The sequence below is a fragment of the Ipomoea nil genome, unplaced genomic scaffold (assembly GCF_001879475.1).
Source record: "Ipomoea nil cultivar Tokyo-kokei standard unplaced genomic scaffold, Asagao_1.1 scaffold3199, whole genome shotgun sequence".
NCBI classification, from domain to species: Eukaryota; Viridiplantae; Streptophyta; class Magnoliopsida; order Solanales; family Convolvulaceae; genus Ipomoea; species Ipomoea nil.
The window spans coordinates 2,612,926-2,685,014 of NW_017619627.1; the positions used below are offsets into that span (position 1 = coordinate 2,612,926).

General features: G+C 39.9%; 1 long non-coding RNA gene across 1 annotated transcript; it reads left to right on the forward strand.

Moving 5' to 3' along the window:
- Positions 1–15,597: 15,597 nt before the first annotated feature.
- LOC109168480 lies at positions 15,598–38,887 on the forward strand. The gene is made up of 3 exons (XR_002052087.1): positions 15,598–15,674; positions 22,829–22,832; positions 38,875–38,887. It is a non-coding gene; the product is annotated as an uncharacterized LOC109168480 (long non-coding RNA).
- Positions 38,888–72,089: the final 33,202 nt, after the last annotated feature.

Below are 72,089 nucleotides of genomic sequence, written 5' to 3' on the forward strand. Positions count from 1 at the left end.
CAGAAGGAAATCGCCCAGGAGTGGCTGGCGACGCCAGAGGGGGATGACTACCTCCTGGATCTGGGCGAGCGTGACTATCGCCTTGGTTCCGTGAAGCTCAGTCGGAAACTTACGCTGCTCTGCTGGCTCGCGATTCTGCCTTCACTCCCGAGAGCTGGGGCCTCAAGCCACTGCTAGACCTTCTTCCAGCGACTGATCAGCCCGTATCAACTGTGGATCTGGCCGCTCTCCCCGTGGCGGAGTCCGCAGATTCGGCAGCTCTCCCTGTGGCGGAGCTTTCAGAGCTTGCAGAGCCGCCTCCTCAGGCGCAAGACTCCTCACTCATCCCTCCAGCTGGACCAACGGCAGGAGAGCAAGTTGAGAGGGTCGACGTCGACACTCCCCCCCTAGTAGCTTATGGCTAGTCTTTTTTAGATAGCCTTTTTTGTATGGGCTGGCCTCCCTCTCGGGCCTTTATTATTAATAAAAATTTCTTGCTTTTTGCTTCTTTCGAACGGTCTTGGCCTCGATCACTCTTTAACCACTTCGTGATTCTCAAAATCAAATTCCGCAATCGGGGCGACTCTCGAGGTTCACCAGAAACATTTTTAAGGATTCATGTATCCATCTCGGATCTTACCTCGCCGAGTCCCTTGGTCAAGGCGACTTCTCTTTGTCTTTTTCACGGAAACGACTAAGGGTCTGAGCCCTTGTTCCTATCTCTCTTACCGAGTCCCTCAGTCGAGGCGACTCCTTAGGCTTTTTCTTCTCTTAGAAATAGTTTAGGGTCAGTGCCCCGTTGTTTCTTTATATACTCGCCGAGTCCCTCAGTCGAGGCGACCCCTTTTGGCTTTTTCACGGAAACGACTAAGGGTCTGGGCCCTTGTTCCTTATCTCTCTCGCCGAGTCCCTCAGTCGAGGCGACTCCTTAGGTTTTTTCTTCTCTTAGAAACAGTTTAGGGTCAATGCCCCGTTGTTTCTTTATATACTCGCCGAGTCCCTCAGTCGAGGCGACTCCTTTTGGCTTTTTCACGGAAACGACTAAGGGTCTGGGCCCTTGTTCCCTATCTCTCTTGCCGAGTCCCTCAGTCGAGGCGACTCCTTAGGCTTTTTCTTCTCTTAGAAACAGTTTAGGGTCAATGCCCCGTTGTTTCTTTATATACTCGCCGAGTCCCTCAGTCGAGGCGACTCCTTTTGGTTTTTTCACGGAAACGACTAAGGGTCTGGGCCCTTGTTCCCTATCTCTCTCGCCGAGTCCGGCAGTGTTTGGCCGTAATTCGTGCCCTTTTATTCAAGTTTCGAAACTTAGGTGCTGGTACATGGCTAACCTCTTTCTACTGGTAGAATTTCTTCAAATGGATGACGTTCCAGATCCGGTCTACGGGCTTGCCCTCCAAGGTTTCAAGCTTGTAGGTGCCGGGTTGGACCACCGCGGCAATACGGTACGGTCCTTCCCATTTGACTGCGAACTTGCCCCCCCCCCCCGTGGGTTGACTCGCCTGCCGGTCTCGTAGTACGAGATCTCCGACTTGGAAGGTTCATGGGCGGATCCTTCGATCTCGATACCTTTTCACAGCTTGTTGGTACTCGACCATCCGGGCGGCTGCGACTTCCCTTCTCTCTTCTAGGAAATTCTTCTCAATTCGAAGGTTCTCTTCGTTCTCTTCATCGGAGTAGGTGCGGACTCGGTGAGTGGGCTCTACGACTTCTATCGGAACCTTGGCCTCGAAGCCGTATGCTAGGGAAAATGGGCTCTTGCCAGTCGCTCGTCGTTGCGTAGTGCGATAAGCCCATAGGACTCGGTCAAGCTCATCCGCCCAATTCCCTCCGATGTTTTCCAACTTCTTTCGGATCCCGTATACTATGGTCCGATTCGCATTCTCCACTTGTCCGTTGGCCTAAGGGTATGCCACGGATACCTTGGTGTGACGGATGTCGTGTCGACGACAAAAGTCGGCGAACGCTTGACAGTCGAACTGTCGTTCGTTGTCGCTAACGATATGCTTGGGCAGGCCAAAACGGCAAATCACCTTCTTCCATAGGAAGCGTCGACATTGATATTCGGTGATGGTGGCTAGATGCTCGGCCTTGATTGTAACACCTCGTGTTACGACCCCTAAAACCAATTAATCATTTAACCAATTATCCAAAGAAAGAATTAAATTACAATAATTAATTAGGAAAAGGCCCACCATAGTTCGTGGGCCCTCATCTCTAAACCCAACCCCTAGTCCTAAAAGGAATAGAGTTAGCAAGCCTATAGTATTTGGGCCCTAATTAGGACTCCTAGGTATATAAATAGAGGACATAAGAGGCACCTAGAACCCCCACCACAATAATCCCTCACCACACAAGAAGTTCCAAGAATCCCCTTAGGAGAAATCAAGAAAGAAGAAAGCTTAAAGAAAGACCCTTCATAGCCAAGGAATTAATTAAGGCTAAGAGGTAACCCATGTCTCAACAAAACCTATTTTCTTAGCTATAATCTCCCTCTAGGCATCCCTCTACATTCTTGTGTATTGATGATTCGTTTATGATATTGATGGTGTGATCTTGATAATTGATGTTATGCTTTCTTGGGTAATCTTGATAATCTTGAGGATGGAAAGAGATTCTTGATGAATGTGTAATATTCTGATAAACCTAGATTCCTAATGATTGTGTGATGTTCTTGATAAATCGTATTGTTTCTTAGTGTTAAAAGATGAATCACATTCTTGATGATTTAATTGTGATTAGAGCCCTAGGATGTAACGTGAAACTCGTGTGGTGTTATTCTTGATATATTGGGTGGGAATTTGCATGTTTGGGTGTTAATTATGTTTAGAAAGCATGATAGGATATGTGTCGTATGTTTCTTGCTTTTGATCCGTTAATTGTCTACTTGTTGTCATCAATTGCGTTTAAAGGTGTCTAAGTATGGTTTCGGGTTCCACAAAGGTTCCTGGGGCGTTATTTGTGAAAAAGAGTCAGTGGGGGGGTAGGGGACCCGCCACCTACCCGCGGCCAGATTTCACGTCGCCGGTAGCGGGCAGCCGGCGGGCAGGCGACTGCCCGCCGGGCACCCGCTGCCCGGAAACTCGTCACCGGCGGGTGACCCTTCACCCACCGGCTACCCACTGGAAATTGTCCCACCTCGGGATCCCGGCTTCCCCGTTTGATGTTTCCCCGACCCTCGTGGTGTCCCAATGGACTCCGTTTATCGTGCCTAAGTCTAGTTTGATGTTTCGGGTACCGTTCGTAGGATAAATGAGTCTTATATATCGCATGCTAGTTGAATTGGTATCCCGCTGGCCTAGGTGAAAGAAGTATGAACCCCTTAGGATTATCCCTAGTTTGTGGATGACCACGCATAGGTTTCATTATACGTTTTCTCCCCTTCCCAATGTGTTAATGTGGGTTGCATGTGCTTGCTATGTGTTATGTGTGCATGATACCCCAATTTGGTTGCGATCAAATTAGTTTGTAACACCCCGTGTTACGGCCCCTAAAACCATTTAATTAATCAATCAATAGCCCAAGAGAAGGAATAAATCATAATGATTAATTAGGGAAAAAGGCCCACCATAGTCCATGGGCCCTCATATATAAACCCAACCCCTAAACCCAATCCTTAGTTCCAAAAGGAATAGAATTAGCGAGCCTATAATATTAGTTCCTAATTAGGACTCCTAAATATATAAATAGGGGACTTAGGAGGCACCTAGAACATCCCACAAAAATAACTCCCCAAAAGAGCTCCAAGAATCCCCTTAAGAGAAATCAAAAAAGCAAGGAAGCTTAAAGAAAGATCCTTCATAGCCAAGGAATTAATTAAGGCTAAGAGGTAACCCATGTCTCAACAAAACCTATTTTCATAGCTATGATTCCCCCTTAGGGTTTCCCCTATATTATTGTGTATTGGCGAGATATGATGATTATTATTGATGTTTGATGTGATGATCCCATGAGGGATCTTGATAATCTTGATATTGGGAGACTCTTGATAATTACGGTGTTCTTGGTAATTATATGGAGTTCTTGATGATTCTGTGTTGTTCTTGATAATTATGTGATGCTCTTGATGTTTATGTGTTATTCTTACCGAACCTTGCAATTAGAAGACGAACCGTATTCTTGTTGATATAAAAGTGATTAGAACCCTAGGTTGTATCGTATGATCTTATTCTTGGATTATCGGGTGAGGAAATCGCATGTTTGGGTGTTGATTATATTTAGAAAATCATGATAGGTTATGTGTCGTCCGTTTCTTGTATTTGATTCGTTAATTGTCTACGTGTTGTCGTTAATTGCGTTGTAAAGTGCCTAAGCATGGTTTCGGGTTCCACAACGGTTCCCGGGGCGTAAAGTGTGTGAAATGAGTCAGTGGGGGGTAGGGGACCTGCCACCTACCCACGGCCGTGAAACACCGCCCGGCAGCGGGTGGCCGGCGGGCGGGCAGCTGCCCGCCGGCGACCCGCTGCCCGGAACAGTATTATCCGGCGGGTGGCCCCCACCCACCGGCTACCCGCTGGAAATTCATCCCACCTTGGGACCCCGGCTTCCCCGTTTGATGTTCCCCCGTTCCCCGTGGTGTCCCAACGGACTCCGTTTATCGTGCCTATGTCCAGTTTGATGTTTCGGGTACCGTTCGTAGGTTTATGAGTCTATTGTATTGCATGCTAGTTGAATTGGTATCCCGTTGACCTAGGTGGAAAGAGTATGAACCCCTTAGGACTATTCTTAGTATGTGATGGATCACACATAGGTTTTGTTATACGTTTTCTCCCCCTTCCTAATGTGTAATGTGGGTTGCATGTGCTTGCTATGTGTTATGTGTGTGTTACCCCAATTCGGTTGCGATCGGATTGGTTATCCTGAGCTGCAGTTCAGAAGCTGGCTGCAGTCAGATTGATACTCTTGGGCTGCGGTCCACCGTTTGGTTGCGATTAAACGTTTCTATACGAGCTGCGGTTCGTCCTTTTTCCTGGCTGCGGTCAGATGACATTCTCTTGGGCTGCGGTCCACTGTTTGGTTGCGATCAAACACTATGATGAGCTGCGGTTCATCGGTCGGTTGCGATCGACCCCTCTGTGTTGCGATACGGGCAGGGTGCTGCGGGGCCGTGTCAGAGCTATATGCGCTGACCCTCATGTATGGGCATGCGATTGGTCCTGTGGCGCCAACAAAGTGTGTTATGTGTTGTGACATGGACGAGTTGTGATTACGAGTGTCTTGGGGGATGTGACTATGGGATTTATACTGGGGATTGTTCATGTTGAGTTATGATCATTGTTCATGCCTTGCCTTATCTGCCTTATCTGTTGTGAGCTGCATATGCTCGTTATAACTGTGCTTGTGTCTGGCCTTATCTGTCGAGTCATTCCCGGTTTTAAAGCTAGTGTTCGTAGGATATATCTTCATGCTCAAAATGGTTTTCGTATATCTATATATACCTCTATATGTATTGTATTTCAACGCGTTGGAGTGGGTTACCAGCATCCCTCGCTGAACAGATATATTTGGCTTTCAGGCACAGAGGACTAGAGCACTGGAGCGCGCTAGAACTGGAACGTAGAAGTAGATTAGTTTCCCTTTTCGGCCTGCGCGCCATATTATGCATTGTGTTTCAATGGATACTAGTTAGACAGCCTGTGCACCTGGGTTCTCTAGCCCAAGTGTGGCATAGCACCCCGTACACTTATGATACACTTTGGAATGTAATGAGATATTACCTCTATTATATAAGCTTAAAATGTCTTAAAAATCTGGGGTGTTACAGTTGGTATCAGAGCCTAAGTTTGACCCTAGGAAAAGACTCTTAAGACCGGACTTTAGGACATTAGGCTTGAACTCTAGGTACCTAGGAACATAGGACTCAGGAATCTTAGGACGCGCGGTGAGATTGTGAAACCTACACATAACTTCTCTACACTTTACCCTTCCTCATTCAAAAACCCTTCCCCACTTATCACTTCATAAAGAGTACGTCAGAATCTAATTTAACGTTCTTATAAACACTGACCAGAAAGACGATAGCATGGCACCAAACAGAAGGCAATCGAGAACTCCAGAGCCCTCCACAGACGACCCCTTGACCCAAACCCTACGACAGCTGACACAAGTCGCACAGGCATTAAGTGACGCGGCCCTTCGCAACAACAGGCCCCCACCACCTCCATCAAACGCAAACTCAGACGTCGCCCGACAAGTTTCAAATCACCGACCACCCACGTTTTCGGGAGAAGAGGATCCCGCGGCCCTAGAAGAATGGATCCGAACCCTTGACAAGATTTTTGGGGTAGTAGAATGCCCGGAGGAACGCCGCGTAGAGATAGCCTCGTTTTACTTCGGGCACGAGGCCGATCTCTGGTGGATCCACGAGGGACCCACTTATCAACAAGAACCGGGGTTCAATTGGGAGAACCTCAAGACACGACTACGAGAGAGATTCTACCCAACCCACGTGAAGGCATCCATGTACGAAGAGTTCCTTCATCTAAAACAAGGAACGGCCACCGTCGTAGAATACCATAAACGATTCCTCGAGCTGGCACGCTTCGCGCCAGAGCTAGTCCCCACCGAGGTAACCAAGATAGAGAGATTCGTGTCGGGCCTCAACTTCGAAGCTCGAAAGGCGCTAGTGGTAAGCAGACCTCGGATCCTCAACGAGGCTTACTCTAGTGCCGCGAATCTCTATCGGATCCAACTACTCCAACGCGGAGTTCAGGAACAAATACGAAGAAGAAACACCGGAAGTGGGGCACCGCCAGTGAAAAGAACGAGAAACGACACCGGCACAAGGACGAACAACCCGACCAACCAAAGACCGACCCTGGGAAACAACGAAGCTAATCCAAGAAGCTTCCCTTGCCCGAGATGCAACAAAAGCCATAGGGGCAAGGATTGCGCAGGCAACCCCTGGCGATGCTTCAACTGCGGGGAGGAGGGGCACAAGGCCATCCAGTGCACTCGACCCCAAAGACCGCGCCCCGCCACCGTGGGCCAACACGGGGGCACCGGTCATCAAGGAAGTTACGGCGCTCCCGGAAAGGTATTCGTTATAAGCCACACTCAAGCTAACCTCGGAAACGAAGAGGACCTGGAAGAGGGAAACCCAATCCCGGAGGACGAGGACCAAACGGATCCCACAGAAGAAAACCCAGAAAACGAGTTCTGTCTAGGATAAACCCTCACACCCCTTGTAATCACCCCCGTGTCCAAAGACCACTTATTTAGCTTAGATATTTCGAAAGTATTATGAATAAAGATTTTGATCGAATTTCAATTCCACTACGGAGGTAAAGCACAAGTTACACTATCAACCCAACCCTTCCCCCACTAAAGGACAAAACAAGGAAAAGGACAAAAATCATACCATTAAGAAATGCTTAATGTCACCATTAGGAATTGAACCCTAAACCTCCTATTTACAAGTCCAAGCCCCTAACCACTAAGCCATGAATGTTTCTTGAAACCTCAAGGGAATACTCCCTTGTTAAACCCCTCCAAGCCCCCAAAACCCACAAAACCCCCAAATCAAAAACCCTTCTTCTTCTTCTCCCTTCCCACCTCTCCCCTCCATTGCCTCTCACGCACACCACCACCCCACCCAAGCAAAATCCGGCAGCCACTCGAACGCCACCCCCCACCGATAGCCGCCACCGGCCGAACGACGACCGCCGTCGCCGTACCGCCTCGCCGCCGCTCCAGCCGATCGACGTCCACCGCCCGAAGGACGCCCCGCCGTCGACCCGCTGCCCCCACTGCCCAGTCGACCCCACAGCGCCACCACACCCCCACCACACCAGAGCCGGACCCCACCTCACCGGCGTCGACCTCGCAAACGGAGAATACGCCGAAACCCCGCCGCCGCCTCGCCGGAAAACCGCACCGCCTCGCCGGAGAACCCGCCGGAAAACCGCACCGCCTCGCCGGAAAAATCGCCGGCAAACATCACCATCAAACGAGCATCACGATGCCAAAGAAACCCCTCGAAATCCGCACCCCGGAGTGGAGCAACGCCGATTACACCGTAATCGGAGGTAAAGCACTTGAACCCGACCAATTCTCTCCGGAATTGGTTGACATGCTCAAACACCAAGGGATTTTAGATACTTACCTCGCCATCAAAGGGGACACATACCCCGAATTGGTGAAAGAATTCTACCAACACCTTGTGGCCACCAAACGGGGTGACAAAGTAGAAATTACCACCAAGGTCCGTGGCAAGGAAATTGTGCTTTCCGAAGGCCGATTGGCCAAGCTCTTGAAATTGACCACCACGGGTGTGTCTAACTATGACCGAAAGGGGTGGATTGATACCCAAACTACGGGATACAAAGACTATCTCGGGTACTTACTCGGGAAAGAGGACGGGTTCACCTCGGCCACTCGACCAAACCGAAAGTGGCTATCGGCGGAGCAAAAGATATTGGTAATGATTATAACCGATAGCCTCTTGCCCACCAATAACAAGAGCAAGGACGTGGGGAGCTTGGAGTGCACCTTTGCGTATCTCCTAAAACATAAAATCAAGTTCAACCTGCCGGCACTCATGCTAAAGCACATAGAGTTCTGCAAAACAAACAACCGGCTTAGTCTACCCTACGGGATGATCCTAAGTTGGATCATGGAAAAGAAAGGGGTGGACCTAAGCCACACCGAGGTCAAAACCTCCAATGGTATGGTTTTCAATGCCCAAAACCTCCGCCGCAACGACATCTACTACACCGAAGGAGGGCACTATCTCACCCTCGAAGAAATTTGCCAAAAACCCGAGGAGGAACGTAGGGAATTGGTTGATCGGTTGGACATCTCCAACAAAAAGCTCAAGCGAGCCATGCAAGATTGCGGAGGTACGGAGGGAAATGAGGGACAAGAGGAGGAAGACGGGCCTAACCCGTCAGTGCGCCCACCGCCAGGAGGGAACCCGAGGGGACAAGACGAGGGTTCGGTCAACGAACGCATACTCGCACAACTCGACCGGCAGAATCAAATCATGGAAGAAGGGTTCTCATCCTTGATTCGCCACCACACGCGCACTCGATCAAAGAGTAGCAGCAATCGAGGCCGCCTTGGGCACTCGCGGTGCACCCAGTTCCAGCGCAGGAAACCGAGGTACAACCGAAAACTTCTTTATCACAACACCATCAAAAGTTCAGCCTACCCCAAGCCAAGACAAACGTAAGGCCGCAACCCTAATCAGGAGGCCGAGCTACGAGGTGTCTAGGGGTGAAAGGATGGACTATAACACCGGGCTTCGTCCACGAAGCCCCTTGTAAGGGGGGGAGAGTGTAACACCCCATGTTACGGCCCCTAAAACCATTTAATTAATCAATCAATAGCCCAAGAGAAGGAATAAATCATAATGATTAATTAGGGAAAAAGGCCCACCATAGTCCATGGGCCCTCATATATAAACCCAACCCCTAAACCCAATCCTTAGTTCCAAAAGGAATAGAATTAGCGAGCCTATAATATTAGTTCCTAATTAGGACTCCTAAATATATAAATAGGGGACTTAGGAGGCACCTAGAACTTCCTACAAAAATAACGCCCCACCACCCCAAAAGAGCTCCAAGAATCCCCTTAGGAGAAATCAAGAAAGCAAGGAAGCTTAAAGAAAGATCCTTCATAGCCAAGGAATTAATTAAGGCTAAGAGGTAACCCATGTCTCAACAAAACCTATTTTCATAGCTATGATTCCCCCTTAGGGTTTCCCCCATATTATTGTGTATTGGCGAGATATGATGATTATTATTGATGTTTGATGTGATGATCCCATGAGGGATCTTGATAATCTTGATATTGGGAGACTCTTGATAATTACGGTGTTCTTGGTAATTATATGGAGTTCTTGATGATTCTGTGTTGTTCTTGATAATTATGTGATGCCCTTGATGTTTATGTGTTATTCTTACCGAACCTTGCAATTAGAAGACGAACCGTATTCTTGTTGATATAAAAGTGATTAGAACCCTAGGTTGTATCGTATGATCTTATTCTTGGATTATCGGGTGGGGAAATCGCATGTTTGGGTGTTGATTATATTTTGAAAAGCATGATAGGTTATGTGTCGTCCGTTTCTTGTATTTGATTCGTTAATTGTCTACGTGTTGTCGTTAATTGCGTTGTAAAGTGCCTAAGCATGGTTTCGAGTTCCACAACGGTTCCCGGGGCGTAAAGTGTGTGAAAAGAGTCAGTGGGGGGTAGGTGGGGGGTAGGGGACCCGCCACCTACCCACGGCCGTGAAACACCGCCCGGCAGCGGGTGGCCGGCGGGCGGGCAGCTGCCCGCCGGCGACCCGCTGCCCGGAACAGTATTATCCGGCGGGCAGCCGGCGGGTGGCCCCCACCCACCGGCTACCCGCTGGAAATTCATCCCACCTTGGGACCCCGGCTTCCCCGTTTGATGTTCCCCCGTTCCCCGTGGTGTCCCAACGGACTCCGTTTATCGTGCCTATGTCCAGTTTGATGTTTCGGGTACCGTTCGTAGGTTTATGAGTCTATTGTATTGCATACTAGTTGAATTGGTATCCCGTTGACCTAGGTGGAAGGAGTATGAACCCCTTAGGACTATTCTTAGTATGTGATGGATCACACATAGGTTTTGTTATACGTTTTCTCCCCCTTCCTAATGTGTAATGTGGGTTGCATGTGCTTGCTATGTGTTATGTGTGTGTTACCCCAATTCGGTTGCGATCGGATTGGTTATCCTGAGCTGCGGTTCAGAAGCTGGCTGCGGTCAGATTGATACTCTTGGGCTGCGGTCCACCGTTTGGTTGCGATCAAACGTTTCTATACGAGCTGCGGTTCGTCCTTTTTCCTGGCTGCGGTCAGATGACATTCTCTTGGGCTGCGGTCCACTGTTTGGTTGCGATCAAACACTATGATGAGCTGCGGTTCATCGGTCGGTTGCGATGTTGTCGAACACTGGCGGCTCCATCCGCGTGCATTTCCCACCATTCGCCCAAGTCATCTTCCGAGGTGCATACCTTCTCTTCTTCGCCCGCTGTGCATTCGACCAAGAAATCGGCCAAAGCTTGGCCTTTTATGGAAGGCCGTGGCTGATACTCAATCCCGTACTGGGTTAATTCCACGGACCACTTCACCAGACGACCGGACGACGAGGGGTTCCGCAAGACGCTCCCCAATGGTTGATCAGTCAGCACTCGGACAGTGTGGGCTTGGAAATAGGGCGCCAACTTGCGCACGGTGATCACCAGCGCGTAAACTATCTTTTCCAAGGCTGATTACCGTGTCTCGACGGCTTTCAAGGAGCGGCTCACATAATATACAGGGCGCTGGGCACGTTCCTCTTCTCGGACCAGCACCGAGCTCACAGCCTTCGGGGAAGCGGCCAGGTATAAAAACAGAGGCTCACCCTCCTGTGGGGTGGATAATACGGGAGGCGTAGAAAGGTATTGCTTCAATTCCTCGAACGACTGCTGGCGCTCGACTGTCCAGGCAAAGCCTTCCCTTTTCTTCATGGCCTCGAAGAAAGGTATAGTTTTATCTGCCGCCTTACTCAGGAAGCGACTGAGGGCAGCCAGTCGACCCGTCAACCGTTGCAGGTCTTTGACGGAGCTGGGGGGTTGCATATCCATGATGGCTTGGACCTTCTCGGGGTTAGGCTTAATGCCTCGCTTAGTAACCATATATCCCAAGAATTTTCCGCCTTGCACTGCGAAGGCACATTTCTTCGGGTTCAACCGAAGGTTATATCTTATCATCACTTGAAAGCAGTCGGCCAGATCCTCCGCGTGCTTGCTCTCTTCCCGACTTTTGACGAGCATGCCGTCCACGTATGCGGCCATGGATTTTCCCAACAGATCTTGGAATAGTCGGGCCACCATCCGGGTATAAGTAGCTCCGGCATTCTTGAGTCCAAATGGCATGACTCGATAACAATACACTCCATCCGGTGTCAGGAATGCGGTTTTCTCCTCGTCTGCAGGATGCATGAAAATTTGATGGTACCCTCTGAAGGTGTCCATGAAGCTTAACAGGGCCGACCCGGCGGTTTTGTCGACTAGCTGATCGATCCGAGGCAAGGGAAACGGATCTTTCGGGCAGGCCTTGTTGAGGTCGGTGTAGTCAACACACATCCGCCAAGCCGGGGGCTTGGGTACGAGAACTACGTTTGCCAACCATTCTGGGCACTTGACCTCGCGAATGTGGCCCGGAGCCAACATCGTGCTCACCTCCTTCTTCACAAACTCCCTCCGATCATTGGCGAGATATCGCTTTTTCTGCACAACCGGCCGATGGCCGGGATCTACGGCGAGTCGATGAGCAATGATGGATCGGTCGACACCAGGCATGTCCTCCGGACCCCAGGCAAAAACCAGCCGGTGCTCTCGGAACACTCTAATGACATCTTCTCGTACTTCCTCGGGGAGGCCGACTTCAATTCGGACCCGCCTACCCGGCTGATCGGGATCGATCTCGACTTCCTCCAATTCCACTGCCGGCTCAGGGCGAGGTATCATCGTCTTCTTTGGGGGTCTTTCCGTGATCTCATGGACCTGCATCTCACGCTTGCCCATTCCTCTACAGGCTTGCAGGTAACAGTCGCGGGCGACTCTCCTGTCGCAACGCACCGTCCCTATCCCATTGGGCGTGCGGAACTTCAAGCAAAGGTGCTCGATGGAAATTAGGGCTCCTAGATCTTCCAGACCTGGTCGGCCGAGTATAGCATTATGCGAACAGGCCAGATTCACCACGATGAACTTCATACTGAGTTTCTGTACGTCGGGATAACTGCCAATCTCGACTGGTAGAGTGATGGATCCTTCTACCTCCACCGAGTCCCCTGTGAAACCGGCGAGTGGAGTTTTGACGGGGTTCAACTGTTCTCGGGTCAATCCCATTTTGGTGAAAGTCTCGAGGTATAACACGTTGACGCTACTTCCGGTGTCGACCAAGATTCGCCGAACAACCACTCCATTCACATCCATCGCTATAACCAATGCGTCCCGATGCGGTGTCTCTCCCGCGGGTAGGTCTTTGTCAGTGAACGTGATCGGTTCTCGGCACGCTTTCTTCGAGCTTTCTTCACGCCCGTATACCGTCCCAACGTATAGCTGTCGAGCCCAGACCTTTCTGGTATTCGCCGAGTCGCCGCCCTCGGGCCCGCCGACTATCATGTTAATAACTGGCTTTTGACCCCACTGGGCTTCGTCCTCTTCGGAAGCCGGCTGCTTACCCCGACCGTTCTCTGCGGTGGCGGTTGGGTCTCGATCCTCCCGGTTCGCCGATCTATGTCTCCACTGGTTAGGGGGCGGGGTCCCTTGTTGGATGATACCTTCCATGATCTTCTTCAAGTAGAAGCACTCTTCCGTACTATGAGTATAGGATTTGTGGTAACGACAGTACTTAAGGGTCTTACCTGCCTCATCGTTTATTGCGAGGTGATCGATCGACGGGAGGCGGAGGCGGAGCGACTGCTTGTATCTCATGCACTGGCCATTCGGGAGCCGGCCGATAGGGGTGTACGACGGGCCTGTCGTATGGCCGTTTGATCTCGGGTCACCGGGTTGCCTCCGGGCGCCTTTCCTTGGTTTTAGCTCGCGTCCTCTTTCCACTGGCGGATCCTCCGACTTCGCGCTGTCGTTTGTGCTTCATAGCCTGCTCCGTGTTGGCCCTCTTATTGGCCATATGTATGGCTTCTGCGTAGTTGGCCGGGCGGTTGTCACGTAGGTCTCGGTACAACTGCCCGGATCGTAAAGATTCGATGAAAAAGGTGAGCGCGGTCTGATCTTCGACCTCCTCTATAGACTGAATTTCCTTCTGCCAACGAACCAGGTAGGTTTTCAGGGGCTCGCCTTCTTCTTGGTGGACATCACCTAGGTGAGTCAGATCCTTTTGTGGCTTGATGTTGGCCGCATAATGGCTCATGAAACGGTCGGCCAACTCCTCGAAATTGTGAATCGACTCAGGAGGCAGCGCCACTAGCCACCTTTGCGCAGAGCCTTTCAGTGTGGGTAAAAAGGCGCGACACATCACCGGGTCTTACACTCCCAAGACCTGCATTTTGGCCTGATAACCAAGCAGATGCTCGTGCGGGTCCCCTGATCCGTCGAATGTAGCTTGCTCCAGGAATTTGAAGTCGCCGGGTACTTTGTAGGACATGATCTCGGAAGAGAATGGTAAAGCGCTGAGCAGCGTCTGCCCGGGAGGTTTGGACTTACCCCTCATCTGCTCTCTCAGGTCTCGTACCTCTCGGGCCAACTAAGCCACGTCGCCTTCATTGTGAGTGTGGTTTCCGGTGGACTCTGTGCTTTCGCCGGCTTCTAATTCGGCCGGTTGATCATCACGGCGCGTTATGCGCTCGGTCCGTCGCGTTCGAGTTCTGGTTCTCTGGGCGCGAGCTTTTTCCCGACCGGTCTCCCGGTCTCGAGGCCCTGCCGGTACGCAGCGGGGTTCCCTTTCTCCCAATCGTTCTCGTGCAGGTTGCCGCCCAGCATTCGGACCCAGTCTTGAATGGACTGATCGCACTGGTTGGCTCTCCGCCCGTCGATTTTCCTGTCCGTCGTTTGGTCTCTGGGACAATTGCTGACGGCGGGGCATCGGTCGAGAAACTGACTGCTCCCTCGCCCCTCGACTTGCGTCGGCGAAGGCTCGCCCGAGCGCGTGGAGTTGCTTCGGGGTGAGGGGTATTATAGGCGGCTGCCGGTTCACCAGCGCCGTTTCGTTTCCTTGACTTTGGGCATTTCGTTGGTTCAACTGCTCTCTCAGGTCTGCCTCTACTCCGCCGTTTCGGTTGTTCGCTTGATCTCGCCCTTCCGACATGTTCTGATGCTTCTTCAGTCGACTTTGGGACTCGCCCTACTCAGAGAGTCACGTAGCTTTTCGTTTCGATCCCCACAGACGGCGCCAGTGTTGGTTTTTGGGTTTTTACGCCCAGGGAGGTCCAACACAACCTTAGCTGGTGGATTCACCTTTCACACAAAATTGCAAAGAAATGGCAGTACTCGTAATAGCTTTCAATGTGTCTCTCCCCTCTCTCGGGATGAACTTGTCTGGATTACAAGGGTGGAGGAGCCTTTATATAGCAGGCTCCCCTCCCACCGACTTGAAGGCCATTAATGGCTGACTTCAAGGCTAGTTACAACCATCGAGCCGTTGGGTGCCGTTACCGGATCGTCCAACGGCTCCTTGGATCCGTAACAGTCTGACCGAGTCCTGCCTTGAATGCCTCCAACGGCTACGGGGCCGGGTCTTCTTAAATGAGGCTCCTCGACGCTCGCCTAACGGCTCTGAACCGTCTCTTCGTGGACTTGGGACTGGGCCGACTCCTGAACTCGGCCGAAGTTCCCACTGGGCTTCTTTCACTGCTAGCCCACGTTCCTTGTCTTGGATTCCCTTCTTGGGCCAACCTTTCTTGGGTCGGGGTTCTCACCCCATCAATTATTATTATTATTATTATTATTATTATTATTATTATTATTATTATTATTATTATTATTATTATTATTATTATTATTACTATTATTATTACTATTATTATTATTATTACTATTATTACTATTATTACTATTATTACTATTATTACTATTATTATTATTATTATTATTATTATTATTATTATTATGGGAAAATTGCATCTTTAGTCCCTGAATTATAACCAAGTTCTGACTCAGTCCCTAAGTTATGGCAGTATCCGAGTTTAGTCCCTCAGTTATAAGCAAAGTGGCGAGTTTGATCCATAGCGTTAATATTCTGTCTGCAGCTAACGGAAAACTTAAAAACAATTTAATAATAGGGGGTTAAAATAGGAATTTTAAATTATAATCTCATTCTTATGACGAAACTCATTGCGCAACCGTCATTATTTTCTTCTTATATCTAACGGAAGTGGGAGCTTTCAGAGCTTGGAGAAGAAAAAAACCTTATTTGTAGGTATAAGAAGAAAAGAATGACTGTTGCGCAACGAGTTTCAACATAAAAAGAGGATTATAATTTAAAATTCCTATTTTACCCCTCTATTATTAAATTATTTTTAAGTTCTCCGTTAGCTGTAGACAGAATATTAACGCTAGGGACCAACTCGCCACTTTGCTCATAACTGAGGGATTAAACTCGGAAACGTCCATAACCTAGGGACTGAGTTGGAACTTGATTATAACTCAGGGACTAAATATGCAATTTTCCCTATTATTATTATTATTATTATTATTATTATTATTATTATTATTATTATTATTATTATTATTATTATTATTATTATTGTTATTATTGTTATTATTATTGATGGGGTGTGAACCCCGTGGGCTCGGGGCCCAAGAAGAAAAGAGATCAAGCCCAGAAGAAGAAGAGAAACCCAAGAAGAAAATGAACCAAGCCCAAAAATAGATATGGACCAAACCGAGGGGTCGGCTCGACCCGGGAGTCGGCTCGGGTAGAAGTTCGGCCTAAACTAGCCGTTAACCCATGAAACCTATTTACTACCCTATTATTACCCCACTTATTGCCACTAGTCAATTACCTAATTATTATTATTATTATCCATAACCCCCACATAAACTCATACTTAGTACCCAAATTAAGCCATCATAAAGCCTACTAATTACCCCTCAACAGACACTTTTGGATGAGCTAGCTATAAGAAGGAAAAGAAGAGCACAAGGAAGGGGATTCCATTCATTCATCCACACATGGGAGGACTCTCCCAAACACTATTCCTACACACTATAAGACCACTTACTATTCTTTCCCCCATAGAGAGGCATGTCACTCTCCCACAACCACTCATCTAAGCAAGAAGACCACGTGCAGAAGACTCCATATGAGAAGACTCCACCACTCTTCCACGCAGGAAGAAGACTCCCTCTCAATGTACAAAGTATAGTAACTCTATCTCTACCCAACATCACATATACAAAATAGCCATACAACTTGTACAAACAATCCTACAGAATAGTTGAGTTAGGCTTGGCACCGCCCAAAAAGGCCCGTGGTTTTCACCTCTCGGTTTCCACGTACAAAATCATTGAGTTATATTTTTTCTACTTATTTTTCTATAAGCCGCATTGTGAACGGTGAGTCCACCAACCACGGTTGTGTTGGACCTCCCTGGGCCCAAAAACCCTAAAACCAACACTGGCGCCGTCTGTGGGGACGTGACAAAAGGTCGCGTTTACCTCTTTGTCTGAGCAATTTTGTAACACCCCAGATTTTCAAGACTTTTAAAACTTATATAATAAAGATAGAATCTCATTAAATCCCAAAGTACGATACAAAGAGTACGGGGTGCTATGCCACACCCGAGCTAGAGAACTCGGGTGCACATGCTAAATTCTAAAATCTCAATCAGTATCAATACTAAATTATGGCACGCAGGCCGAAAGGGAAAACTATCTAAGCTACGCCCCAAGCTTCTAGCGCGCTCCAGTGATCTACTCGTCTGTGCCTGAAAGCCAAATATATCTGTTCAGCGAGAGATGCTGGTAACCCACTCCAACGCGTTGAAATACAATACATATAGACATATATATAGATATACGAAAACCATTTTGAAGCATGAAGATATATCCTAAGAAACTCTAGCTTTCAAAACAGGGGATAGACTCAACAGATAGAGCTTAGCACAGACAACGGTCATAATCAAGCATATACAATTCATAAGCATAGGGAAACAGGCAAGGCAGATAAAGATAAGCACAGTTAATATCCATAACCCAACATATATAATTCCCGGCATAAATCCCAAAGTCACCTCCCAAGACACTCATAACAACAACTCATCCATATCTCATCACATAGCACACTTTGTTGGCGCGACAGGACCAATCGCATGCCCATACATGAGGGTCAGCGCATATAGCTCTAACACGGCCCCGCAGCACCCTGCCCCGTATCGCAACACGGAGGGGTCGATCGCAACCGACCGATGAACCGCAGCTCATCATAATGTTTGATCGCAACCAAACAGTGGACCGCAGCCCAAGAGTATGTCATCTAACCGCAGCCAGGAAATATGAACCGCAGCTCATGTAGAAACGTTTGATCGCAACCAAACGGTGGACCGCAGCCCGGGAGTGTAAATCTGACCGCAGCCAGCTTCTGAACCGCAGCTCAGGAATAACCAATCTGATCGCAACCGAATTGGGGTATCATGCACACATAACACATAGCAAGCACATGCAACCCACATTAACACATTGGGAAGGGGGAGAAAGCGTATAACAAAACCTATGCGTGATCCTTCACATACTAAGAATAATCCTAAGGGGTTCATACTTCTTTCACCTAGGTCAACGGGATACCAATTCAACTAGCATGCAATATATAAGACTCATACAACCTACGAACGGTACCCGAAATATCAAACTAGACATAGGCACGATAGACGGAGTCCGTTGGGACACCACGGGGATCGGGGAAACATCAAACGGGAAAGCCAAAATCCCAAATTGGGTACAAACCAGCAGGTAGCCGGTGGGTGAGGGGTCACCCGCCGGCGGCACTGTTCCGGGCAGCGGGTGCCCGGCGGGCAGCTGCCCGCCCGCCGGCTGCCCGCTGCCGGCGTTGCCCAAGTAGGCCGCGGGTAGGTGGCGGGTCCCCTATCCCCACCTACCCCACTGACTCTTTTTCACCAAAAACGCCCCGGGAACCTTTGTGGAACCCGAAACCATGCTTAGACACTTTCAAACGCAATTGATAACACACGTAGACAATTAACAGATCAAAATCAAGAAACATATGGCACATAACCTATCATGCTTTTCTAAACATAATCAACACCCAATCATGCGAATTCCCACCCAATATACCAAGAATAATACCATACGGATTCCATGATATAACCTAGGGTTCTAATTATTTTTAAATCACCAAGAACACAATTCATCTTCCAAAATAAAGATTCGGTGGGAATATCATATAATTATCAAGAACCTCATATAATCATTAAGAACATCAAGAGAACCATATAATTATCAAGAACATCATATAATCATCAAGAAAACCATAATTATCAAGAACCTCTCATCACCAAGATCACCCATGGAATCATCCCACCAATCATCAATAATAATATCACAATTCATCAAGACACAATAATATGGGGAAATCCTAAGAGGGGAATCATAGCTATGAAAATAGGTTTTGTTAAGACATGGGTTACCTCTTAGCCTTAATTAATTCCTTGGCTATGAAGGGTCTTTCTTTAAGCTTTCTTCTTTCTTGATTTCTCCTAGGGGAATTCTTGGAACTTCTTGTGTGGTGAGGGATTATCGTGGTGGGGGATCTAGGTGCCTCCTATATCCCTATTTATATATTTAAGACTCCTAATTAGGGCCTGAATGGTATGGGTTTACTAATTCTATTCTTTATAGGACTAAGGGCTTGTTTTAGGGATAAGGGTCCATGGTCCATAGTGGACCATATTAATTAATTAAAGAGAATCCTAATCATAATCTGCATAGTAAAAGGTTTACTTTCTTTATTCCTAGTAGGCTTAAGACTCTAATTTAGGCAAGGGTCCACGGTTCATGGTGGGCCTTTATTAATTAATTAATGGGAAACCTAACCGAATTAAATCATATTTAATTATTATTAACGGGATTAATTAAATAATTAATCCGGGATTTAAGGCCGTAACACGGGGTGTTACAAATTTCGGAGAGCGTCCGGTGGAAATGATTCACTACAGACGGAAGATTGAGAAGGTTCACGAAGAATAGTGGACCAAGAAGAGGACTAGAGGAGAATCAAGCAAAGAAAACTGTGTGTCGAGGTCTACAAGAGGTAACCATTATCATTTAAATTAGATACAATATTTAAATTAAAGTACTCAAAAGTTGTTAGCAAGTGAGGGCCGGTCCATCACACTGACTCGGCCGGGGGAATCAAGAAGTCGAGACGCCGAATAAATGGTTCCCCTACCATGACTGTAACGGTAATCACCGTGGTCATAATTATTTTTTATCCCATGTTACTCTTGATCATGTGGAAGACTTTGTTATACGGAAACATATGAGCAGTATGATCCCAACAAGGCTTGTAGAAGGGCTCTACAATATATATTCCAGAGAAACGAGAATTCCCGAATCAATACCAGTACGGAATAAGTACAATGCATTTCAGAGGACATACGGACTCGTGACAAGGATGGCAAAATACCAAGGGTGTTTAACTATCTATTGTACGTGACAAGCCGACAATCAAAGTGAAGATGTAATTTTTTCTATTTACAAAGTTATCATCCCAAATTCCATACGTGGCAAAAATGGGTACGAACATGATATGAGGATTTGGAATTCAAAAAGAATTTCAATTGCCAAGATAGTCTACTTGGCAGAGCCCGGAGGATTGAAAAAAATGTGTAATTTTGCATTTTCTCTTTTTAAACAAATTAACTGGATTAATCAATTGACTAAGTGGACTGACTGATTCAGCGATGAATTCAATAAGTAAAAACTAATCACAGTGAAGATTAAAGAAAAGATAACACCACAGAGCCAACGACACAGAATGTTTACCCAGTTCGATACAGTGTGTATCTACGTCTGGGAGACGATCACATAGGCGTCCAATCCACTAAATCATAATCCGATGTACAAAGGTAGATATACAATAATCTTACCCAAGTGTCCCACACAAGGTACATACCCAGTCTACACAGGTTTAGTGGATTGATGAAGATGGAGAGCTGTGCATAAGAAGTCCAATGAAATCCCTTCACTTGGAGAGCCCAATCTGATGCAGTCCACTTCAATGACGCTCTTTACAGTTGTTCCCACAACAGTGTGATCACAGTGTCCTTTCGTTTAAGCAGCAGTGATTCTTCTCAAGTTCGTCATCTTAATCACCATGAACATGTTGTATTGAGAAGAGGCATGATAATCAAAGATCTGATCTCATCAAACTGATGTAGAGTGTTTTCTTCTGTCTCAAAAGCGTAACCCTAATTCTCTTCGAATGAGGATACTTATAGTTCCATCAAAAGAACACTCCTTCCATAGATATCTTTGATTGTAGATGGTAGGACGATATTTGAAGAATGTAATCTTAAGGATTTGGTCAATCCATACCTTTCCAAAGCAGATACGCTGATCTTCATTCCAAATCTGACTTCTGTAATGCCGCGTACAGTCTTTTAGAAGTCAGCTTCCTAAAACAGATCTTCAGTGTCAGTCCTTCTATTGTTGCTTCTGATTGATCAGTCATCTGTAGAGCTGGACGGACAAACCCTAAACCTATCTTAGTAAGCCATAATAATATTGCCAATTATAAGTTGGGTTTTTTGAACAATTAAAACACTAACAAACTCCCCCTTTGGCTATTATTTGGCAAAACAACTCGACTACATAGAGAGACAAGAGAACTGAGATAACTAAGATAGGCTATCATAAAGCCAACCAACATTTGATTACATTGCAGAAATAAAAACACAGCATACATGTCATGCTGGATCAAAACAAAGTCAAGAAAAAAAACATTCTTCAAAAGGAGGTGCCAGAGATGCCATCACAAAGCAATCACAAACATCACAAAACAATCACAAACATCACAAAACAATCACAATCACCCAGCCAGGGCCAGAAGATACACAAAAAACACAACACAAGCAACTCCCCCTGATTTCATACTCCCCCTTTTTGCCAAAAGAGAGCCAAAGCCACGTCAAGCGTTGGAGGGAGTCTCACTGTCAGACTTCACAGGATCAGCATCCGAGCCCTCAGTCAGGCTTAAACGAAGAAGAACAGTGGCTAATTTTGTACAAGCCCCTGTCAGCTGTTTAGCGATTATGCCATGAACGGTCTCGAGCTCAGAGACTCTTGCATTCAATTGGATAGAGAGTTGAAGATCTCGTGCATGCGGCGAGTCATCTCCCACTATATCAGTCGAAGGATTGGAGGGTGCAGTCACCGGCGTAACATCACAGATATGTTCTCCAATCAACAAACGCCGGTCCATCGTGTAGAGAAGGGTCGGACTGATCACCTCACTCGTCATAGGCTCAAGGCCCTGTGTTGTAAGAATTCCAAAGATCAAATTAGGAAAGGGCAGTCGTACCTTTTGTTCTCTCGGGTGAATCAGAGTGAGAATATGAGAATAGATCCATGACCCAATGTCAACGGGCATCTTGGTTCCAATTCTGAATAAGAGACTTGCCGACAGTGTGGAAATGTGCCGAAGGTAGCCAGTTATGCAGAGCAAGACGATGCAGAATCACATATTTTGAGGTGAGCTGAGAGCTAGGTAGAGTATCCTTATCACCAGTAGGCCATCTGTCAGCTTGTCCACCTGTTACTGTTTTGGCCACTGCATCCCAGTCAATGATAGCCTCCTCTTGGACTCCTTGTAGGCCATAGTATTCGTTAATCATGTCAGGCCAAACACATACCATTTCCCTCGAATGAAAATCTGCAGAGGATGCTCTCCAGACAAATTGTCCATCTCCTCATTGAGATTATAGAAAAATTCGTATGTAAGCAGCTTGGAATAAGGACAGATGGCAATGACAGTCTTCAGAAGACCCACTTCTTTTAGCAAGGGCAGAACATCACAGACGGAATTCATCTGGTTTTCATCAACCGATCTTTGAACAATCAGTTCTCTTCGGATCATTGTAGACCACTTGGCTTGAGTGGAAGGAGAAACAAATTGAGGTCTGTAAATGGATGTGTCAGAGCTTTCAGCAGCTTGAACCTCAGGTGTAATGCTCCGACCTCTGGCACGAGTAGCAGGTTTCACTTTTCTGGTGGAAGATGCGGGGACAACAGGTGGTTGAGCAGCAACAGAACCCTTTTGCTTAACAGAAGAGCGTAGAGTCTTGAAAACTTGTTGGATAGGTGGATTAGATTCAGATTTAACCGTCTCACTAGACTTCCTTTTCTTCTCAGGCTGATCTGTGTCAGCATTGTCATCACCTATCTCAGCAATAACTTTTACAGGAACATTCTTCCTCTTAGACCTTCTTGTTTCTTTGGTTGGGGATTGAACAGGAGTCACAGAATGACTGGAGTCAGATACTTGAGCAGAAGAGCCATCAAGCAGATTAGTAACCTCTCGTATTTTAAATTTTGAGGAGTCAGGATGAGCAGTGGCCTCAATGGTTGGAATGTCAGATGGAGGTGATTGAGACCCATAAACTTCAGCCAGAATCTTATCATCTTCGCTGGAGGAATCAGATGAGTGAATCACTCGATACGGTTGAGGAATCGAAGCAGACGGTAGTCCAGCAAAATGTTGCACATGCTCAAGACTTTCACCTAACGATGTGGCAGTGTAGACTGGGATTCCACCTGTTTTCTCAGACTTATGGGGGCTTGAGAGGTCAATAGACTCAACATTAGCAGGTAAATCAGAAGGATCATCAGCAGGGCAAATTTCTTTGGGTTCAACAGCAAACTCAGCAGATGGCAGAACAACATTATCATAAAGGAATACAATTAAACTCAGATTATTGGGCTCATCAGAAGATTTTTCTTGTTCATCAGACACATGCAAGACATCATTTTTCACACAATCAAACTCACTTAACGGCAGAGATAAAGGATCAACATTCACAGGGGGGTTTTCAGAGCTCAAAGCATTTAAATTTTCAGAATTAATAGGCACACAAGATGGGGTAGCAGAATCATCAGGTTTATCTAGAGAAATTTCAATAGGAGTTCCAGAATTGTTTGACCTGTTTCGGAGGATCTCCTGTCTGTGTTTTGCTTCTTTCTGAGCAGCTTCAAGATACAACAGCTGTGACTCCGCTCGCCGTCGAGAGACCTCAACATATTCTAGGGCTCGTTGCGCAAAGTATCGAAGGAATGCCCCGGCCCGATTTCCATCCGAGGGTTCTGGAATAGATACTGGAGAAACCTCATCACTGGCTTCAGACACCATCATCAGCAGTTCAGTTGCATCTTCTTCAGACCAATCAACATAAAACTCTGGGTAGTTTGTCATAACAGTCACCAAAATCTCATCACGAAGCAGAGGATCAAGCTTGAGTTTCTTCTTCATGGAAAACTGTAATAGCGTCTGGATATGCTTAAAGGCCACTTCTGGAGAATGTGTCTCGCTCCCGAGTTTGATGATGATATTTCTTACTGGATCTGCCATTGGAGATTTTTGTGAGAGGAGAAGAACAAATCAAGGTAGGCAAGGATGTAGAGAGAGAGAGGAAGACTGAGTGCTGAGGTACTCGTAGATAGTTTTCTTCTTGGCCCGATACAAATAGACTTAAGTGTGATGAACCCTAATTAATGTGGCTAGTCAAATAGAATGCAGACGCGATTGATTTGACCCAACGGTACAGCTTCTTTTTAGGAAGGAAACGAAACCCAAGGAAATTTGAATTTCAAAAAAAGATTAGAATCTTTAAGATATATTAGGTTATAGAAACCACTTAACATAATAGAGAGGAGTCTTAAAAAGGAAGACAAATCATAATTCTGACCCGCATACGGAAACCTCTACTCCTCTCTGACTGACCAACTGCTGTATTAGTCAATTCTGCGAATTCCCAGAGCAGACCTGAGAATTTCAAAACGATTTGCATCTAGAGGTTTAGTCAGAATATCCGCCAGTTGTTTGTTAGTTTGAATATATTCCACTTCAATCTCCTTGGATTCAACCAGGTCTCTAATGTAATGATGCCTGATATCAATATGCTTCGTTCTGGAATGTTGAACTGGATTCTTTGAAATATTAATAGCACTGACATTGTCACAATAGAGTGTCATAATCCCTTGAGTAAGACCATAATCCAGCAACATCTGTTTCATCCATACCAACTGAGTACAACATCCACCAGCAGCTATGTATTCTGCCTCTACCGTGCTTAATGAAATTGAGTTCTGTTTCTTACTTAACCACGAAACCAAGTTCTTACCAATAAAGAAGCATCCTCCAGATGTACTTTTTCGATCATCAATGTTTCCTGCCCAATCAGCATCACAGTACGCGACAAGACTCAGTTCACTGTCCTTGGAGTACAAGAGTCCATACTGCATCGTTCCCTTTACATATTTCAGAATGCATTTTGCAGCTATCAAGTGTGATTCCTTTGGATCCGATTGATACCTTGCACAGACTCCAACACTGAACATTATGTCTGGTCGACTGGCGGTTAGATACAACAGACTGCCTATCAGGCTTAGATAGACTGTGTTATCCACGGTTTCATCTTTTGATACTTTTGTGGAGGTAGATATTGGTGTCCTGGATGGTTTACATGATTCCAGATCAAACTTCTTGACTAGATTCTTGGCATACTTTTCTTGTGAGATAAAGTATCCTTCAGAGCTTTGCTTGACCTGTAGTCCTAGAAAGTATGTCAGTTGACGAACCATAGACATTTCAATTTCTTCCTTCATGACTTTTACTAACTCGTCAGTGTATTTCTGTAGGGTTGATCCAAAAACAATGTCGTCAACATAGATTTGGGCAATGGTTACATGACTTCTAGTAGTCTTTACAAACAAGGTTTTGTCGACACTTCCCCGTTTATACCCATGCTGAAGCAGATATTGTGTTACTCGCTCATACCATGCCCGGGGGGCTTGTTTGAGACCATAGAGAGCTTTTCGAAGCTTGTAAACATATGATGGATGATCTGGATCTTCGAAACCTTTAGGTTGAGCCACATAGATATCTTCGTGCAGATAGCCATTCGGGAATGCTGTCTTAACGTCCATCTGAAACAGTGTGAATCCCAAAATACCTGCGACAGCCAACAAAATCCTGATTGACTCGAGTCTAGCTATAGGGGAAAATGTCTCATCATAGTCAATCCCTTCAATCTGAGTGTACCCTTGGGCCACTAACCGAGCTTTGTTCCTTGCTATATTTCCAGCTTCATCAGTTTTATTTTTAAAGATCCATTTTGTTCCAATTATATTAACACCATCAGGTCTTGAAACTAAATCCCAGACATGATTTCGCTCAAACTGATGTAGTTCCTCCTGCATTGCCTTGATCCACAGATCATCTGGTAAAGCTTATTTAACATTCCTTGGTTCTATCTTTGAGGTATAGCAAGCAGAGCCAGATATTTCTGTCAGATTATTTCTTATTCTGCTCCTGGTCTTCATCCCATCTGTTGGATCTCCAATGATGTTGTCTGGCGGATGATTTTTCTGAGTTCTGGTGGGTTTGTCTTTACCTGTATCATTTATGAGATTTGTCTCCTGTTCCGAACTTTCTTGATCTTCATCTGAGGATTCTTGTGATTTGGGCTGACTATTGCTATCAGTGGCATTTGATTCACTGAGAGGAAGCTTTGTCACTGAATCTGTCACTGCTGTGTCTACTGATTCTTCTGGATTATCATCTATGACCACATTTACTGATTCCATCACAGATTGAGTTCTCTTGTTGTAGACTCTGTAAGCACAACTGTTTGGAGAGTATCCAAGGAAGATGCTCTCATCACTCTTAGGTTCAAACTTCCCTCTTTGTTCTCTATCAGCCAGCACATAACACTTTGTCCCGAACACATGAAAGTACTTCAGGTTTGGCTTCTTTCCCTTCCAGATCTCATATGGTGTTTTGGTCATTCCTGGTCTAAGATAGACCCTATTTACAATATGACAGGCTGTGTGAACTGCTTCAGCCCAGAAACGATGTGGCAGATGAGAGGCATGTAGCATAACTCTAGCCATTTCTTGTAAAGCTCGATTCTTTCTTTCCACTACACCATTCTGTTGAGCAGTTCTAGGAGCTGAGAACTCATGTGATATACCATGCTCGGAGCAGAAATCTGAGTATAGTGAATTCTCAAATTCTTTTCCATGATCACTTCTAAGTCTCTGAACTTTTATTATAGACTCATTCTTTTCCTTTTGAATCCTTATGCACAAAGTTTTAAAAACCTTGAATGCTTCTGATTTTTCTCATAGAAAGTATACCCAGCTGTATCGAAAGAAATCATCTACGCACACAAATATGTATTTCTTTCCCCCAATGCTTTCAGTCTGTGTTGGCCCCATGAGGTCTATGTGAACAAGATCTAGACACTTCTCAGTGGTGATACCTCTTACTGCTTTGTGTGGAGTTCTGATTTGTTTCCCAATGGCACATGCACCACAAACTTTTTCCAGATCTATTCTGATCTTAGGTACACCTTACACAGCTTCTAGTTTTATCAGTTTATCCATATCTCTGAAGTTTACGTGACCCAGTCGTCTATGCCAGAGTTTTGCTTCATCAGATTTGGATAGGTGATATGCAGTTTCATTTGCCAAAACATAACAATTATCTGAGGACCGGGTTCCTTCCATGACAATTTGATTTGCTTTGTCAGTAACTCTGCAACAGTTACGATTGAAGCACACATTCCAATTTTGATCACACAACTGACTGATGCTAATCAGATTAGCTTTCAACCCACTGACTAACAGAACTTCTTCTAATTGAGGCAAACCTGGTACATTCAGGATACCTTTCCCAACAATTTTCCCTTTTTGTCCATCTCCATATGTTACAGCTCCACTGCTTGGTTGAACAGCCATGAGACACTGTACATTTCCAGTCATATGTCTGGAACAGCCACTGTCGAAATACCATCTAGCTTCAGTTGTAGACGCAGTCAGAACTATAGTGGGGTAGCAAATAACTTCTGACTTTCTGACCCAAACCTGTCTAGTAAACGGTGTAATAGTCTTGTTCTGATATTTCTCATTCCTTTGATCTTTGTAGAAAAAATAGCATTCAGGCTGAGTATGACCTTTGGTTTGACAGTAGTGACAAATGGGAGTGTAATGTCTAACTTTGACGAGCTTATTCTTGAACCTTGAATAATGAGATTGATGAGTTACTTTGGCAAGGTCAGTATCTGCAGTCTGGTCATATCTCCTTCTCTTGTCAATTTTTTGCACTGACTGGGATGACTGTCCTTGTTCAAAGCTGTGAATAGATGTGGTCTTAAACATACCCTCTTTGACAAACATAGGTGCATTATTCGAAGATTCACCTCGTTCAAATCCTAAACTTTTTTTATCATTAGGATTTCTGTCAGAGTCTAGAATCTTGTCTAGGGTTGATGTGGTGTCCATCTAGTAATTAGGAATAATTGAATGCTGATCTTTGATCTTGTTGGGTGTTTAAGCCATGGGAGTGGAAATTCACTAGGAATAGAGATTACGGGAGTAATTCGATTCCACTTTGCATTCCCACACAAATCTTAATTCCAAACTAAATATTGCAAACGATAATTGGCACTAGGTGATTAAATACTTGAATCCCATGAATCTCAACTTCTCTCTAATTGTTTTCAAAATCCTGAACCTCTGTTTTATTTTATTTATTTTATGCCAATCAATCATCTAAGTAATTGTTAGGATTAGCTCTAATGAATAAGTTAGTAACTAGTGCTTGATACAACCACTTCCCTGTGGATCGATAACTCGTACTCCGAGAATTATTTGTTTGCAAATATACTACGCATCAAATTGGCGCCGTTGCCGGGGAAGTGGCGTTTCTAGTATTAACATTAGTGAAATCTTTATTCTAGGAGACTAGTCCATTTTTATTTTTTATTTTATTTTATTTTATTTTGCTAACCCATAATAAGTTCATTGTTTTGAGTGTGATTTAGTTTATGGATAGATATGCATTCCAAGGAACCATGCCACCGTTTTACCCTCCTTCTCAAGGTTATGAGATGAGTTGGAATATGAATCGAGAATATGGAGGAATGGAACAACAATTCCCTTTCTCAAATTTTGCCAACTCTAGTCAAGGATATTATCAAGAAAGTTCATATCAAACATCACAACCCCAATGGTGCTCATTTTGTGGTGGGAATCACTTTGTGGAAAATTGTTACATGCTCAACCCCACCAACCATACCCATCAACAATCTACTCAAGGATTTTGTGCCAACATGAGTCAATCCAGTTATCAAAGATGCACACCACCTACTCCACAACCCTCACGGTGCATGATATGTGGTGGATCTCATGAGGCGGAAAATTGCTTTATCATGGATCCCAATTACAAGTATCAAGGGCGAGCTCAAGAGTTGCCGTACCAAGAGTTTCAACAAGATTGTCAATCACTTGACCAAATAATTGAGATGAAGTCCAAAGAGACCAAGTTAATGCAATTGTGCTCGAAATATCTGGAGTTACAAGATCACATGAATGCTCAACTTGATCGCATGAATGCTCGACTCGATCACATGATGGCTCGACAGCAAGATTTGACAATTCAAGAGCCACTTCAAGATTCATTTAATGGAGAGGTTCTAGAAGAGTTGCTCTTGCCAAATGAAGGTCATGAAGTTGAGAGAAATAAAAAGGATGATGAGGATCTTAGAAAGGAAGATGAAGAAATATTTGATAAATGCATTGAGATGGAGACACCAAGCTGGGAGGAAAATGTAGAGTTGCAAGGTAATGATGGCAAGGAACATATTGAGAGTTGCCCATTAGATGAGGAAGTTCTTAATGGAGCACAAGATTTGAATGAGGATGTCTCACCAATGGAGAACATTTCCCTTGGAGAGAACTTCAGAGAAATTTTGAATTTGGGAGGCATTGGAGTTCTTAAGGATAATGGCACACATTTGCCTATCTATATATCCAATGATTCCCAATACTTCCTGGTTCATGTGAATGATCCGAGACTCTCATTACTTGTTGAACAAAAGAGTGTTGAAAAAGAAGGAAAAGATAATGGAGGCATAATTCTTGATTCGGGCAAATGTGGTTCCTTACATGATGACGTGAAGGGTTCGAGCTTAAGAGAGTTTATAAATGGACACCACTTGAAGAAATACTTGGAAGAGAAAGTTGATGGAAAGAAGGGGATTTTTCTTCTCCAATCACTTGATGGCTAGAGAGGTAACGTCGAGCTAACGACGTTAAATTTAGCGCTTCATGGGAGGCACCCCATGTTATCTTTTATTACTTTCCCTATTTATTTATTGCTTTCTAGTTTCGTCTTATTTAGTTTTATTATTTTCTAGTTCGTGATTATTTTATTGCTTCTTAGTTTTCTCTTTTCTCTTGTTCTCCTTTTCTTTTATTTTGCATCAGGGATGATGCAAAGTTTTAAGTGTGAGGGGGAGGAATCATTAATTTGGGGATATTTCTAAATTTTTAAAATTTTTTGCTTTTGCTTGGATGACTCATATGCTATTTTTGGTGAATAAGCTACTTGTCTTAGCATGCAGTTACAATTATTCTCTCTTGTTGGTTTGTGGTTTGTTTTAGTGGTGCTTGCTGCATCTCAATTTGTGATGGATGATTTGAGGTGTAACACATATTTGATCAATTCCCTTGCCAATAGCTTTGTTAACCACTTAATAATTGGATTAATTCTTGATCTTGTGTTTTGCATTGCTAGTGAAGGCTTATGTGAGATTCCGGTCATGGGTGTTTTGCTAGAACTTGCCTCATTACTCCCTAAGTGATGTCTAAGTTTTGCATGTTTTGAAGTGATTTAGGCCATTTTTGTTTAGCCATAGCCTTTAAACCTGTCCCTATATATATTTTTATCCTTCGTGTCTCCATTGTGCCTTTTGTTTGTTCAAATAAGTGCTAAGCACTTATCCCCTCTTTGAGATTGTTTTTCTTTGATTTACCCCATTATTATAACCCTTAGCCCGTGGCCAAATATTTCCCTTCCACCCTTGAGAGAATGAAACTTTTATCTTTATCTTTTCCGTAAGAAGAGTTTTATGGAGTTGTGCTACGAAAAAAAAGAAGCAGCTAGTGTTACAAATGTTCAAGTGTGGAGGTCATGAAAGTTTGGATTAAAATTATCTTGCTATATCCAAAAGAAGTCCAAAGTCAAAGAAAAGAATGAAAAAAAAAAAAAAAGATTGAAAGTTTTTGAGTTTGGATCCCCACTTTACCAAAGAGTTGCTAAGTTCTTGAAAGAAATTTGCTCCTTGGAATTATGATTATCTCATCTCTTCCAAATTTGGAAAAGTTTAGATAAATTGTGACATTCTCTCTTTTTGATTAATTTTTCCATACCACTTCTTTGTTAGCTATCACCCGTAGCCCCATTACAAGCTAAATAAAGTCCTATTTGATCTTAGCATGAATTCTTAGATTTGATCTAAGGGAGTATGAAGGGCAAGCCTATGGGATCTCATTCATGAGCCGTGTCTTGCATAATCTCAACTGAGTATTTGTCCACACTTGATCCTCACATACTTTAAATTCTTGGTGCTTGGTTATTGGCTTGGAAATGGGTCTCTTATGTGCCAAACTAATTTGATTCTTGAAGCGTGTTGTTTTGTAGCAAGTTGATTGGTGGTTTGAAAGGTTGTGCAAGAGAGAGCATGAGTAATTTGTATGTTTTGACTTGTGATTTTATTCCTTAGTTTTGCTTGAGGACAAGCAAAAGCTTAAGTGTGAGGGGGACAATTTGATGCGTAGTATATTTGCAAACAAATAATTCTCGGAGTACGAGTTATCGATCCACAGGGAAGTGGTTGTATCAAGCACTAGTTACTAACTTATTCATTAGAGCTAATCCTAACAATTACTTAGATGATTGATTGGCATAAAATAAATAAAATAAAACAGAGGTTCAGGATTTTGAAAACAATTAGAGAGAAGTTGAGATTCATGGGATTCAAGTATTTAATCACCTAGTGCCAATTATCGTTTGCAATATTTAGTTTGGAATTAAGATTTGTGTGGGAATGCAAAGTAGAATCGAATTACTCCCGTAATCTCTATTCCTAGTGAATTTCCACTCCCATGGCTTAAACACCCAACAAGATCAAAGATCAGCATTCAATTATTCCTAATTACTACCATCTACCGATGAGCAATAATCTAGAATAAACTTCCCCTAATAAGTTCCCCTTTCCCAAGGACCAACCATTAGGTGCAATCGTGTGTGCCCTAATTTATGCCCAAACTCCCATTGGTGACACAAACATGGCTATGAAGCTAGTAACTATGGCCATTAATTACAAGCATCAAACAATATTATCACGATTGCAACACAAGTATTAAACCCAAATAATAATATATTAAAGAAACTGAGAGCTCAGGCACATAGGTTCATAAACACTTTTACCCAAGAATCTCTAAAGAATTTAGCCAAGCATGACTAAATTATACATAGCAAATATAAATAAAGAATTACAAATCATCAAAAGAGTACAAGAATTAACCAGACGATTTTCCCAAATCTCCCTAGTCTTCTTCTTGCTTTCTAAGACAACTTGTGGCTCTTGATTTCTCTCATTCTTGTCTCCAAGAATCTCTGAATTCTCTCCGGTCTCCCCTCTTTGGTGTTGAGGAAGGAGGGATTTTATAGTGGGTACAAAGTTGAGATGAAATAGGAATCTTGTACAAAATTGGACTCAAATTATAATTCCTATATTTAAATAATTAAATTTGGAATTGAAGTTGGAATTTGGAATTTGGATGCTTTGCATGTCGCGTCATTCTCGACGCGTCGAATTAAGGCTCGACGCGTCGAATCCTCTGGGTCCCGGACTTGTCCAAAATTGCTCCAAACTCATCCTTGAACTTCCCTTGCTCATAGAATTAACCTACAATGGTTCAAAAACACTAACAAACACCGTAAAACATTCAAAACAAGTGTGAACCATAATTAAATGATTTGAGCAAGGAAAACATGTATTAAATAAGTAAAATTAAAGAACTTAATTACCGAGATGATTCAAAATAACTATAAAAACAAGCAAAGATGTGATAACATCACCATCATCTGGATATTTTTCTTCAGACCCTCCAATTCTTTAATCAGTTTTCCTTCTCTGGTTCTTATCTGAGTGATGAGATCTTCTTTTATGACAAGGTCTGAATTCAGTTTTCTTAGAAGTTCATCTCTTTGCTTCAGCTCGTCATTCAGATTTTTATTGACTTTCACTAATTGTTCCCAGCTTGCAACAAGTTTAGCAAATTCTATTTCAAGTTGAGTATGTCTTTCTTCAAAATCATCAGTTGATATGTAAGATTCTTCATCTGATTGGTTTCCATCTGACTGAATGTCTGTAGCTGTAAAGAAGGCTACAAAATTTTCCACATTATCATCTGACTGATCATTGGATGTTTCCTCCTCATCATCGCTTAATGTAGCTACTGACATAACCTTTTTCCTCTTGAGATACGTTGCACACTCAGCCTGTATGTGACCATACCCTTCACATTCTCTACACTGCACTGACCGGTTGAGTGACTTCCCTGTGTCTGTGGAACTGTTTCTGTTCTGTCTTGTTCGACCAGTCTGAGACTGATTGTTCTGTGAAAAGGGAGTTGTTTCAGCTTTCTGATATGAGGAGTTATTGCCTTTGTATTGTGTCCTGGCGGACTGACCTTGACTCTTTCTGTTGAAACCTTTTAATATTTTCTTGAAATTCTTGGTTAGAAGAGCCAAGGTTTCATCATCTATGTTGTCTGTGTCAGATTCTCGATCAGCCTCAGCCACAAAAGCCATTGACTTTCCTTTTCTGTTGCTTGCAAGATCGTCATCCGCAAGCACTTCTAGTTCATAAGTGTGTAAGCTTCCCATAAGTTCTCCGACAGTCTTCTTTTCCCAACCTGTGTGTTCCTGAATAGCCGTTACTTTCATTCGGAAGCGTTTAGGTAAAGATCGAAGGATCTTTTTGATTACTCTCTCATCTGTGAAAGGTTCACCAAGAATTGAGGCTCTATTCATCAGATTCTGAACCCGACTGTGAAAGGTCGAAATGGTTTCCTCTTCATTCATTCTAAGGGCTTCGAATTCTGATAGTACCATTTGTAGCTTTGACTGCTTGACATCACTAGTTCCCTCAAATCTGGTTTCAAGAATTTCCCATACACGTTTAGCTTCTTTTACCCCAGTGACAAGAGTAAAAACAGATTCATGCAGAGATCCTACAATCGAGTTCAAAGCTTTGTTGTTTAGATCAGAGGAATTCATTTCATCGTCTGTCCACGTCTCCATGGGCTTATCTCCAGTGGTTCCATCCGCATTCTGAACAGTTGGACGGCTCCACCCAGTTAGGACAGTACCGTAAACCCTGGTACCTTGTGCTTGGAGATATATCTCCATGCGAGCCTTCCAGAAAGAGTAGTTGTGACCATCTAGTTCCGGTGGTTTCATACTTGCATCCATCCTGAATACAAACAGCCAGCCAACAAACACACACAGAGGCACTTCCAAAAGACATAGAACAATGCAAAACTAAACAAAACAACCCGTACGGATCAAGTCACTATGTAGACTTAAAAGCTTTGATACCACATGTAATTTTGCATTTTCTCTTTTTAAACAAATTAACTGGATTAATCAACTGACTAAGTGGACTGACTGATTCAGCGATGAATTCAATCAGTAAAAACTAATCACAGTGAAGATTAAAGAAAAGATAACACCATAGAGCCAACGACACAGAATGTTTACCCAGTTCGATACAGTGTGTATCTACGTTAGGGGGATGATCACATAGGCGTCCAATCCACTAAATCATAATCCGATGTACAAAGGTAGATATACAATAATCTTACCCAAGTGCCCCACACAAGGTACATACCCAGTCTACACAGGTTTAGTGGATTTATGAAGATGGAGAGCTGTGCATACAGAAGTCCAATGAAATCCCTTCACTTGGAGAGCCCAATCTGATACAGTCCACTTCAATGACGCTCTTTACAGTTGTTCCCACAACAGTGTGATCACAGTGTCCTTTCGTTTAAGCAGCAGTGATTCTTCAAAAGTTCGTCATCTTAATCACCATGAACATGTTGTATTGAGAAGAGGCATGATAATCAAAGATCTGATCTCATCAAACTGATGTAGAGTATTTTCTTCTGTCTCAAAACCGTAACCCTAATTCTCTTCGAATGAGGATACTTATAGTTCCATCAAAAGAACACTCCTTCCATAGACATATTTGATTGTAGATGGTAGGACGATATTTGAAGAACGTAATCTTAAGGATTTGGCTCATACCTTTCAAAAGCAGATACGCTGATCTTCTTTCCAAATCTGACTTCTGTAATGCCGCGTACAGTCTTTTAGAAGTCAGCTTCCTAAAACAGATCTTCAGTGTCAGTCCTTCTGTTGTTGCTTCTGATTGATCAGTCATCTGTAGAGCTGGACGGACAAACCCTAAACCTATCTTAGTAAGCCATAATAATATTGCCAATTATAAGTTGGGGTTTTTAAACAATTAAAACACTAACAAAATGAAAGCCAAGGAAAATTCGCATACGAAAAAGGCACCCAGTGCGTAACAATTAAATGGGGAGAGCCTCAGGAACTCTGGAAACGTCTTTTATAAATTTCCACGGCAAGAAGAGTATATAGCTTGTCAGTCAGCCAATAAGTATCTCAGTCAGCAAGTTAACAATCGGCGAAAAACACCCTCTCCACCTCGCTCGTACACATGCTTCCGGACACCCTCGACGCGTTCGCCGACTGCTTTCATGGTAAGGAAGGGAACCAAACATTGAGTAAGAAGGAAGCAATCCGGACTTGGACTCGGACGATGCTAAGGAAGCGGCGACTACCGCGAACTGCCATACGAGGGTACGTCCATAAATGAAAATATTGATATTCGAATTCAAAGTTATCCTTTCAAGGCACAGAAATATTTTGGATGGTCCATTGTTAGAGAAAGTTTGGTATTCATTTACATGCATGTTATACGTATGTGGCCATGCTTGGGTGAGCGCCAAGGGGGTAGTCCAGCTAATTGGATTATTTCAAGACACTTCTTGCATGTGGAGGGTCTTGGGGTATTCTAGCAAACATCCACAGGTGGAAATCAAAGTGGGAAGATACACACCACTAAATGGATCAAATTATAATTCCTCAATAAGTGAAAGTTTGGAGCAGATTCATGATTGAGCTCAGAAAATATTAATTGCAAGTAGGAAATCAAGTCAAAAAAAAAAAAAGAAAAATTCATAGCAGTTGCGACATTCGAAGGGAAATATAATTGAAGGCCAAAATTTTTGTGGTCAAAATTACATGCTCCTGCGTGGCATATTCAGAGAACAGGAATGTATCACCTTCAACTTCATGTGCGCTCCTACGAGTGCTGACTTCTACGCCGTCCAGTCAGAAGCGAGAAAAGCAGTCGGTTAAAATATATGCAGAAGGAAAAATGCCAGAATATTGGTGAACCGACATGAGATCACCACGTGACGAAAATGAGAAGATTGATGAATCCTACATCACAGAGGGTTGACTGCTTGCACTGCTCGGAATATTTGGCTACCCGAAAGACAAAACTAACATGCTGCTGCCGTAGTGCCGTCATTATCCTCCCAAGATTCTTCCAGCGTCCGTTGATCAAAATTGGGTGAAAATTTCCGCTTCATAGACGTGCTCTTTTGGGAAGAAGAAAAGAAAGATGGCGATGATCCCGACAATTCAGACCGACAGAGAAGATCGTCAATAGCTACGGTTACAGTGGCGAAAGCCCGCCAATATCCGCGGAGTCCATTGAGTCCACGTAAGTCTGTGCACTGCACGATTTGGTAAGTTCAATCTCGCGTCGACACCATCTTTGTCGACCGCCGCATGTTTCTCAATCAGCTGAAGTCTCTCCCAAATCGCCGCCCGACCCCTGGGAGATCCATGCAGAAGTGGCAAGCGAGACGAGCACTTAGTCGTAGTTGATACCGAGTGAAGCGATCACAATACTTCATCACCCGTTTTTCCATTACCAAGTAAAACTCATATTGTGCGATGACCATTTTCTCGTTATTGCAAGTCAAATAGGAGGAGTATACTGCAAGTCAAGAAGGTGGAGTAGAGAAACTTGTTTTCTGGATTTCTAGATCAATTGTTTGGAAGTCCTTGGATCTTCCAGATTACAAATGCATAGTCGGCCACTTTTCGGCAGATAGAGGAATGAAGAAAATGGACAGACCATTCCTATCACCGACTGTGATGGGGGTGTGAACCCCGTGGGCTCGGGGCCCAAGAAAAAAAGAGATCAAGCCCAAGAAGAAAATAGAGTAAGCCCAAAAGAAATACGAGTCAAACCGAGGAGTCGGCTCGACCCGGAAGTCGGCACAAGTAAGGAGTCGGCCTAAACTAGCCGTTAACCCATTTACTACCCTATTAAACTCCTAATTACCTACCTCATTACTATCCCATCACTACCCAACTTAATATCCATAACCCCCAAAAGTAAATATCCTATTCAAACTACCTCATCCTAACCCCCAATTTAATACCCATAATTCCTACTAAATACCCCCTAACGTCTCTAAACCCATTTAGCTATAAAAGGGGGAAGGCAGCAAGATCAAGGGGGGGCTTGAGCATGGAAAAAGGCACCACTCCACATCACAAAATAAAGGATACTCCTCCCACGCCAATCATTCATTCACACATGAGAGCACACTTCCTACACACTTGAAGACTACTACCACTCTCACACAACTACTCTCCTAAGAAGGCCTCATTCCACAATATACCAAGAAGGCTCCACCACTCATCCATACACATGGAAGGACTCTTCCACACCATTCCATCACTCTTCTTTCTATTATTATTGCTATATTATTAGAAACACAACACTTTGTGTAGGGGATAGCCCTACAAACATGTACAAAGACACCTAAAAAATACATAGTGGAGTTAGGCTTGGCACCGCCCAAAAAGGCCCGTGGTTTTCCTTTCGGTTTCCACGTCAAAATCATCGAGCTCATATTATTTTAGCAAGCTTTTTATTGAAAGGTGTATCCTCCAGCTAAAGGTTGTGTTGGACCTCCTTGGGCCCGAAAACCCAAAAACCATCAGACTGCATGCGGCTGGCTATTCCAGACTTCAGTCTTCGTTCTCAAATCTCACTCGCGATTAAAGGTCGAGTCTTCTGATTCGCTGCATATGTAGGCCTTCACGATCACACCGCCGAGTCCGTCGAGGGAAACACTCAACCTGGAAGCAATACGTCATGCACAGTCACGGCCGACCAGAGGAGAAAACTTCTGACATTAGTACGCGAACCCGAGACCACTGCCGAGCCCAGCAATTTTAAGTCTAGAAATCACAAGATTATGGAGAAGCTTAAAGCATTGCAGTAACAACCAATTTCATCCATTGGAGGGCAGGGAAGAAGCAATGATCAACCGGCACTCGACTCGTCACACGGAGTCGGCATTATATTCGACTCCTTGGAATCGGTTGACTTGACCAAGGCTCTCACCGCATCCTTCAAATGATCTGATCGACTTGGAAATCGCGTCCGCCAAACTGCCCGACCAGAACGCCGACTGACTCCTTTAACTAACTCGCCCGTGTCTTATTGCTGAGTATGAAGTAGGTACGTGGCCAGCTGGAGAAGAGAGAGACGTAATCAGCAATGAAAGAGCTTCAAAGAGTATTTGTGATCAGCTTGAAGGCGAGATGGATCTGTCTGCAAATTTTACAGCAAAAATGCAAGTTCAGGGAGCCGGCGATTGCCGTCACCATTTTCGCGGTGATCGACCGCCTTGGGAGCTGCCCACCGACTCGCTGCCTGAACATGGATAGAAGACTCCCTGAAGTCTAGAACCGAAGGACAGTGCCGACAACGCATCTCGTCGACCACGAACGACACCGTCGAACAGTCGTCGGGGACTCCACCTGCCAGTCGAGCGATGCTAGAGCCCTTCCACGCCGTGAGAGCAGTGAGTAGTGGACGTGGAGTCGGCATGATTTTCGCGTTCTAAGTATCGGAGTCAGGTATCGTGCCACCCTGATTATTATCGGATAAGCTAAAATAATTGGACGGCAGAAACTAAGCCCAATCGGGCAAGTAATGCTGCGCGAATGAAAACCCGGGGAAGATCAGTCGATCATGCCACCGCTTGGTAAGACTGCTGATCTCAGATAGGCGCAGTAGAGAAGAGCTAATGATGGTCTCGGATTTAGATTCGCCGCGTCTACCTCGCCGTACGCCAGGACTCCATTTATTGAATTCTCAAGGAGCGAGCGAGCGAGAGAGAGAGAGAGAGAGAGAGAGATGGGAAAAGCGAAGAAAAAGAAATTTAACGAAATTTTGAATAAACATCTCAAACGCCTGCCACGAGACTCTTCAGGTATTGGATCAAAATGCAGCTCCTTCTCTAGAAATTAAGGATCGATTTTTTCAGAAAGTTTCAACATAAGCTCTAGGGGAAAGCATATAAATATTTTGGGGGTGGCACATTTTCCTATATCAAAGCAAATCTACACAAAAAAATATTGGTCTCCAATAGCAGTATGTGGCATGCGTTTTAAGGAAAAGAAAAAATGGCTAATGGTAATATGGAGTGGCCGAGTAGGGATGACCCACGTAGCTCGGTGGTCCTATGACCGCACAACTTTTATTCTGGCAGAATGGGGGCAATGGTGAAATCTAGCATTTGACAAATGCGTTTGAGGAGGATTGCAAAATTAAAATGGCTGAGTTTGGCTACTGGAATTCGAGTATGAATTGGCTGGAAAGATTTGATATTGAGGAAATGAGCTGCTGGGCAGTAGAAAAATGCTTGATCGTTTGTATAGATGGGCCGATGAAGCCCATAAGGGGTGTATCTTGCACAAATATTTGACTGAGGGACTCAGTCAGACGGGAAGAAACTCAAAATTCAGTGAAAATTCTGTGAAAGAAAAGGCATATAAGACAAATTAAAAGAGGGGAGTTTGGAGGATGGATTTTTCTACGTATGGCGAGTTTAATTTCCAGTCACATGTGCCGCACAACAGACTTGGATATATTCGGGGCGTGGCAAGAAAATGCATTCCAAAAAGTTGTTCATTGAATTTCTCATCTACAATGGACTATATGAAGGGAAGAAAAAGTAAAGCTACAACCGAGTGTCAGCCCGACTAGAGGACTCGAGTTAGTAAAGAAAGAATCAAGAGTCCAAGAAGTTTACTAGGAAAGGAAGAATCATAGCCAGGAGCCGCCTAGAGCAGGGACTCGGCAAGAAAAGAGATAAACGACGGGGTACTGACCCTAAACTGTTTCTGAGATAGAAAAAGCCCAAAGGGTCGCCTCGACAGAGGGACTCGGCAAGAAGAGAAGGAAACAAGGGCACTGACCCTTAGATGTTTCTGAGAAAGAGCCTACAGGGGTCGCCTCGACTGAGGGACTCGGCAAGAAAAGAGAGAAACGACGGGGCATTGGCCCTAAACTGTTTCTGAGATAGAAAAAGCCCAAAGGGTCGCCTCGACAGAGGGACTTGGAAAGAAGAGAAGGAAACAAGGGCACTAACCCTTAGATGTTTCTGAGAAAAAGCCTACAAGGGTCGCCTCGATTGAGGGACTCGGCAAGAAAAGAGAGAAACGGCGGGGCACTAACCCTAAACTGTTTCTGAGATAGAAAAAAACCCAAAGGGTCGCCTCGACAGAGGGACTCGGCAAGAAGAGAAGGAAACAAGGGCACTGACCCCTTAGATGTTTCTGAGAAAAAACCTACAGGGGTCGCCTCGACTGAGGGACTCGGGAAGAAAAGAGAGAAACGACGGGGCACTGACCCTAAACTGTTTCTGAGATAGAAAAAGCCTAAGGAGTTGCCTCGACTGAGGGACTCGGAAAGAAAAGAGAGAAACAACAAGGCACAGACCCTAAACGTTTCTGAGATAGAAAAAAACCTAAGGAGTCGCCTCGACTGAGGGACTCGGCAAGAAAAGAGAGAAACAACAGGGCACAGACCCTAAACGTTTCCGAGATAGAAAAAAACCTAAGGAGTCGCCTCGACTGAGGGACTCAGCGAGAAAAGAGAGAAACGACGGGGCACTGACCCTAAACTGTTTCTGAGATAGAAAAAGCCTACAGGGGTCGCCTCGACTGAGGAACTCGGGCGAATGAAGAGAGAATCAAGGGTCCAAACCCTTAGAAGTTTATCAAGGAAAGAAAAGTGATAGCTGAGAGTCAATTCGACGGATGAAGAAAAAGGGGCTCAAAGTCAGAGGGTCCCCTCCACTGAAGCATTCAGTTATATAGCAAAGAGGAGCCATGAGGATGAAATCAAGGAGATCACACGATTCAAGCAATCTGCAGGGAGAAGGCAAATACTTTCCAATATTCGAGCTAGAGAGGGCTCAATATTGAAAAGTGAGGGACTAGTTGATGGGGTGTGAACCTGGTGGGCTCGGGGCCCAAGAAGAAAAGGGATCAAGCCCAGAAGAAGAAAAGAAGCCCAAGAAGAAAATGGAGCAAGCCCAAAAATAGATATGGACCAAACCGAGAGGTCGGCTCGGGTAGAAGGTCGGCCTAAACTAGCCGTTAAACCCATGAAACGTATTTACTACCCTATTATTACCCCACTTATTACCACTAGTCAATTACCTAATAATAATTATTATTATCCATAACCCCACATAAACTCCTACTTACTACCCAAATTAAGCTATCATAAAGCCTACTAATTACCCCCCAACGGACACTTTTGGATGAGCTAGCTATAAGAAGGAGAAGAAGAGCACAAGGAAGGGGATTCCATTCATTCATCCACACATGGGAGGACTCTCCCAAGCACTATTCCTACACACTAGAAGACCAATTACTATTCTTTCCCCCATAGAGAGGCATGTCACTCTCCCACAACCACTCATCTAAGCAAGAAGACCACGTGAAGAAAACTCCATATGAGAAGACTCCACCACTCTTCCACGCATGAAGAAGAAAGTATTGTAGCTCTATCTCTACACAACATCACATATACAAAATAGCCATACAACTTGTACAAACAATCCTACAGAATAGTGGAGTTAGGCTTGGCACCTCCCAAAAAAGGCCTGTGGTTTTCACCTTTCGGTTTCCACGTACAAAAGCATTGAGTTATATTTTTTCTACATATTTTTCTATAAGCCGCATTGTGAACGGTAAATCCACCAACCATGATTGTGTAGGACCTCCCTGGGCCCAAAAACCTTAAAACCAACAATTATTATTATTATTATTATTATTATTATTATTATTATTATTATTATTATTATTATTACTATTATTACTATTATTATTATTATTATTATTATTATTATTATTATTATTATTATTATTATTATTATTATTATTATTATTATTATTATTATTATTATTATTATTATTATTATTACTACTACTATTATTAGTACTACTATTACTATTACTACTATTATTAGTACTACTATTACTATTACTATTACTATTATTACTACTATTATTACTACTATTATTAGTACTACTATTATTAGTACTATTATTACTATTACTATTACTATTACTATTACTATTATTATTACTATTATTACGGCAATGTCTCCCGCCACCACATTACTTCCTATATTATTTTAAAAAATAAAATGTAAACTACTAAAGTCTGTCTATCTATCCTTAGATGTGGTACGATGTGCATTACTTGATTAAAAAAACTAATGAAATCTCAATTTCGTTTCTTTTAGTTAAATAAACATATATGATTAGATTGCACTATTTATTATCCTCTTGAATCTAACCTTATAATTGTTATTTTTTGCCCAGAGTTGGCATAGCCATTACGACATCATATGATGTATTCTGCCTAGAGTAAGCATTTCAGCAAGGCTAGTAAAGATGGTTCAATGGTGATTGAAAGAGGCAAGTATTTTGTTGTTGTGGAAGCTGAGGAATACCCCATCCGTGTTGTAACCTGATTCTCATCAACTATGTATTTTGCAATGAAATTTTAATCCATACATTCTAATATGGGAGCATGTCAAGCTATAAATTAAGTTGGATTTAATTCCTTATTTAGTTCTCAACTATTTTGGTAATACTTTTTAGTTTAATTTTTTTATTAATAATTAACTCCAACTTATTTTATAAAATTAAATTTAAAAATATGTTAGTATAGTCAAGAACTAAATCAAGGATTATTTCAAACGTTTGCACTTAGAAATAGGTTTATTGGTGAAGAAAAAAATCTAAACTTTTATGTCTTTATGATAATTATACACAATTTAAAATTTGTTGGAAAAAATTAAACCTTTGTGTTTTGTGACAATATTATCTAATTAATGTATCTAATCTTAAAAATAAATAAATTATATTTATTTAGGTATTAATTCTTCCCAAACTTCACTTATTTGACCAACTCAGTTGCCAATGCGAGCATTTACATATTAATTGATACTTATAATATTTGAACATACTTATATATATGTACACTGTTTTTTTTATTTTTTTGAAGATTTTAATTTCAAAATTTTAGTTGCAAAAAATAAATATTTTGATATATTTATTAAGATTTAAAAATGAGGTTATATCTTCAAAAAAAAATATTAACAATTTTTAAATAATTGTGCGCAACTTAAGAAAGTTGGGGTATGTACTTAGATTGAATTGGAAATTATTATTACTATAAAATACAATTGTTTGATATTAATTAATTTTAAAATTTTAAAGGTTTTAATATTTTTACTATTCATTATTTGGTATAATTGTCACAAAATATAATGGATTAATTTTATTTTATTTATTTATTATTATTCTTTTACAATTTTTAAAAATTTTAGATACAACTATCACACACAATACATAAGTATTCAAGGATTTTTTTTTTTCCAGCCAATAAACCTTAGAAATACTAGTGTTACATCTAACATCCTTAGAATTTTCACATGATCCGTTACATTTGAACATGTGGACGACTGTGATTGGTTTTCAGTTCTCTTATGGGCATATGGTTCTCACCTGATCCATCTCCTATATATATATATATATATATATATATATATATATATATATATATATATATATATATACTATACTAATCTACTATACTAATAAGAGCCCAAGAGAGTTAGGCCTATAATGGGTAGAAAAAATGGCGGTCACAGATTTTAATCAAATGAATGGCTCAGATTGATTAAAAGATTGATCAGATTTAAATTTTACATTAAAATTTCCTAAAATACCCACACACCGTTACTAATTCCGTTAAAATTTTAAGAATTGCCGTTAGTTCATCGTTAACTTACTCATTGATTTCAATAAAAAAAGATCTTAGGTTCGAACCTCATCCTAATCAAAGTTGGCATAATTAGTACTATATTTTACTCTTATTAAATTATATAAATAATAATTTAGTAGTTACAACAAAAAATAATACATATGCATTTCTTTAATTTAGAATTATGTGTCCACAATGCCTTTATTCAAAACAAAAAATTATTCATTATCAATAAATTAAATAAGAGAAATAATTTTATTAGTTATATTGTCTTTATTTTTCTTCAATATAAAAATTCTTTATATTCAAATTTATTAATTGATTATATTCGCTACATTATCCTTACAATGTCTTTATTCAGTGAAAAAAAATTTATTAATTATCAATAAATTAATTAAAAGAAATATTTTCATTAGTTATATTGTCTTTATTTTTCTCAAATGTAAAAATTTTTACATTCAATTTAATCAATTGATTATAATATTCACTACATTATCTATTATCTTTTTTGTGCACTATTTTTCTAATTAAATATCAAAGTTATAATACAAAATAATGTTATATATTTATTTACCAAGTATTTTATTAATACCATGAAAAAATTTAAAAAATATAATTAATAAAGGCAACCATATTAACTACTTGAGAGATTTTGTGACAAAGAGAGTATTCAAATCACACAACAAATTGAAGTGAGAACTACCTCGCAATGTCCTTGTTTGACAATCAGCAGTTAGCGGTTAGCGTTAGTGGATTATACTAACGAATTTGACCAGCGAATTTATTTAATTATTAATATTGGGTAGATAAAATGACCGCCAAATTATTAAATCAATGAATGGTTCATATTGTTCAGGTTTTAATTTTTTTCATTTAAGATTTTCTAATTTATCCTTAATTATATGATTATCCATTTAACTTTTCCGTTAATTCACCGTTAGTCTAATTCTAATATTAAAGTCTAATATATAATTATAACTACACCATTAATCTAATTCTAATATTAAAGTCTTAATAGAACTTAACCACAAATCCTAATGTCGGAATCTCCTCAAACAATATTAGTATATATTTAATATTTTATGCCCTAATTTTTATTTGTTCTCCCTTATGTCCCATATTTGGTTTCAACCATACCTATACAATTATTTTATTGACAATTATAATCAATCTTGACTATATTATCTTGCATTTGTAAACTTAGAATTACCTATTTAACCCGCACGGGCTTAGCTCAATGGTTTAGTGGGTAGTATTTGGGAGAAGAGACCAAGGTTTAAACCTCGGCGGCGGCAGTGCGGGAATTATGTCCAAAGTGGGCAGATTCCTTGTGCGTATCAGCATTTGGCCCTGTCTGCTGAACCATTGAGTCACCGTGATTTACAACTTCTCACAATGCTCTGTCGGGTCGGAGTGTGGGGAGCCCTTGGGGTTGGGGACTCAACCTTTTGGAGAAGAATTACCTATTTAAATACGCAAATTCAACCTTCAATTATCTATGCATGAACAATTTCAATATAATCCTGCATTAATATACTTTAAAGTACATATTTAAAAAAAAACATTGGGCATTATCCCAATCGCGCAATGCGCGTAAAAAACTAGTATATAGGGATAATGGTCAAATATGCTCTCTAACTTTACATGAAAGTGCAAATTAGCCCCCTAAATTTTTAAAAAGTTTAATTAAACACTCTAACAATATAAATTAGATTAAATATTCTCAGTTTATCTGTAACCAACACGTTACCGGTATATAAGTCATTGTTGACCGTTACTATTTACCTTGACTGCTGTGGAATATCATTGAACGGAGAAAAATCGGCAACCGGCAATCGACGATCGCCCTAGGCGACCAATGGTCGCCCTCTCCAGCGAGGAAGGCGACCAGATGGTCTCCCTCTACGACAGAGAGAGCAACCTAGTGGTTGCCTTCGCTTGGGAAAGCCGACCACTAGCTTAGGTCACCTTCTCCTGTGAAGAAGGAGACCTCTGGCGGAGAAGCAATCCAGTAGTCGCCATCTCCAGACGAACGCGACCACTTTGGTCACCTTCTCCGACTAGCGCCCTAAATTGTCATGTTATTAATTAATCACCCTAAAAAGGATAAAAATCTATATATATATAGTAATATAATTATGAAAAACAATATATATAGCAAATATCAAAAAAAAATAATTAAGCATTATGACGAAATAATACCAAATCAGAGGTAACTAAGTTAAATTATTATTATTATTTTAAAAATAGACCATGAAGTTTGACACCAATATATACCAGCCGATGTCATCCCATTTAATCTGTTACGGTTGGATAAATCATCACAAAACAACACTCACTGTATATATGGATCTATATAGAAATTATTCATTATTAATATATTAATACTAATAAAATTAATATTAATACTATTAATATTAATATTATTATTATTAAACATAATCCTGTGGTCTTTGGTATCGTGAATTATTCTCTGGAAATACTAATAATAGTTTAATAGTGTAACTTAGTTTTTTTTTTTTTTTTGTTTTTATCAAATGCTTAGTAAGATAATAATAATAATAATAATAATAAAATAACAAATAAAATATACACATGGCATCCTAATCATTAAAAACTTGTTGGTAACCTGCTAAAATGCTAATTGCACCTTTTTTGCACGTTCGTGGATTAATTTAGAGCTTATTCGAGTTCGGGGCTATCTCCAAATAGTTCAATGACCTATTTGTACCTTTTCTCAAAAAAGAGGAGAGAAAAATAAATTGAAGTTGAAACAAAACAAAGTATAAGAAGAAAAATTTAAAATGTATTTGGTGCATGTAGCGACATGCACCTGGTTGGTCCCTATAAGGACCTTATTCATACCAAACATAAATATTCAACAAAGTTTTAGAAAAAACAAACGAAATAGTACAAATCCAAACTAAATATGTTTCCTGACAAAGTAAATCGAAATATAAATTTGATTCAACAGGAAATTTTATCCTGCAATATCATGCTTCCTCATTGCTATCCTTTCCAAAAATACCCAAAATATTTCATGTTTGATGATCAGTAATTATCATTGATTCCGATTATTAGGTTGGCCTGCATTTTCATAATGATTTGATATCAGGATATAAATAAAATCAAGTAAATTATATGAAAAAATATGTGAAAATTAAAAAATATATATATCCAAATAAAATTACTACCACTTAAGAAACTTGGATTTAACACCAAGGCTCTGAGGTAAGGATCCATAGGTAAGCCGAAATCCCTGTATCTGGGATCATATGTACTATTCATAACGGGCCTACACAAGGTAATTTTACAATTGTGAAATATAATTTACCAAATACCCCCTAATAAAAGACAAATTAAGCAAAATAAAAAAAAAATAAAAAAAATAAGGAAGTTATACTCCCTAATATTAGAAAATGATGATAATAAATAGAATATATAAATAGATGTTGAACGTACAATGATTGACCGGGATGCCATGCAGGTGAAGCTGTGTTTGGAGCGTTGGGAGCTTCAATCTGGGACGACTGTATATTTCCTACTGCCCTATCCTCATTAGCAATAGTTTCAGCCTGTTTTTTTTTTTTGAAAAATATAATAAAATAGTATAAGCTACTCGTATGGACAGTGCATGCTTAGTGCAAAAATAGTGCTAAAAAAAAAGAGTTACTTATCTTGTGTATTTGCTTAAATTTATTCATGCATTTTGAAGCCATTCAGTTAAGGAGTTTACAAATAGGCAATATGCAAAAAGCTAGAGTTGTAATAATGTATCACAAGTTATATTATTTGAGAAGACAAAACTCTGTTACATATAATGCCATGTAAGAAAATTCCAAATCTTACCAAATTGATAAAACTGACTCTTGATAACAAAATTTAATAATATTGGAAGGGTTAATTTAGAGGACATACCCCAGAGCGTGAGGATGAGCCAGCGAGTAATTGAGAGGATCTTCTCCCACGATTTTCACGACTGCGGCCCTGTCATTTTTTTTTTCAAACACTCATAATTCTTTCTAAGATTGTATCTCTATGACAACTCATTTGAAAAGGTAACATATGTGCCAGTACATAGTAGTTGGCAATTATATACATAATTTATTTACAAACAATAGAGTAGAACACAACTACACAAATCTAGAAATTTATATATATATATATATATATATATATATATATATATATATATATATATATATATATATATATCTTGATGAGTAAAGTTACCCTTATAGTGTGGGTTTCCCTTCTTCCTCCTCGAGATCCACGCCCTAATCCTCGAGATGTACGCAGATCATTAACTAGTCCAAAATCAAGCTCCTTCATAAAACCATAAATAAACATGATTTAAACACTAGACTAAAATATATATCATCCAAAATTTATAACTTCAGATGTTTTTATTGACAATAGGAGACAAGCCTGGTGGAAAAATATACATACCCTCAGTGGAGGTCTTGCGTTTGTAGTAATATACTGTGATGGAGTTATTGGGTTTGGATTAATAACATACTCTGAATCTTCATTCAAAATGAAAAACAAAGCCCTGAAATTCAAAACAAAATCCAATATTTTCTGTTACCAATAATTTTATTAATAAAAGTTTGAGTTAACACCACGTGGGGTCCTCTGAGTACAGTGGCTGATTTTATTACTTGGACCACGGATGGTAATAATTTGAAAGTCAAAGCATTACGGATGATCAATTTGAAAGTTTAGGACTAAACGTGACAAAACCATTATAACAACAACAGCAACGACAACAACAACAACAGCAACAACAACAACAACAACAACAACAACAACAACAACAACAATAATAATAATAATAATAATAATAATAATAATAATAATAATAATAATAATAATAAGATAGAGTACCTTTGAGGAGGAACAGATCCAGTCGTTGTAGAGTTAGGACCAAGGTACTGGAACATAAATGGTTGCATTGGGGTTGTATTAATTTGCTGTCCCTACATATATTTCAGATGTGGAGTTTAAATAATTTTTTTAAAAAAGAAATAAATTAAATCAATAAATAAAATATATATCATCCAAAATTGATGACTTCAGATGTTTTTATTGACAATAATCTAAAAATCTATATCATATATGTTACATAAATATTTATTGGAAGTGTCAAATGAGTGTTATTTAACAGTCACATATACATACAATAGGAGACAAGCCTGGTTGACTATCTATTGGTGGCATTGTGGAATGCTTAAAATATCAAAAATAAAAATAAAAACTGTTAAAAAATAATTTTATAAAACTAAGAACAAATAATAATATGAAGCAGGAAAATAATATGAACAAACTGGTTGCATATACATATAATTCAGATGCAGAGTTTAAAAATTTTAATTTAAAAGAAATAAATCAATAAATAAATTTATTTAAGAAAAGCACACAACCTGGGAAGTTATAGGCAACTGCAAAGGATTAGGGCTTCCAAATGCAGAGTTAGGCACAATCCTGACAAGAAAAGACAAATGTTTTAAAATAATTTCTTTTAAAATAGTGATATACAATATTAATTTCTATACACACATACATACCTTTACTTTTTGATATTTTAGTAATCTTAAAACTCATATAACATTTTAGTTTTAAGAATTTTATAGTGTAATAAGTTAATATAAAATTTTCAAACTATAACTTCTTGAGAGAGTCATCATCTTAATTATTAATTTTACATATATACAATATTATAAATATATGAACTTTCTCAAATGCATCTTGATAGGGTCTAAATTGCATAAGTGTTTTATTTCAACTTGTATCTAATTAGACAAGAGGTTTAATAATAGATTTTTTTAAAAGAAAAATGGTTTAATAGATGTTGTTCACTATCTGAGACATTATCGTTAATAAACCTAGATGTTTTGTTGTTGATACTTGATTACTATATTAAATGGGTTCTATCATATATAATTGGAAAATTGCAGAAATTGCAGAAATTGCAGAATCCTAACTATCCATCCAGTCTCCATAGCCTACTACATCATAAAGTAAAAGTGAGGGAATAAAATTTAGGAGTACATTAGTAAAACTCAAAATGGTTTTGCCCATTTTCATTTCTTGAGTAATAATGGCACAGAGCAAGATTTGAACCAACAACCTCTTGGCCAAGGAACACTGTACACCCGTGTTTTTCTCCATCTTTCCATTTAGAGATATCTAAATTTGCTTTCTCCAAAAATATACATAAAGTAGAAAAATGGAGAAGGAGTAAGCATTTGGAAGAAGAAATTTAGTAAACAACCTCTCCCATTTTTATTTTTTCTACTTCCCAATTTCTCCATTTTTCTGAAAAATCCTCCATTTTTCCAAGTTGGTAAACGACCGCTTAATTTCTACAAGGCCCTTAAATTGTCCTTCCATTTTCTTTGTCCATTTTTTGGGTAGATAGGATGAGAACATAATTATGTGTATTACTGATAATAGGAACAGAAAAGATATAAAATACAAGAGGAGTCCTATACAGAATAGATAGAAATTATTGCCTCTAAGAAATTACTAATTTATTATTGTCAAAACCTATTACATTAGATAGAAAATTATGTGGATAGAAATCATATTTCAATTCACAAACCCTCCATTTCTTTCTAATGATAACATAATTATGAAGGTTACCCATTTGGTTTTAAAGCAAAATTCAAGTAATTATATCTAATTGAGTGAAATCTTTCAATTGATAAATTTTGCAACCATATCATGCTAGATCAACTCATGTCCAATTTAGTCATTTTTTAGTGATAACACACCCCATGTTGAATCATGATAGCATTAAGCACAAAAAGATATATGAAAGATTTTGTGATTGAACAACATGGGCATAAAAATCATATAAAAGAATAACCACAGATTAACGTTCTTAGATGTGTTTAAAAAAAAAATCATATAAAAGAATGACCACAGATTAACCTCCTTAGATGCATGTGTTAAAAAAAAAAAAAAAAAAAAAAAAAAACAAGAATACAAGTATATCCAATTTTTTTTTTTTAACATCAATCTTATCAATTATATATTGTAAACCCTAACCACCTAATAACCCAAGTTACACAAAAGAAAATTATAGAAATTAATTTTACTTAGATATAACATAAATATTCTGAGCATAAACATACATTACAATTGAAATCAAACCTCATCATCAAAAGATCAAGGATAAAAAGTATTTATGTAAATAGGAAAAAAAACATATATACCTTGATGATTCCGATTCGGATGTTGGATGTAAGTTGACAGCATTTAACTGATCAGGCATTGGTAAAACTTGTTGAAATTGACGAGGCTCAAAGGAATGTGAATGCCAAACGTTCTACACAAATTTATCATTATTTTTTTAAAAAAAAAAAAGTATTAAATAAACATAAAGCATCATAAATTCAAACAGAGAAAAAGTGAACAATTAATAAAAAAGTAAATAAAGATTAAAACAACATACTTGGAAAGATGAGGGCGGAGTTAATTGATGTCTATTTCCATTATCTTCATTATTAGACACCAAACGTCCCCTGGCAACGAGTGATGATGGTAGAACAAGTAAGTTTTTTCATTTAACAGAAAGAAATATATTCTATATGAATCGAAAATTTCATAGTGCACTTGGCGAAATCATACAATTTTTTATTATATATATTTGTATAAAAACAAAAGGTATAACTTGACAAAGTAAAAAAATTAAGCGCTATAAATATCGAAAAAAAAATTATGAAATTTTTGGACAAATTATTTTTGTTCAAAAAACGAAGTCTATGAAAATCAAGTAAAGAGAAAAATATCAGATACCTTGAAGGTGTAGAAGACGGCGCCATTAGAATGTCTAGTGATTTGAACAGAAAACGCGGAGCTTATTCTCGTACTTGTTTGATTGTAATAAAGTTGACATGGCCCCATTTATAGAATATCGCTTTGGAAAAAAATTAATTAGAATGTTATTATTTTAATGAGATAAATTTTCACAAATTTTACATTTATGTCGTTGCGTCACAAAAGGAAATTTAGACAATTTTGAATGAAATAATTTATAATATATATATTTTTTTGCATATTGCATTTAAGAAAGAATAATAACTCGATAAATTAATTTATGTAAAAAATAAAAAAAAATATAAATAATAACAGGATTCATTTTTTTAGTAAATATCTCCGCATGTCAACGGTACAAAATGTTTTGCGTTGGCTGGGTTGGTCGAGTTCAGCCCCTACTTGATTCGATACGTGACGATGTGGCTTACCATGGAGGGATGTGGTTAAATGGTTAATGTCCACCTACTTATCACCAATTGGTTTTAAGTAGGATATGGCAACCAGATAGCCTAAGAACTTTGTGGTTATGCGTGCTTGATTTACAGCAGTCACATGATGGGTGACCTCTTGAGAAGTAAGTATAGTGCATTGCTGAGATCCATCAATTGGCATAAGAGCCGAGGTCATCGATGGTGAGGCGAAAACCGAGTCCAGTCCCATATGGGATGTGGGCGTAGGTTGATCTAAGTCCAGTCTTAGATAAAGAAATAGTGGGCGCGAAGGCTAAGGACCAAGTCAGGCATGCTGCACAACTAGGCTTGGTGTTTAAAGTTTGCGGCAGCTGCTGGGGGAAGAATTGTTGGGCGTTGGCCGGGTTGGCCGAGCTCAACCCCTGCTCGATTCGATACGTGGCGTTGTGGCTTACCATTGAGGGATGTGGTTAAATGGTTAATGTCCACCTACTTATCACCGATTGGTTTTAATCATGATATGAAAACCAGATAGCCAAAGAACTATGTGGTTAGGCCTGCTTGACTTATAGCAGTCACAAAACAAGGGAAATTCAAGTCGTGTGTGTGTGTAACACACTTTCTATAAAACCGATTCATTACCTCTCGAGGGTGTTAGAAGCATTGCAGCGTCAGTCTCCCAAGATAAAAGGGATCACAACACTATTTTTTAGGTCTAAAAAATAATGCTCTGAACGAACAAGAACAACAGGTGAACACTTCATAACTTTATACCAAAGTGTTGACAAAAAAATTTCAAGGAAGAGAGAAGGATTTTCTTGAGAGAGAGGAAAATCAAAGTTTTCACATTCTGAAATTAACACTCAAAACAGTTTGCCAAAATCAAGGTATTTATAGGAGATGTTCAAATAATTAGCATTAAACCATGGCATTAACATCTTATTCAAAATTAGACTTGTAACCTCCGTAACAAAAAAATATTCAATCTGGAAATTAACACATTAGTTACAAATGTTAATTCTTAAATTTAAAATTGAAATTAATTCAAAATTAATTTCTATGGATCATAATTAACATGTTCTAGAATGGTACGCTAAATGGTGAAACTTGAATGTTACATATCGAGAAGTTCATAGAGGGGAAGTCTGCACCGTTCAATCATGTACCAAGACATACTCACCGAAAGGTAAGGAACCGAAAAGGTGATTACCTTTCGATAAAACACATCATAATGCTTAAGAAAGTGCCATTGTTTGGTGCTTAACATAGCACCATTCGGTGCTTAACATACATAGCATCTTTTGGTGTTCAATTACATACCACCTTTTTGTGCTCAATTACATATCACCGTTCAGTACTTATTTATAAAGCGTCGTTTAGTGCTTAATTAAGTCACTTTCTTACAATGCATCGCAAGGTACATTCGACTTATAAAATGATTCTACTTTGTGAATCAATTTCTCATTCACTCATTATCTATTTTATAGAGTAAATACCTAAAATGGTCCCTCGACTATAGCTAAATTCATAAATTGGTCATCGACTTTCAATTTTAACCAATTAAGTCCTTAACTTTGCAATTTTAACACGATTTGGTCCTCCATCTATTTGACCATTTGTTGACCGTGATCGACGATCTCCAGAAGAACCTTCAGCTCTCGTCGGAGCACGTGGACTCGTGGAGGCTTCCAGGATGACGTTGTACCGGTTCGGAAACACGTCGTCTTCTTCGCTCTAGTACGAACTCAACTACATTGAATCCAAAGGGATGATGAAGAAAGGCGACCGGATTTGGTAGATTGCTTTCGGCAGTGGATTCAAATGTAACAGTGCGGTCTGGAAATGCAACCGAAACCTTAAAAACCCAACGATGGACCATGAAATTACATATATATCCTCAAAAATCACAGTCAACAAACGGTCAAATAGACAGGGGACCAAATTGTGTTAAAATTGCAAAATTAAGGACTTAATTGGTTGAAATTGAAAGTCGAGGACCAATTTGTGAATTTAGCTATAGTCGAGGGACTATTTTGGGTATTTACTCTATTTTATTTATATCAACTTTTTCGTCTCACTTAGGAGAACTTGGATCCATTTTTACCCGACTCAAATCAAAAGTGGTCCCCACATATATTTGTATTACAAAATTGACACTTACAATGTCATTTTTGCTCAAAATTACCAAGAATCTCCCACATGAATGGAAACTAATTTTTCGGGATTGAAAAAAATTATGATTGTGTTCAATAGTTCATCCCTACATAGGATAGGTATGTGTCATCCTTTGAACTTTCCCTTGAAAAGATACATTTACTCTACTAGCTGCTCGGTAGAACACGATATTTTTGAACTGTACTACTGTTTGTGTAGACAATGATATATTCACAGAGGAACATTCCAACTTTTGTTATGTTCTCATGGGTGTGTCCATTTTAGCCATGGAACATCATTCCTGGTTTTGCAAGAGTTTTTAAAGAATTGACCCCAATCAATTCTCCTCTGAAGCATTCCACTTCTCTCTCACATAGGTGATTCTTTTATGAGTATCCCGCATACTCACTCATGCCAACTGACACTTTAAATAATTAAAGCATTAAGTATGCTAGTCTCCTGCGGGAGTCATTGTTCAACAAGGAGTGGTTGGGAGTCCAAGACCCCTACGGTGAAGCACTTCGTCCCATTGAACCTAGGTACCAAGTAGGTTGGGTATCCACTATAGAACTTTTATTCCAAGGGTTTTAATCGTATTCCTCGTGTCAACTTCTCTCTAACATCTTTTCTTAACCCTTTGGTTAGCGGAGCCACTATATTATCATTTGACCTCACGTAGTCAACAGAGATAACACCTGTTGTGAAAAGCCGTTTAATGATATTATGTTTATAACGTATATGTTTAGACTTACTATTATACATGGTACTCTGTACCCTTCTAGTTGCAGTGTGACTATTGCAATGCACACAAATTGGAGGTTTTGGTTTTTCTTAACTAGGAATATCCTTAAGAAAATGGTGTAGCCATTCAACCTCTTCGCAACACTTGTCCAAGATTATTGGACCATATTCCATTTTGGATTTAGCTATCAAATTTTTTTCGAGGATTTCTATGATATGGTTGCATTGGCTAACGTGAACACGTTGCCACTCGTGAACTTGGAGTCCTTGATATATAATATACAATTAGTGTCGCTATACCCTTCTTGTACAATAGGATATGTTGTATAGTACCAGGGTTACTCATATATCTACTGAGCTAGTTAATTGCAAAGGAAATATCTTGTCTAGTACAACTCATTAGATACATACATCAAATTTCTAACAATCCTAGCATTCTACTTGAGAAATACACTACTCATCATTTTTGGATAGATGTACGTTAGTATCTAACGGTATCCTAGCCAATTGATTATCATCCTTGTTTGAATTTTGCAAGTATTTTAACAATATAATGATATTGGCTTAACAAGAGACCATATGGTCTTCTAATGATTTTAATCCCAATGATTAAATTTGCCAAACCCATATCCTTAATGTCAAATCTCAAATTTAACATATTTTTTGTAGATTTGATCATTTGATCGTTACTACTAACGATGTGTATATCATCCACATATAAACAAAGAATGACATAACTATCTATTGTATTCTTTACGTAGACACATTTGTCACTTTTGTTTATACTAAACTCATTAGTCATCATTTCATGGTAAAAAATTTCGTGTCATTTCTTAGGCAGTTGTTTCAAACCATACAACGATTTCACCAATTTACAGACTTTCTTCTCTTGGTTCGAAGCCACAAAACCCTCAGGTTGTTCCATATAGATTTTCTCATATAACTCGCCATTCAAGAAAGTTTTTTTCACATCCATTTGATGAATTTCCAAGTTACGCAACGCGGCTATGTCAAGTATCATTCTAATGAAGTTTATTCTCATCACAGGAGAATAAGTGTTGAAGTAATCATAACCCTCACATTGCCTATGTCAACCTTTAATTACGAGTTTGGCCTTATACATTTCAATCCAACCGTCCGGTTTCATCTTTCGTATAAAGACCCATTTGGATCGTAATTGTTTACTACCTAGAAGAAGATCAACCAATTCCCATGTGCGATTTTGTAAGATAGAATCTACTCTAATTTTTATATCGTGTTTCAACATTGGTCATTCCCTAGAAGTCACGAGTTCTAAATACATGAGAGACTCATTTTCTAAGAAACAAGTTAGAAAGTCTTGTTCATTTTCTAATAAACATGTTAGAATATTAGAATCGTATTCTAACAAGTTATAAAATCAAGACCAAAAGGATTTTTCGATCCTAACGTGTTTGCTACGTCTAGGCTTAAGCTCGGGTTCCTTTTCAGACACTCCATTCGTATTATCCATAGTTTCGTCAAATGTTCGCTTTGACGTATTAGATTCCTCATTGTAATTACACAGAAATACACATTCAATGAATGATGCATTTCTCGATTCAGTTATCGTTTTCTTATGTACATCTAGAACGTGGGACTCGTGTACTAAGAACCGATAAGCAATAATATTTTGTGCATAGTCAATAAAAATATTGTCTACCATCTTAAACCCTATTTTTATTTTCATAGGTATAGGCACCAACACTTTAGCAAGACACCCCCACATTTTCAAGTGTTGGTAGGAAAATTTCCTACCTTTCCACAACTCGTAAGGAGTCTTATCAAATTTCTTGCGAGGAACCCTATTTAAAAGGTAATTGATTGTCAAGACCGTCTCACGGTACATATTTTGAAGTAAGTCTGAATCTATCAACATCGCATTCATCATATCTTCCAATGTGCAATTTTTACGTTCGACAATACCGTTCGATTGAGGTGAATACACTATCATATGCTTGTGCAGTTGATAAGGATTATTTCACAGGTATACCTCCCTATACGTTCTTGGCATCTGCTCGATATTCGGGTCAGGGTCGAGTGTCCCATTGGGAAATATTTTATTTCTGAAGGGTTAGGGCCTTCACCTATATAAAGTCCCTTACCCTTCAACACAAAGGCAACCATTCAAGACTCCACAACACTTAGTGCAATAAAAAGACATTTTTCTCTCCTCTTCACTGGATTATTTAGAGATTATCAATTCATCTAATTTAATATTCAAAAGCTTTCAAGAACATTCAATTCGTACATATTTCGGATCTATATGTTCTATCAGCAGTAATCACCAATAGTTGTTTCAAATTCACAACATCGGTCGCTTCTAACCACCTTAATTATTCCACGATTAAGTTGCTTTTCCACTTCATTATTGTATAGAATGAATTTATCAAGGGCTTCGTCTTTACTCTTAAGCAAATACACATAGCTGTGTAGTGTGTTATCATTGATAAAGGTGGAATAATATTTATTACTACCGCGTATTTGTATTGATCTAAAATCACATAAAATAGTATGGATTAATTCAAGTGGTTCCGTCTTACTTTCAATCAATTTAAAAGAAATTTTTGTTAGTTTTGCCTCAACACAAATTTCACATTTATGATTATTGTTAATTTAAAATGCAAGAGTATAGTCCAAGTTAATTAATCTACATATATAATTAAAATTAACATTACATAGTCTACCATGCCACAAACACGAAGACGCAATCAAATAAGCAGAATTAATAACACTTTTAATAATTAAGGTTTTTACATCAATCTTAAAAAGCTCATCTAGTACATAACCCTTGCCTACATACATTCTAGATTTAGACAAAAGAACCTTGTTTGACTCAAAAACCACCTGGAGCCGTTCTTGTTTAGCAACGAACTAGAAACCAAGTTATTTCCCAGCTCCGACACATACAAAATGTTGTTCAATCTCAACTATATTTTCTAGAGGTGATCTTGATAGCCACCTTGCCCATGTCTTCCACAGAAAATTGAGTAGAATTCCTCATCCATGCATTCTCATCATTAGTCGTCTCGAATGAAGTAGTAAATGGTTCACAGTTAAAGCAAAGGTGTCGGGTCGCACCCGTGTGAATGACCATTCTGTTTGGTTCGAACCGACCAAGTTTACCTTATTCAACATAGTTGAGAGGATGGGTTCAGATTCTTTTTGGTTGGCTTGTACCACATTAGATTAAGAATTATTATTCTTTTTCTTCTTAGGTGCTTTGCAATTAGCCGACTTGTGACCTATCTTACCACAATTAAAGCATTTTCCATTGAATTGCTTAGGACCAAGTTTTTATTGTCCTTCTTGGAGTTCTTGGAGCATTTACCATGTTCCACAATATTGGCTATGACTCCACTAGTGACAAGAACATTCCCATCACTTTTCCTATTGTCCTCATCAATCCTGAGTCGGAGGGTCAATTGTTCCATATTCATGTTGGGTATGTTCTTAAGTATTTATGAGTTGTCCATTATTTGTTTGAATAATGTACCTTTAGTAAGTTTTGCAATTGTCCATGGTTTATTATAAATTTATAATTTAATTTAGACTTTTTTTGAATATTATAGACTCTATTACAAGGTAGAATATATTCTATACTTTTTCTAATTAATGCAGCCCAAAGAGTCAATATTTCACCACCGGAGTTTGATCATGTGATCTTCCCTCAAGGGGAGCCACAGATGTGTCATCTGAGCACAAGGTGCTTGGCATGTACTTTAAACTTCAAAATAATTTACTTTATGAATGATAAAAATGTATCTTTAGTAAGTCCTCAGATGTTGATAAATTGATTATCATGTGTTTAGATAATGTGATAGGAATATTTTTTTAAGTTTTGATGAGCCAAATGTATCTTTAGATCCCCTTGGTTTTTAAGTCTTTAGTACAAGCATCATAAATCAGAATATTGAAATCAGAAGGAATCTACCATAGGAAGAACAAAATTAATTTGAGAAATTAATTTTGGTCCTACGAGTATTCATCCGTGAAAGAAGCATAAAGCAATGGCGTTGCAAAGAATGATCGGATGAGCCTAATGGTGAAATGGTAGAGGTCCTGACTCTAAACAATCACAACCGAGATCGATTCCCCCCAAGGACCTATATTTTTAATAAGGCAGATTTTTGAAGGAGCACGATGCTTATCAAAAGAGCACAATGTGTGCAAAAGGAGCACGATGCTTATCAAAAGAGCACAATATGTCCAAAGGAGCACAATGTGACCAATTCTGCTAAGGAGCACAATGCGAAGAAGCACAATGCCACCTAAGAAGCACAATGTTGTCAGAAGAACACAATGTATCGAAAGAAGCACAATGTTCAAAGTCAAGGAGCACGATGTTCAAGTCAAAGGAGCACAATGTGGCAAAAGAGCAAGATGATCAGAAATTGGATAAATTCGAAGGAATTTACTCCAAGTCCACCCACATGCCACAAGACTCCAAAATTGCCTGAAAGACATTTGATCAGAACGGAAAAATATTTATGAAGGCATGAATATAAAAACTTATCCTAGAAATAAATTCTATCAAATGAATTTATTTCAAAGATTTGTTGGATATTCAAATTGAAAATTAAAGTAATATTTTTAGAAACAACTAGAAAATCAAAGTTGTGCTAGAAATAATTACTTTGTCAGGCAAGTTGACAAATCAAATCAAAATTGAAGATCTACCGTCAACAATATCAGGCTATGAAGATTCAAAATTCAAATATCAAATTATCCCACTCCAACGGATATATTTGATTGAGTATAAAAAGCCATGAAGACTTGAAGACATAGAGAGTGAGAAGAACAAAGAAAAACGAGATAGAATACAAGTGCAAAATTCAAAAGTGCTAGTGCTCAAATATTCAAAGAGACTTAGTCTGAATAGTCTCAAAATCTAGTTGGAGAGAGAAATACAAATCCTTGTATTTGTAAACTGTAGAAAGAGTATAGCTGTGTGCAAAATACTCTAGTGAGTGTAGCTGTGTGCAAAACACTCGTAGTTGCTAAGTGTAGCTGTGTGCAAGACACTTAGTTGGCGTTGAGTATAGCTGTGTGCGAAATACTCGAAGTTGAGTGTAGCTGTGTGCGAGACACTCGGAGCAGGGTGTAGCTGTGTGCAAGACATCCGGAGGAAGTGCCTGTGTAGCACTTGTTCACTATTGTAACTGTGTGTGGAAAATAGTGAATTTCTCCTAGACGTGAAAGGAGAAAAGTGGACTAGGAAGATTACGCCACTTCCGAACCACTAAAATTGCCTCTCTCATTTACATACCGCACTTACTTTATTTGCTATATCTATCTATCTCATCCGACTAACCCGTTTACTATTCACAGTTAATCTTAATCATCCGGGTTTAGTGTGTTCTCACGTATGCATGTGACTCAAACTTCTCGAGCTTAAATAGTGATTTATTCTAAGCAAGTTTGACGTGTTGCATGTAACATTCGTCACACGTTCGACGTGATACGATATTTATTTACAATCTTGAATATTGTCATTATATATTGAGTGAACCATCTCCTCTACATATTCAAGATATCTCTGTCACTTTACATATCATTTGTACCTTAACTTACTTATACCTGCACACTTAATTTACTAGTTGGGCATAACTCTTTACTATTATTTCGCTGTGCAGTACAAACTTGCTCTATTTACTTGTTACTTAGAGTTGAAGTTACCAAAGAGTTATTTAATCTGAAAAAGCTTGAAAGTCTATTCACCCCCCCCCCCCCTCTAGACTTTCACCACCCTATCGGGACCAACAATTGGTATCAGAGCGGTTGTCTATTTGAGTCAATTTTGACTGCTAGACAGATCTCGAAAAATCAAGATGATGAAAAGAGATAACGCTCTTGCCCAAAATTTATTATTTTCCTTAGAAAAATTTGATGATTGGAAAATTCGCATGCAGGTACATTTATCCGCATTACATGATGAAATGTGGGAAGTAGTTACAAGTGGTCCTATTGAGATTTTGCAAGTCAACACTTCATCCGAACAAACAAGTGAGACTCCGCAATACATTCCAAAATCGAAAGTGGAATGGTCTCGTGAAGATAGAACACGAAATAACTTGGACAATATTGCCAAGGATATTTTGTTTAAATCTATCGATGACACGATATTTCCAAAAGTTCGAAAGTGTCAATCCGCAAAGGAAGTTTGGGAAACGCTCATTCAAATTGGTGAAGGAGACGAACAAGAAAAGGATAATAAGCTCACTATAGCGTTAAAGAAATTCGAGGATTTCAAAATGCTAAACGGCGAGAATATTACTGATATGGAAACGAGATTTGCTAAAATCTTAGGAGAGATTAATGATCTTGGAAAAGATATTAATCAAAAAGAAATCTCACTCAAAATTCTACGTGGTCTACCATCTACATGGGACATGAAGGTCACAGCCATGAGAGATCATAGGGATCTAAAAACCCTATCAATCGATAAGCTCTTTAGTGATCTAAAAGCTTATGAATTTGAGATGAAATCAAGATTAGAGGAAGATCATGAAGAAAAGAACAACGCGCTTATAGCCGAGCAACCATCAACCTCTAGGTCAGTACAAAATGTTGAATTATTGCCTAATGATCAATTTGCTCCCTTTGTCAAGAAATTCAGGAAATTCATGAAGAGAAGCAACTACAAGAAAAATCCACAAGGGAAATCGTGGAATACAACGAAGAATTCGAAGAAAGAAATTATTGAGGAAGATTCAAATTTGTGTTACAACTGTAGAAAACCGGGACACTTTGCAGCAAGTTGTCCATATCCCAAGGTGAGTAAAAGTCAGTATACAAATGTTACTAACCCTCAACAAGAAGAATTCAAGCCCAAAGATAAAAGATTAAAAGAAAGAAGAAAAGCACTCATCAGTGATCCACTTGAAATAAGTGAGTCAGAGGAATCTTCAAGTGATGAAAGTGACACCTCAAAGGATGACAATGCAATGTTTTGCATGAGCATCTCCAACAATACACCACACGAGGACATGTGTCTTATGGCTAATGGACATGAAGAAAATGAGGTAACATCTAAATCTTATGACTCTGTTAATTCTTCATTTTCTAGAGAGTCCCTCTTTCACTTAATGGAAGAATGTCAAACCGTAATGGACACTCACTCTCAACTCAAAGAGCGCAATAATCATCTGATTCTTGAAAAGGATCAATTAAATGAAAAATTGCAAAATGCTCTACTTGAAGTGAAAGACTTGAAAGATAAAATTATTTGTCTTCAAGAAGAGTGTAAATCAAGGGAAGTGAGAGAACACAACCTCAGAGAGGTTATAGCAACATTTACGCATTCATCCAAAATAATGGACAAATGGTAAATATGCAAAAACCCTCAAGTGATAAAACCGGACTTGGTTATGATCCATCGTGTTCTCAAGCCTCCGAGAAATTGACCAATTCTACTACTACTTTAAGTAATAAAGTTCAAGTAGTAAAATTTGTAAAAGGTCAAGAAAGCACAGTGAGAAAAAGAATTGGTTACCAAACTGATGTCAAAATTAGCACTGTTGGACTAAAGCCTCAAAGAAACAATATTTCGTCCAAACAGTACATTAAAAGACAAAAGTTTGTTCCTGAATGGAAATACACCAATGAGTTTAGTGCACAAAGTCCTCATAGGAAAATGGGAAGAAATCCGAGGATTGAGGCAGGGAGATTCTATCCCTCTAAACAAGATTGGTTTGGAAATATTAAACCATGGACTAAGTCCAGATTTAATGCTTATCACAGCCCCAAACAATCTATATCCCACGTGTCAAGAAATCGAGTCAATTTTCAAAAACCGGCACAAAAAATGTTTTCAAAAATTAAATATGATTATAATGTGTTTAATGGTTACCAATCACCTAAACTTAGATCAGTGAGTACAAGGTGGATTTGGGTACCAAAAATGACTAACACCCAAGGACCCAAGTCAAGTTGGGTACCTAAAAATGTTTAATTCATTTGCAGGAAGTTTGGTATTTCGATAGTGGATGTTGTAGACACATGACTGGAAATAAATCAAGTCTTGTGAATCTTAAAAATATCGAAGGACCAAAAGTCGTATTCGGTGGAAATGAACGATACGGCATAACAAAAGGAATTGGTACAATATTTCGAAATGGTTTGAAAATCGAAGATGTATCCCTTGTTGAAGGTCTAAAATTCAACTTGTTGAGTACAAGTCAATTTTGTGACAAAGGATATCTAGTAGAGTTCTTCAAAGAGAAGTGCCAAGTGAAAAATAATTCCACAGGAGAAGTTGTTCTCGAAGGAATAAGAAAGAAAAATATGTACGTTGTGGATTGGAACACAACAAAAGAATCAGTGTGTCTACTAGCAAACAACTCACACGCAACAAGTTGGGAATGGCACAAGAAGTTGAATCATCTAAACTTCAAAACTATCAACAAGCTAGCAAGAAACAAATTAGTTGAAGGTCTGCCCGACATTGTCTACAAGAAAGATCAAATATGTGATGCTTGCCAAAGAGGAAAGCAAGTCAAGACATCTTTCAAATCCAAAGCTCAAGAATCTACAACAAGACCGCTAAGTCTACTACACATGGATCTATTTGGTCCAGTAGACCCAGCAAGTCTAAGTGGTAAGAAATATACACTAGTTGTTGTTGATGACTTTTCCAGGTACACATGGACAATATTTCTCAAAAAGAAAAATGAAGTGGAGCAAAAGTTGCCAGAGCTACTGAAGCTACTACAAAATGAGAAAGACTTGAAAATTGCAAAAATCCGAACAGATCGTGGAACTGAGTTCGTGAATCAAGTGATTAAAGCCTACTGCAATTCCCAAGGAATTCTACATCAACTATCTGCCGCACGTACACCTCAACAAAACGGTGTAGCCGAAAGAAGAAATAGAACGCTAAAAGAAGCCGCACGAGTGATGATTACGTCAGCCGAGCTACCTAAAAGATATTGGGCTGAAGCAATCAACACCGCTTGCTACACACAAAATCGGAGCTTGATACATAAGTCTTACAATAAGACTCCGTACGAATTATGGAAAGGGAGAAAACCTAAACTCAACTATTTCCATACTTTTGGTATCAAATGTTTTATTCTTAATAATGGTAAAACATATCTAAAGACTTTTGATGAGCGTGCAGATGAAGGAATATTTTTGGGATATTCATCTACCAGTAAAGCATTTAGAGTATTGAACAAGAAATCAATGGTGGTAGAAGAATCAATTCATGTCACATTTGATGAAGCTCATATAAAGGAAACCCAAAGCAACAAAAATGATCAGGAGATTTGTCAAGTTGAAAAATCATTTAATGATGCTGACATATCTTTTAAAGATCAAATTGTACAGGGTATGGAGCAATTGGACATTGATTGCAATAGTGAAGAACACGTGGAAGCCAATGAAAATGCACACGTGGAAAATCAAAACTCTCAAGTCAATGCACAAATTGGAGATCAATCTGATGAGCAAAATGTGTCTACCTCCAATTTACCTACTGAACAGGGAAACGTGGAAAGCTCACATAATCTACAACCTGACTTGAGATGGCTCAAAAATCACCCTCCAGAGCTAGTGATTGGAGATCCACGAGAAGGAGTAAAAACAAGGTCCTCAAGTATAAATTCTTTATTCTCTTGTTTTCTTTCTCAGGTGGAGCCCACAAGCATTGAAGAAGCACTAAGTGATCCAGATTGGATCAATGCAATGCAAGAAGAGCTTGAACAGTTTAAGAGAAATGACGTATGGGAATTAGTTCCAAGACCTGAAAATTACAATGTAATTGGAACAAAATGGGTCTTTTGGAATAAAGCTAATGAGGATGGAATCGTCATTCGAAATAAAGCACGTTTAGTGGCAAAAGGATATTCACAAGAAGAAGGCATAGATTTCGCTGAAACATTTGCACCCGTTGCAAGACTAGAAGCCATCAGAATATTTCTAGCTTATGCCGCATACAAGAATTTCACTGTTTATCAAATGGACGTGAAAAGTGCATTTTTAAACGGATTACTTGAAGAGGAAGTCTATGTTGAGCAACCTCCCGATTTCGAGGTAAAAGGTGATATTAATAAGGTCTACAGATTAAAGAAGGCGTTATATGGGTTAAAACAAGCACCGAGAACTTGGTATGACACCCTATCAACGTTCCTAATTAACTGTGGTTTCACAAAAGGCCTTGTTGATAAAACCTTATTTAGAATTCAAGAAAATGATCACATTTTATTAGTACAAATTTATGTTGATGATATTATCTTTGGAAGTACTAATAAAATTCTTTGTGAGAAATTTCCTAAGCTCATGCAGAATAAGTTTGAGATGAGCATGATGGGAGAATTGAATTACTTTCTTGGACTACAAGTAAAGCAACTCAGCGAAGGAATATTCATCAATCAGGCCAAGTACACAAAAGATCTGATAAGGAAATTCGGTTAAGATGGAAAGTCCTCAATCAAGATCCCGATGAGCACATCTTTACGATTAGATAAAGATGATGAAGGCAAGGATGTTGACGAAACAAAATATCGAGGAATGATTGGATCATTACTATACCTCACTGCAAGTCGACCAGATATATCTTACTCAGTGGGATTATGTGCTAGGTTCCAGTCAAAACCAAAAGAGAGTCATCTTCTTGCTACTAAGAAAATCATCCGATACTTAAAAGGAACAGTCAATGTGGGATTATGGTATCCCAAAGAAGGTAACTTTACACTAACTGGTTTCTCAGATGCAGATTTTGCAGGATGTAAAATCGATCGCAAAAGTACCTCAGGAACGTGCCAGTTCTTAGGGGGAAGGTTGGTTTCATGGTTCAGCAAAAAGCAAAACTCCATAGCTACAAGTACAGCCGAAGCTGAATATATAGCTGCTGAAAGTTGTTGTGCGCAAATTCTTTGGATGAAACAACAGCTGAAAGATTATGGCATGAATTGTGAAAATGTCAATATATTGTGTGACAATACAAGTGCTATTGCCATAACACATAATCCCGTGTTGCATTCAAGAACAAAACACATTGATGTGAGACATCATTTTATCCGGGATCATGTTGAAAAGAAGGAATTATCAATCGAATATATCCCGACCGAGAATCAATTAGCTGATATTCTCACAGAGCCTCTGTGTGAATCAAGATTTTCGAAATTGAGACACGAAATGGGCATGATTGAATTGAGCTAAGTTTCTAAACTCTATTCTATTTATAAGCTCAATTTTTCATCTGATATTTCGACACTTTATCTGATTTAAATTTTCGTGCCTATGTGTCACTCATGCAAAAAAAAAAAAAATGTCACATCTTTTTAATGTCCACCTATATCTATTAAATGGTGTTAAAGCACATAGTGCTTATATATCTTTCTAACCGTATATCTACATACATATGTACAAGTAGAAATCATCTAGATATGCCAAATCTTACCATTTAAGAGTGATAAGATGGTGTGATGATAGAATGTCTTAAATGAGAACACCTTTTTATGGTAGTTGTGCATAATAAATAGTCTAGAAAGAATAGATTTCTCTCCCTTCCATCTACATAAAAACGTGTAGATACATACATATTATTTTCGAACAGATTTAGTGCTCTTTGAATTTTATTTCAGGTAAAATCAGTCCGAGTATCTAAATTTTTGGCGCCACATCAGCAGACAAATTGGATGGAGAATATATAACCTAAACTAACTATCAGTTAGGTCAAAGGTTGGAAGCTATTGGAATATCAAAAATACCCCTCACTTATTAAAAGTCAACATTTAATTGTGGGGATATTTGTGTAAAGACACCTCCTTTCTACCCAATCGGTTGGAGAAGCCACCATTACACTCAAATTTTCAAAAGCTTTTCATCTTCCACAGCCGAAATACAAACCTCTTCTTCCAAAAATTCTCAATCCCTCAAATCTCCTAAAAATATCAATCGCATTATGGCCACCATTGGAGATACAAGCTCACAACCGAATGAAGAACACACCACACAACTCAACCTTGCAAAGCTAGCAGTGGGAATCAAGGCCGGAGGAAGTTTTGACCCTCAAGGATTCCTCAAAGAAGCCGAGAACTCTCCTCTTGCACAAAGAATCATCAATGCACTTCAACAAAGCAATCTAATGAGGTTATGTTCTTACTCATATTCTGGATTTTATGATGAAGATGTAGCAGAGTTTTATATGAATGCCAAGGTTGTTGGATGGACCATTGAGTCCACCGTGAATGGAACTCTCATCACCATTGATGAACACGAGTTACACACAACCTTTGGACTGTCCATATCTAGTCCAGAACAACCACTGTTGGACTTAGATGTTCACCTATATGATCATACGGAAATTTGGACAGAAATTCGGAATGAGAATGCCTCTCTCGAACCAAATCTTTCCGGTCAAAAATCTGAGTTGAAGTTGGAGTATGAAATGCTTGTTAAAATTCTCTACAAATGTGTGTTGTGCAAATTAAATAGCATGGAAGATATTTCACCCGTAAGAATTGGTTATGTACATGCTATCATGAATGTTGTTAGGGGTGATTGGAGTAAGCTTGTCTTGAGCCGAATTGCACACTTTGTGAAAGGTGCAAAAATAAGGAATGGGAAGTTCAACCGTATATTAGGGTTCGGTTTGCACATTGGTGAGATTATCAAAGGAAAAGGGTTGACTATGAGGTCAAAGAAGCCTTTTGGGAGTAATAGAATCTTGTTTAAAGATCATGAAGTGATTAGTGATCTAAATTCCAAAAGAAAGAGGAAGCCAAGAGATATCCCAGCTAGAAAAAGACCAGTTGCAGAAATTCTTGGTCTACCCTCTCAATCCCATGAAAACCCTACATCAAGCCAAAATCCAAACACAAGCCATAACCCTACCTCAAGCCTTAACCCTACCACAAGCCAAAATCCTACCACATGTCTTAACCCAAATGCAAGCCAAAGTCTCTTAAATCCTTTTTCCCAAATTGCCGAATTGGAAACAATGTTGAATGAGGAGATTCATCAAGTTGAAGGATTAGACTGTGTATTAGTGAATGAATACCGTAGAGTCCTAAGTTGGAGAAAATGGAGACTTGGTCCTTATGATGAGTTGATGAATAAGGGACCAAGTATGCATGAAGAAGAATTGTTTTCACTAAATTGGATTAGCAATTTTGATGTTTGCCATGCAACCTTGTTGTCTACGGTAAATGGAGCATTTGTGAACAAATTGAAAGCCAAATTGGCCGAAGGTACTGTTGACTGCACTGTTCAAGGTGATTTGCCTACTGAAGAAAATTTCTTAGTTGATATGGCCGAATTTGTGACAAGGGATGTTGAAGAAAATGTCACGTATGGTGTACACTTAATGGATAGTGGCTTATATGATGTGAGTGTGTTAAATCTCACTGAAATAAGTCAAGACCAAAATGCCATGCAAGCTAGTCAACATACGGAGGAAATTCAATCCATTAATGCAGAAAGTGCACATGGTGACACTCACGTGTTACTTACTCCGGAAAGGGAAGGAAATATAGTGGAAAATCAAGCTCAATCTCACATGCTTGAAGCCGATTTTGCTCAAGAAGGAGCAAGGTGTTTTCCCTCATCCCGAGAAGAGCAAGTACTTGATGGCACACCTACAAATGAGAAATTAGAAAATCTGGAGAAAGTTGTCTTAAGCCTTGTTGACCGAATGGAGAACATGTTTCAAGGGATCTACACTCATGTGGATCAAGTTGTCAATACTCAAGGTGGAAAATTCGAAGCATCTTTTGATGAAAATCGGAGAAGTCAACAACATTTGATTGATACCCACCAAGCACTTGAAAGACAAGTTGGAAGTTTGAATAACAATGTCAAAGGGCAACTCAATGAGTTCTATATCCAACTTTCACAAATCCTCAAGAATTCTGGAAAGGCAAATGAAGCAATTGCCGTGAACCAAAGCCAAGGTATTCTTAATGTTGTTCATCAACATGAAAAGCAGATTAGTGATGTCCACACGGATCTCATCTCAGTTAACACCAAAGTGGGCTGTCTTCGGGGTTCTTATGAGAATATTTCCGAATCCATCTCATCTCTTCGTGAATCGGTTCATACACTTCTTGATTACGCCAAAAAGGGGGAAGAGAGATTCAGTCATTTGGAGAGCATGATTGAGATGATGATGACTGCCATGGCTAGCAGAAATGTTGGCACAAGCAGTAGTAGAGGTGGAGGAGGCAGATCTGCTGGAAGAAATGCACCAAGAAAAGGAGGATTGGAGTATTGGTTCGGTGGTGGTGAAGCTGGCAGTCCAGGAGGATCAAGCAGTGCAAATACCACTAACCGTTCTTTTCGTGATATTGTGTGTGCAGGGGGAAACATTGAGCAAATAAATTGGTACAACTGTGCAGCTCTTTATTTGGAATCCACACCGAGAGATGGTAGAGTTGAAATGCCAAAGTTGGTGACTTTGAATGATCTACCAAAAGGAATGAAGAAAAGTGGTCCTAGTGATCAAAACATGTGGGTTTCAAGTGAAAATTTCAGAAGAATTCAAAGCTATGCTAGAGCCTTGATGATTATGGTTCTAAGGGACTACATCAAAGTCAATGATGCCGAGCTACAAGATGGAAAAAGTCTAGAAGAGTGCATCATATGGTATGAGGAAGGTATACTGCCCGGGAGCAACATCACTGAAGCTTTCAACTACTATTCAGTTGGGCAGGTATGCAACAACTTTGCCATTAGTGACAATTTCGTTGGTGTTCAGAACCATATTAACAATGTGCTCAAGGAAAAGAGAAACAAAGTGATTAGATGATTTGTATGATTGGTACAATTTTTGTGGTCCACGGGTACATGAACCCATGAAACAATTTGAAATGATTTGAATTATCTGTTTATGATGCTATTAAGTTGTTTCTTAATTTTATTATTTGTCTTGAAAGGTTATATTTTTAGCTTAGAATGTATCAAATCGCATAAATTGGAAAAATGCAAAAATTCATTATCATTAAAATTCCAAAAATGCGAAATAGGAATATAGTGGCTAAAAATACCTTTCCTAGAGTCAAAATCATTTGTTAAACTCATCTTGGCTATGTCAATGAAAATAAAATCTTTTAAAAAATAATTGTTTTAAAAGACAAGCCAAATGACTGAGTATAGGTTTTGGCGTCATCAAAAAGGGGGAAAATTGATAGGAATATTTTTGTAAGTTTTGATGAGCCAAATGTATCTTTAGATCCCCTTGGTTTTTAAGTCTTTAGTACAAGCATCATAAATCAGAATATTGAAATCAGAATGAATCTACCATAGGAAGAACAAAATTAATTTGAGAAATTAATTTTGGTCCTACGAGTATTCATCCGTGAAAGAAGCATAAAGTAATGGCGTTGCAAAGAATGACTGGATGAGCCTAACGGCGAAATGGTAGAGGTCCTTACTCTAAATGATCACACCCGAGATCGATTCCCCCAAGGACCTATATTTTTAATAAGGCAGATTTTTGAAGGAGCACGATGCTTATCAAAAGAGCACAATGTGTGCTAAAGGAGCACAATGTGACCAATTCTGCTAAGGAGCACAATGCCACCTAAGAAGCACAATGTTGTCAGAAGAACACAATGTATCGAAAGAAGCACAATGTTCAAAGTCAAGGAGCACGATGTTCAAGTCAAAGGAGCACAATGTGGCAAAAGAGGCAAGATGATCAGAAATTGGATAAATTCGAAGGAATTTACTCCAAGTCCACCCACATGCCACAAGACTCCAAAATTGCCTGAAAGACATTTGATCAGAACGGAAAAATATTTATGAAGGCATGAATATAAAAACTTATCCTAGAAATAAATTCTATCAGATGAATTTATTTCAAAGATTCGTTGGATATTCAAATTGAAAATTAAAGTAATATTTTTAGAAACAACTAGAAAATCAAAGTTGTGCTAGAAATAATTACTTTGTCAGGCAAGTTGACAAATCAAATCAAAATTGAAGATCTACCGTCAACAATATCAGGCTATGAAGATTCAAAATTCAAATATCAAATTATCCCACTCCAACGGATATATTTGATTGAGTATAAAAAAGCCATGAAGACTTTGAAGACATAGAGAGTGAGAAGAACAAAGAAAAACGAGATAGAATACAAGTGCAAAATTTCAAAAGTGCTAGTGCTCAAATATTCAAAGAGACTTAGTCTGAATAGTCTCAAAATCTAGTTGGAGAGAGAAATACAAATCCTTGTATTTGTAAACTGTAGAAAGAGTATAGCTGTGTGCAAAATACTCTAGTGAGTGTAGCTGTGTGCAAAACACTCGTAGTTGCTAAGTGTAGCTGTGTGCAAGACACTTAGTTGGCGTTGAGTATAGCTGTGTGCGAAATACTCGGAGTTGAGTGTAGCTGTGTGCGAGACACTCGGAGTAGGGTGTAGCTGTGTGCAAGACATCCGGAGGAAGTGCCTGTGTAGCACTTGTTCACTATTGTAACTGTGTGTGGAAAATAGTGAATTTCTCCTAGACGTGAAAGGAGAAAAGTGGACTCGGAAGATTACGCCACTTCCGAACCACTATAAATTGCCTCTCTCATTTACATACCGCACTTACTTTATTTGCTATATCTATCTATCTCATCCGACTAACCCGTTTACTATTCACAGTTAATCTTAATCATCCGGTTTAGTGTGTTCTCACGTATGCATGTGACTCAAACTTCTCGAGCTTAAATAGTGATTTATTCTAAGCAAGTTTGACGTGGTGCATGTAACATTCGTCACACATTCGACGTGATACGATATTTATTTACAATCTTGAATATTGTCATTATATATTGAGTGAACCATCTCCTCTACATATTCAAGATATCTCTGTCACTTTACATATCATTTGTACCTAACTTATCTCATACATGCACACTTAATTTACTAGTTGGGCATAACTCTTTACTATTATTCGCTGTGCAGTACAAACTTGCTCTATTTACTTGTTACTTAGAGTTGAAGTTACCAAAGAGTTATTTAATTTGAAAAAGCTTGAAAGTCTATTCACCCCCCCCCCCCCTCTAGACTTTCACCACCCTATCGGGACCAACACTACTGATGCAACATTCAAACACTCCTCCTTGCATCAGTAGATGCAAATTCCAAGTCTTTCTCTCAAGTCTTCAAATCCGCCTTTGCAAGAGGCATTGTAAATATGTCTGCTAACTGGTCTTCAGTCTTGC